General features: G+C 46.3%; 3 protein-coding genes and 1 pseudogene across 3 annotated transcripts; all 4 read left to right on the forward strand.

Moving 5' to 3' along the window:
- The first annotated feature begins 34,426 nt into the window (after positions 1–34,426).
- Positions 34,427–35,710, forward strand: LOC109757623 (uncharacterized). The gene has a single exon (XM_020316446.3). It carries the CDS (start codon positions 34,766–34,768, stop codon positions 35,369–35,371), a length of 606 nt encoding a protein of 201 aa, XP_020172035.2. The 5' UTR covers positions 34,427–34,765; the 3' UTR covers positions 35,372–35,710.
- A 1,538-nt stretch (positions 35,711–37,248) lies between these two features.
- On the forward strand, positions 37,249–37,701 carry LOC109757624 (avenin-like a1). Its single transcript, XM_020316447.4, has one exon. The coding sequence runs from the start codon at positions 37,249–37,251 to the stop codon at positions 37,699–37,701; it is 453 nt and encodes a 150-aa protein (XP_020172036.1).
- Positions 37,702–41,751: 4,050 nt separating this feature from the next.
- On the forward strand, positions 41,752–43,282 carry LOC123494811 (uncharacterized; annotated as a pseudogene).
- Positions 43,283–49,365: 6,083 nt separating this feature from the next.
- LOC141026660 (uncharacterized) lies at positions 49,366–50,864 on the forward strand. The gene has a single exon (XM_073503501.1). It carries the CDS (start codon positions 49,404–49,406, stop codon positions 50,547–50,549), a length of 1,146 nt encoding a protein of 381 aa, XP_073359602.1. The 5' UTR covers positions 49,366–49,403; the 3' UTR covers positions 50,550–50,864.
- Positions 50,865–65,866: the final 15,002 nt, after the last annotated feature.

The raw sequence follows: 65,866 nt of genomic DNA on the forward strand, positions 1-65,866 counted from the left end.
CTCGTTGCGTGGTGGTAGCGGCGGCGATGTGCCCCACGCGCCCTGCAAGATGGGCCGGCCCATGAAACACGTCAAAACAGTAAGCTAGCGCAGAAAAAACCCCCAAAAAATAGCTTCAACGGGAGATTCGAACTCACATGCTTCGCGTCACAACCAAGCTCGCTAGCCACTAGACTAACACGCCTTAACTGACTAAAAATAGCGTCGAAGACAAACTAACATCGTCACAGCGCTATTTGTTGCACATAACCACGTACTATATCGCATCAATTTTTTAGAAAAAAAAATCATGATTATAAAAAGTTCATGGATTCTGAAAAAAGTTCATCATTTTTTCACAAACTTGAAAAAAGTTCATCGAGTTTCAGAAAGTGTTCATCAAATTTTAAAAAATGTTCGTAGATTTGAAAAAAGTTCATCAATTTTTAAAAAAGTTCTTGGATTTTCAAAAACTAAATCTAAAAGTTTGAATAAATATCTTCAATTTTAAAACAGTTCATAGAATTTAAAAAAAGTTCACAAAATCTGAAAAAGATCATTGAATTTGAAAAAAAGTTCAGCAATTTGAAGAAAAAGTTCACGAATTATTAAAAAAATCATCAGGCCAGGAAGAAGAAAAACAAAAATAAATAAGTAACAGAAACGAAAAACGAAAAAACAGAAACAAAAAAACAAAAGAGCAAAAAAGCAAAAAGGAAAGATGTCATAAGAAAATACGTAAATGGACGTTAGTAATCAGGTTGTGGGTTGTGGCGCAGTGGTAAATGCCTGTCGACTCGAAGTGTTGGTCCCGAGTTTGATACCCAGGTTGAGTGCTCTTTTTTGTGTCTACAGAACAAAAAGGAAAAAAGAATGTGTGATAGTGAGATGGGTCGGCCCAGCTCGGGGCGCTGCAGGTGCCCGTTTGCAGAATTACACATTAACGGGCGCCTGCAGCGCCAAGTAGGAAATGCCCTACGAGCCGAGGAGACACCACGCGACCGACCCTTTTGGGTTGGGCTGATGTCCGGGCCTTGGAATGTTGATGTGGGCGGGCCCAAACACAGAAGCGCAATTTTCACGACCAAGTAGGACGACACTGGACTCATGGAGGGTATAAGTGAGAGTGGCGATAGAGCACACGAGCTCGCTTGCTCCTGCTAGGTGGACCAATGGAACATCGTGATGTTGGAGCTAGCATTCAATGGTTGCGGAACACATGGGTGAGTTTACGCAGAGAAAAGGCAGGCATGTGGACGTGGGCCTGTATGATGAAGCAACGACGTGGGTGGGTGTAGTAACGGAGAAGTAACGATGTTCAGTCGCTACAGGATGAAGCACACTTTTTTTGAGTTGGGATGCAACACTTCGTGTGTAAAACAAGTTAGTTTGGAGCGAACACACTTCCTCTAAAACCGATTTTTTAACAGGGAAAACTAAAATAAGTTAGCAACACACTTCGGAAAAAAGCTAGTGGGGGGAACACTCTATTATTATTTATCTTTTGCGGTTTTATTTACATTTTATTTTTTATTTTTTATTCTTTTTGGTAAATTGCATGCGCTAAAAAATATAAATAGTGGACATACGTTAAAGAGTGGATATAAAAAAATTCATGCATATTTGAAAAAATATGTTTATATGTGCGTGAAAAATAACTGCCGCGTGGCATATCCTAAGGAGAACGCCATGAGCGGGCGAGCTCATGCGCTCCTATGACCATTCGGATATAAATACATTTGAACTACATGTATAAACAAATTGCCTCTCTAGCACAATGACAAGTAGTTGTCTTGCCAAAAGATCTCATCAGTTCTCGACTTTCATAAGTTATGATGGCTTTCGATACTCTATACATGTTCAGATTCGAGCACCGACCGAACAATCTTATATCATGTGCTACCAAACATTAATTGCTCTCATGCTACCATTTTTTTTAAAATCCATGGTTAAAAAATTAAAACAATTGTGTGTACTTACAATGTGTAGGAATCTCAAGTTAAAAAACAAAATACACATGTAGAAACAAAAACGGCAAATCCGAATGTGAACAGTGTCATTTTATCTTTTGTCTTTTAGTGATACTGTCAGGATGAATTTGTCTTTTTTGTTTCACAATGTGTATTTAAAAAAAAATATTTGAAATTTTTACAGATTGTAGACACATGTCTTGTGAACACTCATACTAATTATTTTCAGAATTTTTTGAAACACATATTTTTTTTGGAAAAATGATATCATGGGAGCACCTAATTTGTGATAGAACCTGATATTCTCGGCATCTTGGGATAGCTGTTTGCTTGAGAACCTGATATTCTCGGCATCTTGGGATAGCTGTTTGCTTGAGAACCTGATATTCTCGGCATCTTAAAAGATTGTCTCAGAAAAAAAAAACTTGTGATTAAAAGAAGCTAGCAACACACTTCCTCTGAAAAAGGAAAAAGGCTGGAAACGCACCATGTAAAAAAGTGCGAGCATGCTCCGTTACTACTTTTCATCTGCGTTTCTATTTTTTTACATTTTTTGGTTTTCTTTAATCTTTTTGTGTTAAAAATGTTCATGCACGTCAAAAAATGGTCATGGATATAAAAATATTCATGTCTATTTAAACTTTTCTTGTATATTAAAATCTGGCCCTTTTTTTTATTAAAAAGGGCATCTTGTTTTCACAAAATTTCATCGTTCAAATAAAAAAATCAAGCATAAAAATTATTCATAGTGTATTTAAAAAGTACTCATCGTGTAATTAAAAACATCATAATGCGTTAACACTTTGTATACAAGGTCCATCATGCACTTTTTTAAACACCGTGTGTCAATTCAACAAAACATGTTGATTGTGTATTAAAAATGTTCATCACATATATTAAAAATTGATGGTCGTGTCACAAAAAGTGCTCATGTATGTATCATAAAATGTATGTATTTTTTCAGTTGGAACCTGTTTATTGGGATTACGGTACCGACTTTCAGCATACATTATTCAACATTTGAATCCAGGCTAGGGGCAGTAAAGCGTACACTATCATAACCTGCCGTCACGGCACTGTCTCACTCCGTCAACTCGATCATGCCCATTAGAGTGCGCGCACGGTTCCCTATGTGTATAGTACAAACTAGCATTCCTACTACCATAAATGGTGTTGCCACGAGACGTTGTGCCATTGATCCACATAGCAGGATCAGGCGAGCCCGTCCACGCCAAGGAGTTTTCGCCTACCAAACTTCATATCTTCGCTTGGAGATTGGCTCGGGCGTCCCTGCCAACGGGCCAAGAGCGTGTGAGGAGGCACATGACAAACGGTGCTACTTGTCCGATATGTTCGGCGGTCTTGGGCTCATGGAGGCATGCATTGCTTGATTGTAACATGGTCAAAAGTGTGTGGTCTCTCCGAGATGATGATGCACTGCTACCGGTATATGGCGACGAGACACCGGACCCTAAGCTTTGGCTTTTTAGTCTGTGTAACACACTGAGCACGGATAATTTTGTCTCGGTCCTAGCTACGTTATGGGCGATCTGGTGTGCGAGAAGGAAGGCCATCCATGAACATGAGTTTCAGAGTCCATTGTCGACACACTTGTTCATTGAGCGGCACATGCAGGAGTTGCAGGAACTTTCGAAGCGACTTACTCTGGCCGATGCGTCGCATTGAAGCGGGTTGACCGCCCCTTCGCCTGGCCTGGCCGCGGCTATATAAATCATGCTCCAGCAAAGCACAGAGCCGCAATCCCCCTCCCCGAACACCGCCGCACTAGGCCTCTCCGTCACCCACCTCGCGGAGCCCCTTCCTCCTCTCCGATCCCAAAGGTGGTGCCGAAGTCATGGTGCTCCGCGCCTACAGGCGGCATCGACCGGCGGTCTTACTCCGGTGATTCTTGGTGCTGGCGTCGTCGCTCTTTTGGACCTTCGGCATCCACGGCGGCCGGCTCCTCTGTCAAGGAGGAGATCGTCATCTCCTCCGGTGACGAGAAGGACCAGGCGCCGCCACAGCAGCCGCCCCGACTCCTCAAGGAGGCCACTCAGACGGACGAAGATTTGTCTGTCAGATTGAGATAATGACGGAGCGGTCGCTCTGGTACATGTGCCTGTCGACTCTATCGCTGGCGCACGTCAAGGAGGTGCCGCCATCCCCGCAGAGCCACCGCGTGAAGCTCGAGCCGACCTCCCTGCTCTGGCCTGTGAAGGAGGGGTTGGCCTCGCCCCAGCAGCACCGCGCGTCTAGATTGTACACTGCGTGAAGGAGGAGACGGCCTCACCCCGCACCACCACCGCGGCGACCAGATCCGACACCGGGTCCCCACCTCGCAGCCGATATGGCCGCATGGACGCGTCATCATTGCCACCGCACTGCCATCGCCTCACCGTCAAGGAGGAATTGTCGCCCGTGATCAAGAAGGCGCAGGGCCGCCACCTCCACTACCTCGGAGGAGGCGGTTATGGAGGTGCCTCGGGCTCGAGGGTCGTCGTCTCCGAGGAGGAGCGCGTGGCGAGGCATCACGCAAGGTACGACAAGCGCAATGGCCGGTCGCGGCTCCACATTCGCTACGTGGCGCCGGACTGGGTCCGTAATGACCCTGACCTCGCCGCCGCGTGGGCGCTTGACCGCTCTGTGACCATTGTAGAGAAGGTCAACAGGTGCTGCCACCGTCTTGACGGCGAGCTCGCGAAGACCGGCGAGGAGTGGTCGCTTAGTGACTGCTCCACCGACGCCAGGCGCGGCAAGGCAGCCGTCAGGGCTCCGAAGGCCACGTCGGCAATGGCAGCGGCGACACTCTGCACTGTATAGCAGGAGGCGGAGCGGCTCCTCTGCGAGCGGCAGGCTGCCGCCGGACAAGGTGGGCCCTCTGGTGTCGTTGCGCCGCTGGAGGGACCACAACGACAATGGCACCAATGGAGACGGTGGTGCTGCAGGGCAGGGCGGCCACGCGTACGAGGTGGTCGTCCGGTATAGTGTTTATGTCTTTTTATGTTTTAAACAATTGAAATATCGACCATTTATGTAAATTATATCCGAACTTCTATGAAATCTGTCCGGTTTGAACAAATTTCATCCAATTTGTTTGCATTGTTGGCTGGATGTATGCGGGCACCGTTGGATGGTGGCAACCCGCATCCGTGTCTGCGGATGGATGCATGAGGAAATTTGTGGGTTGCCGTTGAAGATGCTCTAACATCAAAGCTTCATTTTTACTTAATTGAATCAAATACAACATTACAGTAACAACAACTTCAGTTTTACTTAACTGAATCTAATAGAACATGGCACTGACACTAAGTACAACACTGCAAGATATACACAAACTGCATCCGCAACACCGACACTTTAACAGAAGCAACTATAACTATAATTAACTGAATGTATAGCACTAAACTGACAAGAACAATAAACTAATCCCAATAAACTTCAACACATAATAGCATTGCCAATGCACTAACCATGACAGTTCAATAAAAAATGGACTGACTTAATTGACAAAAATAAATACCAACCATTAATCTAAACACAGAAATACATTTCATGTAATCCAAAACTAAGTGGATAGCACAAACCTGCACCGCACAGCCATATAACCTCCTACTAGTGTGGATCCCTTGAAATGCAACATATTTCGAACATGGGGCCAGGTGAAGCCTGCAGTTGATGCTTAGATCTATAAATTTACCAATTAGCACGCAAAGATGCATCTATGGTTGTGTCAGGGTTCTCCAACATTTTCAGAGCACACATGAACCCTAACCCTAGGTAAAAAGCGCAACACTTACCCAGAGCTCCATGTCCATGCCGACGAACTCGTCCTTGCTGCTCTCCTCTACATCCTTCCACGATGGCATTGCTGAACAGCGGCGAGGAGACAGTGCCTCTTGCGCGACGGCGAGGAGCTCGGCAGCGACAACAAGGGAGAGCAGAGCAAAGAGAGAGCCAGTGGAGTGGGGGAGGAGATACCGTCACCCCTGTTTTGTACCACGGTGCGACTTAACGGCCGTCAACCCCGTCGCCGTCTGACTTGTCCGACGTGGCACTGACCAGTGGCCCAACCGTGTTAGAAATCATGGTTAACTGGCTCAAATCAGTCATTTGTGTTTATTGAAAAAGTTAGCAAGAAGGTAGATTTTTGGGACACGCGAGAAATGTGGTGACAAATCCGGATGTTAACAAGAAATGTGGTTGTTTTTTGCAATTCACTAAGCGAATAATTGATGAATTATGTACTCTGATGTATCAAAATGTCGTTCAATGAAATAAAGAAGCAATGAAATTTGTTTCGGTGGCTGAAAATGAAATGTAAATGACAATTTTTTTACTCTGTTATATTTAGGGAATCGACTAGGTCCGATCAAAATTTAATGAAGTAAATATACTCCACTAAGTTACTTCATTGTTTTACTCCTCTATTTTTAAGGGAACGACTAGAGTTAGCCTAAGAGGTTCAGATTTGTGAAGCAACTAAAGCACATCAGCAGCCAGAAGCAGAGGCGGAGCCAGGATTTGGACATGAGGGGGGCGAAAAGCTAAAACCATTTCTTATTCATTTTAATTCATCTGAAGTTCCGTCTACCATATACATAACATTATTAGTATAATTGTTCTTCTCTAATTCGTTTCTGAACTTTTCGAGAAAGAAACTTAAGAATTTCTTTTTGCACGATATGTAGGTATAGTTCGCATAGACAACATCATTTATTTGCTATAATAAGGCAACAACTTCAATGGTTCGAGAAAATAAATAAGCCAACAGCTTCAGCAGTTCAAGAAGATTACTTTGATTTGTAGATTGTGGAGATTCATCGTTATCTCTATAAGCACAATCTTCAAATGTTAACACCTCATGAAATCATCAAGAAAAGAAATTGTTACTTTTTACTAAAGTATATTATATATGTTGTCATTCTCAAAATAGAATAATCTTTCGTACTTGATGGAATTAATTGTACTTTAAGCTTCAGTTGCTTGTACAACCATATTTGCAGCTGTTTGTACAATTGCTCTCCAAAATATAAAATGATAATGTATGGATATTCTCTGAGGCAAGGTTGATAAGTACCTTCCAGAATATAAAAGGGTTGTGCTTGTTCGTTCTTATTAATAGGGAGTTCCCAAATTTGTTGGAGCTTACTGGGTCACTCTCATAAGTTGTGCTTCCAATTCTACATTGTTCTGCGACTTCCATCGACGCCACAACCTCTTGATCAGCGATATTGTTATTTGCAATAGGTTCCTCCTCATATGGATTTACATTTTCGACACCAGTAATGTTGGAGGTTGAAGTCGAAGAAATTGGCTTGAAAAAAGAATTTATCCCCTTAATTGTTGGTGCCTTTTGTTTCATCTTTGACTACTATAGCAAAAAAAACTTGATTAATAGATTAATGACCTTAATTACACATAATACCAATTGACCAAACTAAGATTGTATAATTCAAAACAGAAATCTTAATACCTTCTTCCTCTATCTGATCTCTCGATGTTTAGCCGTGCTCTGATCTGTATGTAGCCTACATTTGACACCGGAGAGGACACTGTAAATCAACCGATGGCGTCGTCATGATGAGTGGGCAGCGGCAATGGTAGACACAGATAGGCACGAGCGGCGACCGGCGGCGGCGCTGGCAGCGGAAAAAAGACGCCCTAGGGCAGAACATACATGTACGCACGTTCAGATTATCGATGAAAAGAGTAGTTTGTTTTTGTTTAGGAAAGTCAAAAGAGTAGCTAGCCAGGCCACCACGTACATGCCTACGTGGGCCATTGGGCTTTGGCTTCCGATAATTTGTGTAGCCAGTTCAATTAATAATTTGTATGCGGGCTAACCATGCAATTAGCTCCGGCCAATTAGCACACATAGTATAGTACCTGTTACAAATCATTGAGGGGGGCGAGCGATTGGCAGGGGTCTAGCCCCTGCTCGCCCCTCCATGTCTCCGCCCCTGGCCAGAAGTCCACATATAGTATGGAAATTGTTTGGCCACCTCACCCCTACGGTCCATACCCCATAGGTTTCCTCTTTATCACTAAGGGGAAAGTGAGACCATGACTAAGCTTGGATCGAGATAGATACGAGACAGGTGAGGATAGATGAACCGCCGATGGCAAGGAGGGTTCGGCGGCCTGCAACGGCAGCTGCGCTCTTCGGCCATGGACGCACGCCCCCTCTACCCGTCGGCAACCGTGGGGCTCCGACCAGAGTCGCCGCCTCGTTGCATCCGTTCTTCAGGAGCGGCAGCGCTAGCGGGAGCTCCTGTTCAGCGCCTTAAAACAGTTCATCGATTCAGAGAAAAAGTTCATCATTTCTGAAGAACAGTTCACAAACTTAAAATAGTTCATCGATTTTGAAAAAAGTTTATGAAAGGGCAAAAAAGTGGGTACTCCAGGATTCGAACTCACAGAGCATGATCTTCATACGAGTTTAGGTAACCAATACATTAAACACCTGTGGCTAATAATAGTTGTAACAAAAGAAGAACAAGTGTGGCAACGCAATTTATTTCTCACTTGGACTTTTTATTTATTTTAAAAAATCATGAATTTGAATAAGTTTCATCAATTTTGAGACAAAGTTCGTCACTTTTGAAGAAAAGTTCAGAACCTTAAAAACAGTTCATCGATTCAGAGAAAAAGTTCATCATTTCTGAAGAACAGTTCACAAACTTAAAATAGTTCATTGATTTTGAAAAAGTTTATGAAAAAGTGAAAAGTGTTCATCTTTTTAAATAAGAGTTCGTCAATTAAAAAAAATCATAAATATTGGAAAAAGTTAACCGAGTTTGAAAAATAGATCATTGATTTTTAAAAGTTCACAAACTTGAAGAAAATCATCAATTTTGAAAAAAAGTCATCAAATTTTAAAAAAAGTTCATGATTTAAAAAAAAGAGTTATCAAATTTGAAAAAAAATAATTTTGAAATAGTTCATCGAATTCAAAAAATTTCATGAATTGGAAAGAAATTTTATAATTTGAAAAAATCATTAATTTGAAAAAAGTTAATCAATATTAAAGAAAAGTTAGCAAATTTGAAAAAAATCATCAAAGTTGAAAAAAGTTCGTCAATTTTGGATTTTTTCGACAGATTTGAAAAAAGTTTATCAAACACAGAAGAAGGAAAATGAGAAAAGAAAACTGAAAAAGGGAAACAAAAAAAAGGAAAAACGAAAAATGGAAAAAAATTAGAAGATAAGATGAGAGAAAAACGAAAATAGAACAAAAAAGGTAAGATGAAGAAGCGATGGAATTAAACACATGAAGTTCGCGAGGCGGGTGGTTACAGGCTTACAGCATTGTGACTTTGTAAAAAGTAAAAATTGAGCCGACGCTGCTCGAGAAGCCCACCACCATGCCTAGCCGGATGGCCCAAATTCACCCAAGTACAAGTAAGCGGGTGAACTGTGAGCTACTGAGCCAGCCTCCACCACCACCAGAGAGGCAGAGACCAGACCACTGTGAGCGGAGGCTTCCCGGGAGCGGAAGTATTGGAATGAGTCTGCAGGCCCACGTACTTCTCCAACTAATCACGACCGGCATGCCTCTGCCTGCCTCCTAGCTTCTAGGGTAGATAGTGGGAGTCTGTTAGTTGGTTAGACAAGTACGGGTGTGCGTTGTGGTGTTGTACTCTGTATATATATGAGCTGAAGATCAATACAAACTGTGCGTTCAGTCTCTACATGGTATCAGATACTTCCACGATCTCCTTCCTCGCTTCCGCCCCTCGATGGATTTCTCTGACCTCTCCTCCGCCGGCTCCGGCTCCGGCTCCGGCCCCGGCACAAACCCCTTCGGCGATCCACCCTCTGCCAGCCCCTCCGTGCCTCTCCACCTCATCCTCTCTCTCAACATAGCCTCCGCCATGCCCGTCACCCTTGAGCTGCACCCCCCGAACTACACCACCTGGAGCTCCTTCCTCCATGCCCTTCTCATGTCCTACAACATCCAGGACCATGTCAATGGCACTGTCGACGCCCGGAACCGGCTCACCGACGCCGTCTGGACGCAGGTCGACTGGTGTATCATCCGGTGGCTTCTCGGCTCCATCTCCGCCCAAGTTCGGGGCGCGGTCAGCCACCGGAACCCCACGGCGTACACGCTCTGGACGGCGAGCCGGTAGCTCTTCCTCTCCAATCGGAATCAGCAGGGCATTCTCGCTCTGGAGGAGTTCCACGGCCTGCATCAAAACGACCTCTCCATCACCGATTACTTCACCCGCCTCCAGACCCTCGCCGACACGCTCTTCGACTGCGGGATGGCGGTGACCGACCGCGGCCTCGTCTCCAACATGATCCGCGGGCTCTCCAACAAGTTTGCCCACGCCATCTCTACCATGACGTACGACGATTCCAAGCTGCCCACGTTCCTGCAAGCACGCACTTATCTTCTCCAGGAAGAGCGCCGCATCGATCACGCCGCCTCCCACGAGTCCGCGACTGCGCTCTACGCCGGGCGCCTTCTGCCTCCACCGCCTGCTACCACTTCTGCTCCGCCATCTGCTGTGCCCTACCCATCTAGTGGCAACGGCGCCCATGGCGTCCCAGGCGGCGCCAGTGGTCATGCGGGCAACGGCGGCGGGCAGCGCGGCCGCAAGCGCCGCAAGGGCGGCAACGGCGGCGGCCAAGGTGGCCATGGTGGGCCCCCTCCACCACAGGCTGCGCCACCTCTGCCTGCGTACGCGCCGCATCCGCCGTCCTACGGCCACGCCGGCGTCAACCCCTGGACCGGCACGTTCAATGCATGGCCCATAACGATGCGCCCATCTGCTACACCTACGGCTGGTCTGCTCGGCCCTCGTCCTCCGCTTGGGCTCGCCGCGACAACCTACGGCGCCGGCCCGCCTACTGCACTTGTGCCACCGGCCGCCGCACCGGTCCCGTGGGACACCAGCGCCCTTCAGGCCGCCCTTCTCGCCATGCAGCAGCAGCCCTACTCCGGTGGCGGTGACTGGATCCTCGACACCGGTGCGTCGTCGCATATGGCAGGCAACCCCGGTATGATCTCGGCTGTCCGGCCCTCCTCCTCCCCATCTCATATTCTAGTTGGCAACGGTGCCCCTCTTCCTGTCACCCACACTGGCTCCACATCCATCGCCACCTCTTCCACTCCTCTCTCTCTTAGTCATATTCTGATTTCTCCTTCTCTCATCAAAAACTTGATCTCTGTTCGCGCACTTACTCGTGAAATTTTTGTGTCCGTGACATTTGACCCTTTTGGTTTCTCTGTTAAGGACCTTCGCACTGGGACGGTGGTGCTCCGATGTAATAGCGGCGGCGATCTTTATCATCTCACCTCCGGCGCTACTGCTTCTCCCACTGCTTTTGTCGCCCTCACAGCCGATTTATGGCACCAAAGGCTTGGACATCCCGGACGCGCTGCTTTATCACATGTTTTAGACAACCTTGATTTCCATTGTAATAAAGCTACATCTCATACTTGCCATGCCTGTCAGCTAGCCAAACATGTACGCTTGCCTTTTAGTGAATCCAATAATATTGCGCCGTTCCCCTTCCATACGCTCCATTGTGATGTGTGGACTGCCCCGGTACTTAGTAACTCTGGGTTTCAGTATTTCCTCGTTGTTCTTGATGATCACACACATTTTGCCTGGACGTTTCCTCTCCGGCGTAAGTCTGATGTTTTTGAGGTGTTGATTATATTTCATGCGTATGTCGCCACACAATTCCAACGACCCATCCTCTCCTTCCACACCGACAATGGTCGTGAATTCGACAATAAAGCGTTTCGCCACTTTCTCTCCACCCACGGTGTTGTCTTCCACCTCACTTGCCCCTACACCTCTCAACAAAACGGACGTGCCGAGCGGATCATCCGAACTCTCACCGAGGGCCTGCGTAGCCTCCTTTTCCACTCTACCACGCCTACTAGATTTTGGCCCGACGCCCTCGCCACCACAACCTATCTTCTCAACCTGCGCCCTTGCCGGCCTCGCCAACATGTCACACCTTTTGAGCTCCTCTACGGAAAAACCCCATCCTATTCCCACCTACGAGTCTTTGGATGCCTCTGTTACCCTAACACTACAGCCACGGCTCCCAATAAACTCTCCCCTCGATCTAAGGCGTGCGTATTTCTGGGCTACCCTTCTGATCATGCTGGTTACAAGTGCTTCGACCCCACCACAGGCCGGATCATCATATCACGTCACGTTTTTTTCGACGAGCACTCGTTCCCGTTTGCGCAGGTCCCGGCGCCTCCCTCTGCGTCCAACCGAGTCCTCACCAGGGATACCTCGCCGCCACTACTCCTCGCCGGGTCGCCGCGTCGGCCGCCTGCTGCTCCGACACCCTCGGCTACCGCGGCGGCGCACCCTGGATCGGCTGCCATGGCAGCAAATTCCGCTGCCTCGGCAGCGACTACTGCTGCCACGACAGCAGTTTCGTCGCCCGGGTCGGCTGCAGCTCGTGCGTCGCCCAGGACGGCTGCCATGACAGCAGATTCGGCCGCCTCGGCGGCGACTTGTGCTGCCACGGCAGCAGTTTCGCCCGGCACAGCTGCAGAAACGCCTGCACCTTCTCCGTCGAGCGCGACCAGTGGCTGCAGCTCCCCTGTGGTCTTCGCCGGTGGCTCTACCCCACCACCGCCGCCCGGCCGTGCTCATCCCATGCTGACACGGGCTCGCGCGGGCATCACTCGCCGCAATACGCAGTACGATGACGACTACATTCTCACTGCCACCGTACCTTCTCCGTCACCTGTTCCCACGTCGGTTCGAGCAGCCCTCGCGGATGCTCACTGGCGACAGGCCATGCAGGAGGAATTTGACGCCCTCCGCGCCAACGCTACCTGGACCTTGGTTCCTCGGCCGCCCGGTGCCCACGTCATCTCCGGCAAGTGGATTTTCCGCCACAAGCTGCATCCCGACGGCACATTGGATCGGTACAAGGCGTGGTGGGTCGTTCGTGGCTTCACCCAGCGTCACGGCATCGACTACCACGACACCTTCTCGCCCGTCGTCAAGCCGGCGTCCATCCGCATCGTCCTCCAGCTCGCCGCCTCTCGGAATTGGCCTGTCCACCAGCTTGACGTTAAAAACGCCTTTCTCCACGGTGAGCTAACCGAGCATGTCTATTGTCAGCAGCCTGCGGGTTTCCTCGACGAGGCACGCCCACATGATGTGTACCTTCTATCCAAGTCGCTCTACGGCCTCAAGCAAGCTCCACGCGCTTGGTTCACGAAGATCACCACCTGTCTACGGACCATTGGGTTCATGGCGACTCGCTCCGATGCGTCGCTCTTTGTCTATCGTCAAGGCCACGACATCGCCTACCTGCTACTCTACGTCGACGACATCGTCCTCGCCGCCTCGTCAGACGTACTACTCCGCCGTGTCATCGCGCAACTCACCGCCGCCATCGCGCTAAAGGACTTGGGCGCGCTGCACTTCTTCCTCGGCATCCAAGTGCGGCGCACCTCGGCAGGGTTCTTTCTTCATCAACATCAGTACGCTGAGGACCTGCTGCATCGTGCTGGCATGACCAACTGTAGGCCAGCCTCAACTCCGGTCGACACGCGGTCCAAGCTCTCTGTCTCCGATGGAGAACTTGCCGATGATGCCACCACATACCGCAGTATCACCGGTGCACTGCAGTATCTCACGTTGATGCGCCCGGATCTTACTTATGCTGTTCAGCAGGTGTGCTTACACATGCACGCTCCTCGGCAGCCCCATTGGTCCATGGTGAAGCGCATCCTTCGCTATGTCCGCGGGACGGTCAGCCACGGCATCACCATTAGCTCCTCACCGCCGCATGAGCTCGTCGCTTACAGTGACGCCGACTGGGCCGGTTGCCCCGACACACGACGTTCCACCTCTGGTTATTGCCTGTTTCTTGGTGGCTCGCTCATCTCTTGGTCGCCCAAGAGGCAACCCACTGTGTCCAGGTCCAGTGCAGAGGCAGAGTACCGCGTTGTGGCCAATGCTGTTGGACGCAACAGCTTCTCCAGGAGCTTCACTCCAGCATCTACAAAGCCACAGTTGTTTACTGTGGCAATGTGTCGGCCGTCTACCTCACTCAGAATCCTGTATATCACCGCCGGACCAAGCACATCGAACTCGACATCCACTTTGTTCGTGAGAAGGTTGCTCTTGGTCAGTTTCGCGTCCTGCATGTGCCGACCACCTCGCAGTTCGCCGACATCATGACCAAAGGGCTGCCGACCGCCACGTTTGAGGAGTATTGGAATGAGTCTGCAGGCCCACGTACTTCTCCAACTAATCACGACCGGCATGCCTCTGCCTGCCTCCTAGCTTCTAGGGTAGATAGTGGGAGTCTGTTAGTTGGTTAGACAAGTACGGGTGTGCGTTGTGGTGTTGTACTCTGTATATATATGAGCTGAAGATCAATACAAACTGTGCGTTCAGTCTCTACAGGAAGCGAAGGCGAGCCACCGCCGCCGCCTACCGCCGGGGAAGCTGTCGGCGTCAGACAGCAGACGCATCGCCGTGGCCGATCTCCACCGCCCGCTCTCTCCGCAAGGCCTGCTCCCCCTCCCCCCTTCTCCATTCTAGTGTAAACCCTAGATAGATCCATTCTTCTTTTGTTCATCTAATCTGTTATTAAGCATTTGTCTCTTGCTTAGCACTTCTGCCTGTGGACTCCATGCATTTTTCTTTTACCATTGGCAGGGTTAGATTCACTCCAGTTCATGATATGTAGATGGATGTCATGTCAGGGCGTACTATGTTTTTTTAGCAGAAAGCAGAGTGTTTCGTGTGCAATGTGCCTCGCGAAACAATGGAATGTAGCACGCTTAACTGTTTTAGCGTAATGAGCGTGTGTCGTTTCTATCGGACATTGTTGTGGCTAGAGTACCCGACAATGTCCTTTTCACTCTCAAGTCTACTCTTCTGAAGATGTATGACTGTATGAGTCCTCTGAAGAAGTTTTGGCTGCAGGGAGGCACCAGTCAAAGCAAGTTTCTATTTTCAGCGTATTATTGGGTTTCTACTATCTTGAGCATCAAAATCAGCTGATGAGTTGGATTGTGGCAGTCCAGGAATCATACACTGTAATGGGCTAGATGTGCCCGAGGGAGTGCTTGCTTTCTACTCATGTTCAGCTCTGGGCCGCGTAAGAATGGTGACGGTGTAGCCCATCATGGTTCCTTGGTGCCTTGTGGGTGCTCTTATTTTTTTGTTTGTTTCGCATTTGTAGTCTCAATGATTTCCCCTCATGAAACTTGAGGCTTCCCCCCTGAATCCAATAGCAGTAACGAAATATTTCACCCAAAGCCCCCAAATAAAATTACATATCTGTACAAGAGCATGACAAGTCTTGATACAGGGCATATATTAGACCTGAAAAATAGAATATGCATGGTTCTAGCTAGCTATCCATCCTTTTTATGTTTCGTTTCTTCGTCGGCTAATCTTTCTAATTTGTTTCTTCCATAGCAAAGTGCGTATTGCCTCTGCATCCGCACAACCTGCTGTGCTCAGGCTCCATGGTTGGGCAGACCTTCCAGATGGCCCGCTAAGCTCCATTCTTGCACTGTCAGGGTCCTTCCGTGATGTTCTTGCCTTCGCGGCAACATGCCGCTCTTGGCGTGCGGCATTCTCCTCATTACAAGTTTTACAGTAGTTGGCATTTTTTGGAGCCGTTCGTTTATCTCGATCTAACGGCGCATACATACGTAGTACTCGAAAGTACGCGGATGAAAGTACTATTAGTCTAGGGGCATTTTAGTCCTAAGAAATATATGACAAGGTGGGGCCCTCTCGTCCAATGCAAAACCGCCGCCCCTCTCCTCCAATGCAAAACCGCCGCCCCTCTCGTCCAATGCAAAGCCGCCGCCATGCTCCTTCCCCTCTTCCATCACCATTGCAACCGCGGCCATCTCCTAGCCTTCTCCTCCTTCTCGCGGCCGCAACTTTGCTCTTCTCATCTTCCACATCCACCCCCCTCTTCCATCCACGCAAGATCCTCGATGGAGCAGCAGATCGAGCACATCGGCGGCGGCGAGAACGCCGACTTCGTGGAGGTCGCCGGCGGCGACCAGGTCAAGATGGCCAGGTTGACGGAGATCCGTTCTTGGTTTCACAACATATTGCAGATGAACTGGATGGCAATGGCCACTTTGAAGCAAATGACGAGGAGGGAGAGGGCAAAGCTTTCCCCCCCACCCGCACAACCGATGCACAAGGTCGAGATCCTCCTCTGGGCGATGGAGCAGGCCGATTCGTCTAGCCCGTGGACCAGGCGTAGGTGGTGGGCGTTCAGATCCAGGGTAGAGAATCCACTGGATCAGGAACCCACGGTGCACGAGGTGCCGTTGCAGATTGTGGAGCCTCCAACCGAGTTGGAGATGACTCCGAAGCGCAAGAGGAGGAGGACAGTGGTCGTGACATCGCTTCCCCGCCATTCTCCACGCTTCCCTCGCCGCTCTCCTCGTCTGAACGGCGGCCGTAGCTATGTTTAGGGTAAGATTGATGAATTTCATTCATCATTACTTGCCACTTGCTTAATTTGATTCTCTGCAATATGTTCTCGCTACCTGTGTACTTGAATCCGTAGCCTCTGGATGGCAGCTTAGTTTGATCGACGAGGCTGTAATGAGTCTAGGCATATAGCATTGCTATGTTTACTTGCTACATTTTGATGTGCTGGAGTTGTATCCATGATAGGAAATTTTGTCTGTCACCTCAAGAGTTGTGTTCAAATTACGTGATGCAATCTGTGTAAATTGAACTTGCAATATTTTGGCTGCAAGCAGTGCCTCCAGAAAAGTTCAGTACACAGTTTAGAGTGATAGACTCTGGGTTGACACTGAAATATTTCAATACTGCAAGTTTAGTAGATAGTTGTAGGCATTGAAATATTTCAGTACTGACAGGTTCACACTGAAATATTTGAGTAGTGCAATTGCAGTACACACGGGTACACACTGAAAAATTTCAGTAGTGCAATGCAATTTGAGTACACACGGGTAGACACTGAATATTTCAGTACTGTAGTTTCAGTACACGCACGCAACCCTAGAAATATTTCGGTGTAGCAGTTTCAGTACACGCGCGTAGCCACTGAAATATTTTGGTGGTGTTGTTTCAGTACAAGCACGTAGCCTCTGAAATATTTCGGTGGTGCACTTTCAGTACATGCACGTACCCACTGAAATATTTCAGTGGTTCACTTTCAGTACACGCACGTACGAAATGAAATATTTCAGTGGTGCTGTTTCAGTACACGCATGTAGCAACTAAAATATTTCAATGGTGCTGTTTCAGTACACACACGTAGCCACTGAAATATTTCAGTAATGCACTTTCAGTACAGAGATGTAGACACTGAAATATTTCAGTAGTGCCATGTCGGTGATCTTGCATCCAAATATTTAGGGCTTCCTAATGATTCAGCAAAAAAATAGACATAAGTAGTGAAATAATTTTTGTAGGGATGTTGGCTTACTCATGTTTTAGAGTGGTTGGGCTTTTTTAGAACCGTTCGTTGATGTCGATCTAACGGCAGACAAATACGAAGTACTGGGTAGTACTCCGATGCCATATCAATGTTGCTGATATGAATATGCATGTTTTCACCAAGTGTTTGCAGCATGCCTGATCAGTGAAGCAACACTGATGCGGCATGTCTGATCATTGCAGCAGCTAAATTCAAGCAAATCATACATCTAAGGAACCATAATGGCAAATTTAAGGGACAGAAATATAGATAACAATATATATTACTACCATAGATAGCAGCATCCACACAACACACTTGCTGATGCAGACACCTCGAAGTTCAGACCACTAGCATATTAGATATGTTTAGACCACACATGACATTACTACACTTAGATAAAGTTCATACTACATTAGCACTAAAAGTTTCCACCATTAGAATACCACATAAAGTTCACCAAAAGAACTGAGGCTTCCTCCATCATACGACAACCAGGGTCTAGGGCAACTACATGTTAGGGTTTTTCAGGACCTTGTGGAGGGCAGAATGCTGAGCACTGATCTTGTAGTCATGACTGCTGATGGATGTAGCCCGACAATGCTCCATCAGATGCTCCTGCAACCCAGACCTGGGCTTGGGCTTGCTGCAGTAGCGGCACCTGTACTTGTCCTTCCTCCAGTTGTAGCACATGGCAGATCCTTGGGCCCTGATCTTCTGCACCTCCTTCTCTTCAAAGGACTCGACGTTCCCCTCGTCCACATCATCTCCAGATTCATACTGCACACATTAATGACTGACATTAATACATTATGCATTGAAAAAACTATAAACACGTAATACTAACTCAATGCACAAATAACATTTCAACTAGGCCTTACCTCGTACGGCTCATCTTCATCAGAGTCATATGGGTAGAACCCAGTCTTTTCCCACTTCCTCTTGTTGCCCACAAGATCCTCCTCCTCCTGCTATATTGTCAAACAAGCACATCAATTACAATGAATTGAATTGCAGTTAACAGAATGTCATTACAAACAAAATTGTGAATGTGAACCACATTGGTATGTTGCAAGTGACCAAATGTTTTCCTTATAAATAAAGAATCTAAGCAATCAATCAAAAGACAAATGATTTCCTTCATAAATACTAATGAAAATGCAAGCTGGATTCTTGACATTCCCTGAATTTACCCAACACTTTTCTTTTGAGGGAATTCCCCCCCACACTACTTAATGGAAACATATAGTATATTTTGTTGCTAGGATCCTGCCTTGGAATGTTTACTTCACACTTTACATATAGTATATACTAATTACAGAAGCCAACTACAAATTTCAATATGCACAGATTACTGTTTTTGGGATAATGCAGCAAAGCTCCTACACATATTAACATAATGCAGTAGTTAATTAGGTACAACTTCAACTATAAATGCATACATCTCCAACAAACATCTAAAATTCATTACTTACCAAAACAACAACAAATTATACTATAGATGAATCTTGTATCATCTAAATCAATTCATTGGCACATCAAAATTAATGCATTCCAAATCAAATATGTTTCCATCCAGTATCATTGAACCACAGATCAAATCAAATAATCATAAATGTTAGCAGCATTGAACTACAGATCTAATAATCATATGACATCTATCTGACCCTAAATTCCCCCTTAAATAAGGTATTCAACCTCATACTAATTAAAATCTAACAAGCAAAAATTCAACTACTAATCTAATAAGCATCTGAAAAAACCCCAAGATGCTTTTATCTCTGAAGCAACGGCATTGCAGAGGATGTTCAATGCTGTCAATATGTCTGAAGCAACAACAAAATTCCACAACTAACCCAAACTAAATAAGCATAGACTGCCCCTTCCCCTCGACCACACTTCCCCTCTCCTTCAGAAGCCCCAATCCAGCACAAAAAAATCCAGCCCTTGAGAAGTTCTTTTGGATTAACATGACAACACCCAGTACATGAGCACATCCTTCACTATATTTACAACCAAACTAATGCACCATCTAATCACCTCAGGTAGACAATTTCCAAATCACAAGGCCATGCACAAATCTAACCAAACAAATTCTGGCCACAAACACTACAATCTAAAAACTACCAACTAAAAGTGATAAGCAGATACCTTCTGCTCCGCCTCCTCCTCGCCGGAGCCGGCCTCCACCTTCTCCACCTCGTGCGCCTCGCCACAGCCCGCCCCCACCTTCTGCTCCTCGACAGAGCCCGCCTCCACCTTCTGCGCCTCGCCGGAGATCGCCAGAGCGGGCGCATCTGGCTGGACCGCGCTGCTGCGGCCCGGCCCCGCCTTCTCCAGATCTCCAGCGGAGGGAGCACCGCGCTGGACGCCGGCACGCCCCCTCACAAAGGTGCCCGCAACGACTTGCCGCGCCTGCTCCACCAGATCTGCGCCCCAATCGGGGCGCTCGCCTCCTGCGTCCGCCATGGCGATGGAGAGGATGCGGTGAGGGAGACGAGGAGGTTGGAGAGGAGAGCGTTTTGGGGAGTGGGGAGTGGAGAGAGGGAGACGATGCGGCGGGGGGAAATGGTGGGCGATGCGGCCGGAGGTGGTTGCCGTCCACATTTATATGATGGGACAGTTTTGGCAACTACCCGTGACACGTGCTGCCCCACGCGCCGGCAGCTTCACGCGTGCACGAAAGGCCGCCGTATACAAACAAATACGTATACGGCCGGGCATACGATCCTATATGACGACCAACACGCCCGAAACCAAGGAAGCGTGCACCCGCCGTCCCTCGTGCGCCCTTAAGGCCAGCCCATGTGAGGGGCGGGAAGCCCCTTTCGTTTTTCCTTTTTATTTTTTCTGTTTTCTATTTTTCCTTTTGAAAGTAATTCAGGATTTCTACAAAGTTGCAAATTGCGAAAAAATGTTCGCATTCCAAAGTTCTTCATGGCTTGAAAAAATGTTCAGGACATGATAAATCTCACAGATTCAAAAAATGTTCGTGATTTCAGAAAGTGTTCATATGTTAAAAAAATGTTCATGAATTTTTAGTAAATATTCAAAATATTTTGAAAAATGTATGAATTTTTCAAAAATGTTCATGAATTCGTAAAAGATATTAGGAAATTTTAAAAATGTTCACAATTTCAAAAATATATTTCTGAATTTGGAAAATTTTCCTGATTTCAAGAACAGTTCAGCGTTTAAAAAATTGTTCCTGAATTCAAAATATGTTTATGTTTTCTTAAGATAGCGTGAATTTTAAAAAATTTCGCAATTTCTTAATAATACGAATATTTTTTGAAGTTGATGAAAAAATATAATTCAAAAGTGTTCACCCATTTTTTAAAAAAAAGTTCAAATCTAAAAAAATCAAAAATTAAAAAAATGTTCTCGAATTTCAGAAAATGTATGTAAAATTCTTCGGAAGCTTCAGCAAACATATATAACAGTTACCATGTAACACAGTGGAATAATCATAGCTAGTAGAGCATTAGTTACCAGTTAATAATAGTTGCAATCCATCACAAGCAATAGTACCTAGATATGAGTAGATATAGGTACGGTAATACACCACAAGTACTCGCAAACAAGAGCTAACATAATAAGTTCATTTCACATTGATACATGGCCCACCCCAGTTCTAAATGAGGTGGATGGTGATCATCATCCTCAAGTCATGGCGACGGGTGTTCGCAACACTGAGTAGGATGGCCTGTCCTACCCGAAGATTCTTGGCACGAAGGAACTTCTTCCACCCTGCCCTGCTCAAGACAGTGCGACCGTCCGTGTCCACTGCATAGGCACAGCTGGTGATGGAGCCCGTTCTGGTAAGGCGTAGTCCAGCAGCCATGCCTTCTTCGTCCGGGTCGATGCCACAGCTATCAAGTAACCTCTTAGGTAATTTCTAAAAACAGTTGACATGATATATGATCATGTCACGTGCAATTATCAACAAAGCATACACTTCAAGACACATATATCATTGGATTCAACACTGAGCATATATATCATCACATCACTACACTATACGCCAAGCATCAAATTACTACAGTAATTAGGCATATCAGTAGATTACTGCGTACACTAAGCATATCATCGCATATTACTACACTACATGCATGTCATAAAATTCTTCACTAAATGAATTCTAAACTAGGCCTCTCATCACAGTACTACAACATGCATATCATATGAACTACTACACTAACTAAGCATGCATATCATGTAATTACCACACTAAGTAACATACCATGATATGCCGTTTAACATTCGTCCTTGTGAGGCGGGTCACGAATGGCTTCCCTAGGTAGTCTTCACGTAGCGGAAGCATGTCCCAGAGGTTGCCGATTTCCTCGTCGCCCAGTCTGAGTCCTTGGGCATACAGGTATTCAACAAGTGGGTTCTCATCATCATCTGAATCGTCATCATCTGAATCAGCACCATCTTCCTCCTCATGAACTTCATCCTCACTATCCGGAATCAAATTTAGATAGATAACAGAAATCCTGGGCCTATCTCTTCTGAAGGAGAAGCTGATCAATTCACCCCCACTAAGACGCATGCGGGCGATGAAACGATCCCAATCATCTCCTCCTATCTGGGTTATCTTTCGCCCCTTCCCGACCTGCATAGTGTATGGGCCCCCAAGAGTGTCGAAGGTCACGGTGTCTCCGATGAGCTCATTGAATGCCAATCTCACATTGCATGGTACGATCTGTGTAAGATAAAAACAAATAACAGACACAATACATTAGTGGAAATAGCAAAAAAAAAAGAATGTACTGTCAGAAGGTTCATATAAATTGTTACCGCTGCAACAACAAAAGAAGGCTGGAAGTAGATGCCGAACAGCGTGGCAGTAGAAAGGCTGGTCCGGCACTGTGAATTGCAGCGTCCACATGGTGCTTCCTCCATTCTACACAGAACATGTTGAACTCTAAGTTGAATTGTACATAGTACAATACAAAGATCATACATATAATAAATCATAGTGATAACCTATACTGGCAATGGCCAATCAATCTATTTACTATCATCTACGTAATAAAGCAATGCCAATGACAATGGCAATGCCCGTCTCATCTAAACCTGGGAATAGTTCGGCATCCAAACTCAAACCAGTCCAATCCACGGCACACATCAAAACCAAACCAATCCAGATATTTTCATTTAGAATCTAGACCAAACCGAACTATACATGCTCGTCATCCAACCCAGTCCAAACCGTTTTCAACTTTTGGATTGAATCCAAAGGTTCAAACCATAGAAACCAACTCAAGATCCAATCCAAAAACTAAGTTTCAGTCCAAACCAATCGGCTCAGATCCACCTCCGTAGGGAGACGCGGTTGGGGAAGGGAAGAAGAGGGGAGATCTCACGTACTTGCCGGAGTTGGCGGCGGCCGCGCACCGGCAGCGAAGAGAGGGGTCGTCGGGAGATGGCGGCGGCGGCGCTGGTCGAGAAGGGGAGAAAGAAAGATGTGGAGTGGTCGAGACGGGGAGAAAGAAAAATGTGGTACATGTGGTGGCGCGGTTGTGTGGATGACAAGGGGACCCACTTGTGAGACCGATAGCAATTGATGGCAAACCGCAGGAGGTGCACGACCGCAGGAGGTGCACGACCGCGTGCACTTGTGAGACCGATAGTACTCTGTTTTTTGCTCTCTTTTTTTTCATGTCAGAAGTGTTTTAAGCATTTTATCGTTGCAGGCCCGTGGGTGGTTACAGAATGGAACACGAACAGCACGAGCCCCATGACCCCCACGATCACGATAACGACGAGCGCCTCCCTCACGCGACGAACCGCCTCCCCCAGAACTCAAAAAGGCACCTTCTCCTCCATTCCTCCCTCATTATGCGAACCACGTCCATCTACTCCACAAACTGCAACCACCGTCTCTGTCTCAAAACCGCCGTCGCTGGAGAAGGGCAATGGCAGAGGAGCCGTCTACCAAGCGTCACTGTGGCGAGACGTCCGACCAGAGCATCAAGGAAGAGCAGAGCATCAAGGAAGACGACGTTCAGGTCCCCGGTGAGAAGCGCGACTACACCACCAAACTTGACAAGGTGGAACTCCACGGCAAAGAGACACTGGAGGTCGTCTGCACCAGCAATCCAGACACTGCCGACGAAATGCTCACCAGGCTCTTCATGAAAGCCGTCGGCAGGTATCCTAGATTCGTCGGCGTTGATGTGGAGTATACCAGGGATGACGAACCTCCGCAGTACGCAGCAGTTCTGCAGTTATGCGTGGATGAACTCTGCCTGGTCTACCACATCGCTGCGGCCACAAAATGGTGAGCCATCCTTCTCATATACCCTAGTTTCTCAACTACATCTACTAGTGTAGATTGTGAAGTGCACGCACTAGTGTGGTTTCTCAAGTACATGCACTGGCATAGATTTTTACCCTGATGCACTGGATTAGTATCTTAAAATCTTGCACCAGATTAATCACCAAACTTGATATACTAGTGTAGTTTCTGATCTTGATGCATTAGTGTTGTGTCTACCGCTGTGGATGCATTAGTGTTATTTTCTGAAGTTGATGCACTGGACTAGATGTATTAGTGTTGTGTCTACTAGTGTAGTTTCTGATATACTAGTGTAGTTTCTGATATTGATGCATTAGTGTCGTGTCTACCGGTGTGGATGCACTGGACTAGATGTATTAAAAGTTGTTTCTGAAGTTGATGTAGTGAAGTAGTTTGCTGTAGTGTTATTTTCAACTGTATGATCCAAAAAGAGAAATAACATCATGTACTTCATGCATTCATCTTCAAAATTACTACTAATCTTCAATATGTCTCTCCCCTTGATGGCCCAAGCGCCTCAAGAGCTTCCTCCAGGAGAAGAAGTTGTTCACCTTTGCCGGTTTCAGCATTCATAATGACAAACAGATGCTGAAGATGTCTGGTTTGGAGATCAATCCCGAAAAGTACATCGACATTCAGAAAAACTATAGAGTTCCATATGCCGGCAGAAAGAAGCAGTACGACTCCTTGGCTGATGTTGCAGCCAGCGTCATCCACCCATTTTACCAAAACATGAAGAAGAAGATCAACAGGACCGAAGACCATAAACTGTGGGGGATCAGCCCGCTGCCAGACTACCTCATCGAGTACGCAGCGAAGGATGCGTGCGCCACCTACAAGGCTTGGAAGATAATAGACAACATCAAATCAGGTGTGGAAATTTCAGAAGCACAGGAGGCGTATTCCGTGGGCGACCGGCGTCTCCGATCTGATCTTGCAGCGGTCGTGGGAGGTGCGGACGGCCCGGGTGGTTAGAATGCGGAGCTGTAATTGCGGGATTTAGGGAGGGGTGGGCCGCGTGAGTTATGTGAGATTTGGATAAATGATATAAAAAAATAAGAAAATCTTGTCAACTCGTTTAGGGGTTTAGGGGTTTAGGGTTATTAGGGTTTAGGGGTTTAGGGTTTAGTGGGGGGGTTAGGGTTATCAGGGTTCAGGGTTTAGGGTTTAGTGGGGGGGGGGGTAGGGTTATCAGGGTTTAGGGTTCAGATCGTACTTGCGTGTACATGTACTAATGATCCCAAACTTTCTTAATGGCATCCCATGACCACATAGAGAATGCATGCATAATGGTTTCATGTGGGGTAAAATTTTGAATGTTGTTACGGTTTAGTGGGAGGGGGGTTAGGGTTATCAGGGTTTAGGGTTTAAGGGTTTTAGGGTCGACGGAACTATGTTTGTCTTACAGTGGACGTAGCACACACACCGGACATTGGTGGAGCGTTCGTCTACAATGGAGTCCCTCCGGTAGCATCGATCCGGTCTGTTGACTGGCTCGGCCGACAAACTTCGTCCCACATAGAGCATGCATCCATCCACTGGACCGGATCGATGTTGGGTTGGTTTCATACAGGTGAGGAACCCAGCTAGTGCTTTCGGGGTGTTGACATGCTAGGTCGGAAATGCGCGTGTCAGAGATCGTACTTGCGTGTATAATCCCAAACTTTCTTCATGGCATCCCATGACCCCATAGAGAATGCATGCATAATGGTTTCCATGTGGGGCAAAATTTTGAATGTTTTTACGGTTTAGTGGGGGGGGGGGGGTTAGGGTTATCAGTGTTTACGATTTTAGGGTTGACGGAACTATGTTTGTCTTACAGTGGACCTATCACACACACCGGACATAGGTCGAGCGTTGGTCTACAATGGAATCCCTCCGGTAGCATCGATCTGGCCCGTCGACTGGCTCGGCCGACATACTTCGTGCCACATAGAGCATGCATCCATCCACTGAACCGGATCGATGTTGGGTTGGTTTACATGTACATGTACAGGGACCGGAAATGCGCGTGTCAGAGATCGTACTTGCGTGTACATGTACTAATGATCCCAAACTTTCATCATGGCATCCCATGACCCCATAGAGAATTCATGCATAATGGTTTCCATGTGGGGCAAAAATTTGAATGTTTTTACGGTTTTGTGTGTCTGTGTGGTGGGGGGGGGTGGTTAGGGTTCAGGGTACATGCCACATTGTTCACATTGTCCAATTAACACTTTGTATAGATTTTTTGGGTAAAAAATGAACGAAATGATGCAACTAATCTGAACGTAACGTTTGGCATGTATCAAACCAAGTAGCCACTATTCCTCAAAAAAAAACCAGTTAGCCACTAATTGCGCCAAACATATCACGTAATAAATGGGTTGACAATTATTTCTTGAAATTCATGGAAGGAATTTATTGCTCTTCCTTTTTTAGAGAACAATAAGTTACAAATTTTATTTTGGAAACAAGAAATCAGTTTTCAATTTTATTTGTCCTTTCCAATAGATTTCAAATGAGCTTTTCCTTGGTCTGGTCATACAAGGCATTAAGCACACATGACATTGCTTATACAGAAGCTGACTGAAATAATTTGTTAACAACTACTAACGACTGATGATCAACAAGTAAACAAATCCCACAACAATTATTGAAAAATAAAATCCCGCGGCCATCTGATTTGCGTGCTTCTTCAGATCGATCAACTGCCTTAAGTTCTTGTTGATCTTCTTCAATTCCACCTTGAGTTCCGCATCCGCCACCATCGGAGGAACATTGGCATAGCCCTTATCATCCACCGCCGATGGCAGATCTACCTCTAGGGTTGCCCCGTGCCTCAAATCAATGAAGCCATCCGTTTGAAGCCTCTCAACGTATTCATCCAGCCACTCAAAATGCTTGCATGTTTTCAGGTTCTGAAAAAGGGAAGGGAAACCCTAAATACCAATTCCGAGGAAATATAAATAAATCTGGGGTCAGAATTCATAGCAAAAAGACACAACAGAACATAGATTTAACCTTCCCCGCTTCGGGTTTGCTCTCGCATTTCACAAATTCCCGCCCATGGTTTCCATTCTTCTCCGATATGGTTGTCAAACGCTTCAGTGGCGCGATGCGTGGGCAGTCGGGGCATCTGGTCATCGGTAGTGAACCATACCGCGGCCATGATGACGGAGAGGCCGAACTGGACATGGACATCTCTCGTCTCTCACCGTCCGGCGGCGATGGCAGGCTTCGTCGCCGGAGAAGAATAAAAATTTGGTGGGGCAAGGGAAAGGGAGGCAATGGTGGGCCGCGGGTTGGCACGGGCACGGCGATGGCTCGGGCTTGTGTGATATGTGGTTGGACCCGCGGTCAGTGCACATGTTTTGGAAGCCCCCAAAAGATCGTGCTCCTTAAAAAAACTGCATCAAAGCGCATTACTTCAAAATAACTAATTATCCCTACAATCACGGATATATACCTTCCCATTCTACCGCATATCAACCCTATCCTAACCACCCCCATCTACCTTGTTTCTCCTCACATAGCCATCGCCGGGATCGCGCCATCGCTTCTGAAGCGACCACGCCGACGCCGGATTAAAAAGGTCTCCTTCACGGCTCCTCCCATCTTCGATTGCAGTGCTGATTATTTTTTTCCATTGATTCGACCAAGAAGTCATTTCCGAAGAGATTAGAAAATACAGCCTTTGCCATAGTTGAGTAGTTCTGGTGTAATTGGAGTACAGGATGTCATGCAAGAGCTTTTTGATTGATAGTTTGTAGTAGTTGTTCGTACGAACTGGTTATGAATATATTTTCTCGGTGGTATTGTTAGGAATTAGTTGGATGAGGTTGTGGATACAGTTTTCATACTATGGGTATATGTGTTGTTGTAGGGACCATGGTCTCAGAGGCGCATAACAACCATGCGGAGTATGACAAGTCTTTGCATGAAGCGCGCCGGGAGATCGACTTGAAGGTGCAAAAGGATCGCGCTGAGGTAGATAAGAAACTCAAAAAAGAACGTTCATACGTGGACAGGATGATAAAGGAGGAGCGTGAGGAGTTTTCCCGTAAGATGGCGAAGATGCGTCTTGAGATTGAAGAAAAGTATAAGCGGGACTGTGAGGACTTGGAAAAAAAGTTTTTCCTTGGCTACAAGGAAATGCATCAAACGTTGTAGAAGGACCGGAAGCTTGTGGACAGTATTATACAGACAGAGCGAGTCAGGATGGATGCCTATGTGTTGCAGGCACGTTCGGATATGGACAGCAAGCTGCTACAGGAGCGGTCGGACATGGATTATAAGGCCATGCTGGAGAAGGTCCGTTTGGAAGGACATATGTTAGAAGCCCGTGCGATCTCACGGCCACCCCGACAACATGTCTTCAATTTTTCTCCCCCTGTAAGTATTTCGCACCGATTGTATATATTAAGGACCTTAGTATTCTATGATACAAACATCTTCAATTTGTGGCAACCTTATGTCGGCGATTGTATGTAGGCTAAGCATCATGAGACGGCACAGTCGCCATCCACTCGAGAAAGTGCGATAGAGTCACCCGTTCAATGCCACATCACTCCACCCCAACAACATATCTTCAATTCTCCCCTTGTAATTACCTCCCAACGATGCCATACCCAAGATATGGTATGACCTTTTAAAATTTGTGTGTAAACCCACTGTCGACGTTTCATACGCAGGATAAGAAACGTGGGATGGCAGAGTCCCCAGTCACACCACATGAAGGATACATTCCACATAACAAGGTGAGAAGGTTTGAGATGGCACAATCCCCAGTCACTCGACATGAAGGATACATTCCACAAAAGCAGGTAACAACACCGCAATTTTGCTATGCACATAAAAAATTATGTTTGCCCCTTTACTCATTTAATGTATTAACTCTGATGTGAGATACTAGGTGCTGGTCATGGAATTTATTGTTAGTAGGGATGATGAGATGTCACATGTCCCGAGAGCATACTTTGATGAACACCCGGCAGAAGTCAGAATTTTTGAACCCCTCAAAGTGACCTACGATCTCATTATGAGTGAAATGAGAGATACTTTTGGTTGCAAACTGGGAGCAGAACTGTACTACTTCTTACCCGGGTCTGCGTGGAAGCTGCCAGAAGGAATGTTCTTGATTGCAGGACCAGATGATGTAGAAAAAATGCTTTCTGATCTGAATGGCAGCAAGAAATGTCACCTGTACATTGTGTACAATAGAACTACGGGTCCTTATCCCGAGCATGACTTTGATCCAGAGGTTCAAATTTTACATGTTACATGCATCTAGTTTATGGCTACGTCATTTTTAAGTTCTTCCTAATACAATTCCTATGGTTTTCTACAGGAAGTGAGAATCCAAGAAATGGAGGGTCTTGCTAGAGAGTTGGCGGAGAAAGATCAAGAACAACTTCAGTTGTATGGTTACATTGATGTTAAAGAGAAAAAGATTGAAGCACATGGGTCGTCGCTAAGCCCGACGCAATCTCCAACGTCGCAACGCAAGAGGTCACTGGATTTTGGCAGTGCAGAAGACCATATGGAGTAGGCTCAATTGTTTTTCAACCAGTTTAAGCTTCAAACCAGGATTATTTGTTGCAAACAAACATTTTTTTTCTGTTTCACACTATGTTTGCAATTATGGTACAATTTATTCATGAGACAGTTCTTTGAACAACAATGCATGTGTTTTATGATCAATCATACAGTTGTTTCTGAGTTGTTTGTGAGATGGCATTGCATCTAAAGAAGTTTCCATCTATAAAACTTGTAAAAAATCATTTATGTTGTCTTTGTTGAAACTGTTTTTTCGTGCCTTTCATCTACACGTGTAATCATTATAGCCTACAAAACCATACAACGTCGCAAAACAATTTCCAGTTTGCATGGATGCTTGTCATGTTGGTACAAGGGTTTCAAAAAAAAATTTGGGTCCATTTCAAGCATGCCGAAAAAATCCGTCTTCCCAGACGGAACACCAATTTTTTCCATCAAGCGCGCAAGCACACCCCCGTGGGCCGCGTGAAATCTGAGCTAACCCCAAAACCTGCTGGTTTTGACGTCAATTAAGATAGAAATATCAAGGGAAGAAGATAGAAATATCAAGGGAACAAGATAGAAATAGCAAGCAAAACACAGATAACCAACGTCGGCCACCCGCGCTCGCATGCATGCACGTCCGCCACCCGCGCATGCAAACCCACGTCGCCGCCCTTCCCATGCATGCAGGCCTCAGGCGCAGACAACGAGATGGCCCAACGGTCCATCCAGCGACCCAGCGGGTGAGGCTGGCGTGGGACGGCCCACCCGAAGTAGGCCCAAGCGAGCTTCGCGCCGGGCACATCCCAGGGGTGCAGGGAGTTTAGTCCCACCTCGCCGAGCGAGGGAAGCTAGCACCGGTTTATATAGCGCGCTGAGCTTTCCCTCTCAAGTTCCTTTCTAAAGCGGGCAGCACATTGCCTAACCGTCTCCGTCCCTGCCATGTGGGGCCTACTTGCTACCTGTTTTCACAATCTGGCGGGCCTCTGCATCCTGGCCCAATAAATGATTGGGTTACTAGTCGTATGCAGGCCGTTGAATTGGGAAAGCGGGCAAGTAGACGGGCTTTTTTTGCACCGGCCCGATTACTTTTGTACACTGGGGGTATACATGTATTGTACGTGGGCGATTCGTTTTCCCTTGTCACGTGCGGCGGTCGTGGGCGTGGGCGGCGGCGGTCGAGGGCTAGCCACGCGGCCACGCGGCGCACGAAAACTTCCAAAAACATCGGTCTATGCCTCAAGGGGGCATTGTAAAATACTTTTTTCCAAAAATTTCTTTCATAGACATGTTTGGCACATGTGTGTCACCATGTACAAGAAAATTGGGGTGATTTGGAGGTGGTGGAAAAATTCACCTTTTTTCAAAAACTGGCTTAAGTTAAAAGACCAAATGGTCCCTCCGGAATGCGGGCATTTTTTCGACCACCTCCAAATCACCTCAATTTTGGCACACATGATCTCTTGCACAAACAATGCTAGGTTTCCAAGGTTTTGTATTTTTTTGAATTTTTTTGAATTTATAATGCCCTCTAGACTGACTGCTGAAAACATCGGTCTATGCCTCAAGGGGGCATTGTAAAATAATTTTTTCCAAAAATTTCTTTCATAGACATGTTTGGCACATGTGTGTCACCATGTACAAGAAAATTTGGTTGATTTGGAGGAGGTGATTTGGGTGATTTGGAGGAGGTGGTAGCCAATGTCAGTTCGAAAACTCTAGAGATACTTCCTCAACCAATGATGCGACCCAGGGACCTTCATGCAAAAACTAGGCACCTGCATGCAAGAGTCGGGGACCTGCATGTGAATAGTGATTCATCAAGGCCTTGACAGCTGCTGGCACAGCGGCTGCCGCCCGATTTGCATGCAGCGAAGATGAACGTGCATGGAGGTTTCTCAAATATTTCCAAGCACACCCTACTGGGCCCCGCTTATTTAAAAAATACATCAGTCATTAATGATCTATAAATGAAGAATATGCATGATGATTATGAATATGCGTGCAGAAATACATCACAAAAATTATTCTACTCGAAAATAACAAGTGCTCCATGCTAGCCCTTATTCCTGTTCGAAATACATCATCATTCTTAAAGTTGGACATCAAATGATACACACAGAAAATGAAAACGAAAGATGTCGAACTAATACAGTAACATGGCAGTACAACCGCACTTCACTAAATTACTGTCACGATGAAATAGAATGTAAAGACCACGTCACACAAAGCTGAATGGCACACGACTTTCTCTGGCTCATCGTCAGTTCATGCTGTATGTAGACATCACAGTTCAGCCTCGAGATCCTACACAGAAGAATAGAATAAATCACATGGACATCAATTATGAGTAAAACACATGCAAAAAATAAATATGAACATATTTCGTACCTCTAGCAATTTAGCGCATTTACGTCGATTGTGACCAGGATTCTTGCAATAGCCACACATATTCTGTGATCTTGACTTCTTTGTCTTTGCCTGCAGCCTTTTCTTCGGTGCACCTCGGCCTGGCACATGCACGGGATCCAGAACCTTATCAACTTTCTCCGAGTGCGGCATCAACAGGCCAAACCTAATGCTGTTATGCTGAGCATTAGTTGACTCCTTGCTGTCAGCTTGTTCAAAACATGATTGCTTGCCATGATGTTGTGCTTCCAAAAGCATCTTTAGACGGTGATAGTCCTCATCAGAGTGGCATGCCTTGAAACTTGCGGCGTGACTACAATTCCGCAACTCGCGGTACCTCTGCAGGCTTACCGAATAGTCATACATCTGGTTTTTTCTGGTAGGTGCGTATGCACATTTTGCATTCATAGTCCACCTAGTGGGAACGCAACAACTGGGCAGAATTGTTTGTTTTAAAATCCCGAATATGTAAAAAATGTGGGAACATGGTGTGCCTGCGAATTCCAGCTTACGGCAAGAACAACTCACCCTGTGCAAAAGACCTCCTAGCTCTTCAATGCGCACTCCAAACTTTTTATCCATTCTTTCCTGCTTGGACACAACATAAGTGGAATCTTCTGATCCATCTAGTATCTCTCTCATCTGACATTTGCTGACAGCATCTATGCTCCATAAGACCATCTTAAAGACACTAGGTGTGAAAACTGTTGCGGCGTGTTTCTCAAGCGGCGAAGCATTTTCCTCTGTAAATGGAACGGACTGCAAGGCTTCGACGTCTTGGAGAGCTTCGTTAATCCGTCGCGACGCAAGGCAACGCTCATAGTGCTCTAGCATTTCAAACAACGACATCTTACCCTCAAGATGCGTATGTAGCACAGAGTTCAAGCTCTCACTCCTCTGATTGCTGCTCAATCCTAGGAAACAACGCCCCTCAAGATATGGAGCACACCACAACTTTCTCATCTGATACATCTGATGCAGCCAAGACTCCTCACTGGTTACTTTATTCCGTTGTAAGAATTGTATCCATTTTATCTCATGCTCTTCAATGAAAGAAGTATCATAAATGAAAGATCTGAATTCCTCCTTTACGTCGTCATCATGCAGATGGCGTACAATGTTCTGCTGAATGTGCCATATACATAGTCTATGGTTTGAGTCTGGCCAGACCACCCTGATTGCTCTCTGCATTGCAAGGTCCCCATCTGTGATCACAGATATCGGATGCTTCTGTGCCATGCAATCAGAAAAGGTCCGCAACATCCACTCGTATGCCTGGCTTGTTTCATGAGAAATTATACCACAGCCAAAAATAACAGTGCTGCGGTGGTGATTCAACCCGACAAACGGCACGAATGGCAGATTGTATTTGTTGGTTCTGTATGTGCTATCGAAAACAATGACGTCTCCGAAAGCCTCGTAGTCAAGTCGCGATTGACTATCAGCCCAGAACAGTCCCTTCAGATGCCCATGCTCGTCTACCAAGTACTTGAAGAAAAAATCCACATCTCGCTCTCACCTCGCCATCATGTGCATGATCACCGTATTAGCATCACCGGCACTGATTGTCTCCTGCTTATTAGCATGGCAGAAATTATAAATGTCCCTCTTTATGCATCCAACCTTATCAAATCCACCGTATTGAAAGCACAAAATATCCATAATACGGTATTTGCGGATCCCACATTTTTCCATGTCCGCAATGTCCGCTTTCTGCTCATCGCTAATTCGTCTGTGCGAACGCAGCAGACAAGAAAGATCCCGTGGGGCTAGAGGATGGCTGTGCTCATCGATGAAATCCTTGACAAACCACCGACCGGTTTCCTCCTGTCTCGTAATGACCAATTTAGCATTACACCCAACACGAGTTAAACTTCGTGGCCTCCTCTTTCTATCTTCCATCTTTCTTTTCATGTGCTTCTCTTCGCGAAACCCTTCACGACTACACACAATTTTCCTTAAAATTATGTATTTGTTGGATCCATCCCACTCAACGTAGCTTTTCCTCACACTAAAACCTTTTTCAAGAGCATATTTGTTGTAGAATTCATAGCCTTCAGCCTCACTATCAAACATCTTGCTGACAACATTTAGATACTCGAACATACTCTCATCACTTGCATACGCCATGTCTTCCTGCATATGACATGTGAGGGAAACCAATCATCAACATCTTTCTGTTTATCAATGTTGCAGGTGTAAAATAGCTCATAGGCAAAGACAAGTGCATGGAAAAGACTTTGCTCGTTTGACATGTGAGGGAAACCAATCATCAACGCCCAAGTTTAATTCCCCGCAAGATCGGACGGCTAATAAAAATCAGACGTGATCAGAGATGTAAGTACTGCTAAATTGAATTGCATGCACTAGGGAAACCTAAATCGATGATGACTAAACAAATCTAAGTAGGAAGTGCAGGCTACGAATCAAAGTAAGTTGAGATTCAGGCGATTCATACCTTAAGATGCAAGTCCGGAAGCGATGGGATCAGTGGGGGGCTTTCTCCTATACCGCCGCCGCCGTCGCCACCGACACTGCCGCCGCAGATGTCACGCCTTATTCTTCTTCCTGCCGCCGACCACGTCTTTTATAGTGAAGGGGACCAGGAGGAGGACGAGAACGACGTCGACGACGGTGAATTGGTTCCTCTCGCCGGGCTCGTCGGACAGAAGGAAGAGGACGAGAAGGAGGACTTGACCGAGCTACTAGATCTAGACGTGGTTCTGGTCGAGAAGGAGGACTTGACCGAGCTACTAGATCTAGACGTGGTTCTGGTCGTGGACGTGATCGGTTGAATTTTTTTTTACCCTGGACCATTATGCCCTTCTCTGATTAAACTAATTAAGTTAATTCATTTTTAATCCCCCACCAGATCGGACGGCTAATAAAAATCGAAGGGGTAAGTACTTGAAAGTACTCCCAGTACCGCCCCAATCACCGTAAAAGGGCTCTCTCCTCATACCCAAACAAATCTGCCTTCTGCACCAGATTCCCACCTCTCCTCGTCCAATTCAATGTCTGTGTTCAAGCTCCTGATCTCCCGTCTAACAATGGTCATTACGAGCTACGCACATGTAAGGTCATTGATCCAATCAACAGGAACATTGCCCTTCGCTGCCAGATTCCTCAAGAAATTTATCAGGAGATGCATTTTGCTGGCACTTCCTATGGTCAACTAATTTGCGGCCGTGCTGGATATTGTCTTGTTGTTGATGTGTTCAGTGGTGCCGTGGTTTCTCCCCCACGTCTCCCATTCAGCGGTGATTTTGAGTTTGGGAGGGAGTTCTACTTCAGTGGCACTTTGACGGCTCCCATTGCATCACCCAACTCACACCTCCTTGTCAGTACTGCAATATCCCTGTTTGATTGGCCGGTCGGAAGTAACTCTTGGTCTGAACTCCAGCTTTCTGATGAATCGATAGAACAGATTGTGGAATTCAATGGTCAGTTCATCGCCATGGATGATTGTTATAAGATCTACGCCTTGCAGCTGTCCCCCCAGCTTGGTCTGCAGGAGATAACAACTGAGTGGGTCGGTCACCTGTCCCCAAGCTCGTACACGAAACCATGGCTAGTGGTCTGCGGCGATATGCTTCTCATGGTTTCCTGTTTCTGGACAGTGAGCTCAGGCAGCTCAGTGAGCCCCGGGCCGGCAAGCTGCAGCCCCTTTGGGTGTATCCAAGCATGTTCTACACTGATGCGCAGTGACCACCGTGCGCATCCACGGGCTTGCTGCTCCACAAGCTCCTGATGAAAATCCCCCCCTGCAACACAGAGTAGGGGCTTTTGCAACTTGGGCGGTGCCATCGTAGCATTAGCACTTAGAACATTTGTAGCAGTTTGGTAAACCAGTATCTAGAGCCTGGGAGATTAGTGCTTAGAGCTAGTTAGGAGTAGTCAAGCTTCTAAGTCAGTACTATTACTTCAGCTGTGTTGTTTAATTATGCGCTGGATGATGTGTAATACTTTGAACTACCTGTTTCTTGTCTCTGCTCCAGTGACACGACTTCTAAGCTTCTACGTCGCGTTGACTCAGTTTCATTGTACGTATTTCTGCATGCCCTTGGCTTCTATCACTGGACAAGCTCGTTGATTGGAAGTTCTGGTACAATGGTAAAGAAGACCAGAACTGTCAATGTTATTGGAATGGATAATCAGAATTGCTTGTGCAAGATTTTACTTTGGTCTGGGAGCTAAAATATACCACTAATAGCATCAGATTCACCTCGATGCAATACTGTGTTGCTGTGTAATAGGTAGCTCATTCTGGCATGTTGTTGAAGGATACTTTGACAAGAACCCTCCTGTGTATCTTCAGTTCCATCGCTGGTCTGCTCCTTTTCTCTGTTCAGAGAACACAGTCTGAACATGTGGTGTTTGTTCTCTTCCTCCTATGAAGTATAGACAGAATTACAATTACAGTAAAAAGTAGGAAATCCAAAGAGATTCATATTCCAACTTGTCTATTGGATAGTTCATAAAACAAAATGCAGGATTATACATTTTGGAGAGGTGGTGGCGAGCCAAAGTTCAAAATGTTTTGAGATAAAAATTGAAGTCTGCTATTTTAATCAGAATCCAATCCAAGCCTACTTTATTTGTTACATAAATAAATTCCATCGGGAGGACGATGCTCCTTGCCAACATAGCAGCCCCTGACACTGAAATGAGGTGTGTGTCGACCTTCGCCAATTGCATCTCCATTGTGTCTTCCATCAATTTCTCTGATAAGCTGAATAACATGTGGGGTTTTCGTTACCTCAAATATTTCCTTCAGGTTTTTATGCTAGGCCTCGCTCAGCGCAGCCCACTGAACAGGAGCATTTGGACTTAATGGGCCGATGGTCCTAGCAGCAATGACAACAAAATCAGTTAAGTAATTTTAGTTCCATAGCACCAGAGCATAGCTCCAAGAGAATCCTTGGCATATAAAAGGGGATTTTATCAGTCATGTCATGCTCTAGTAATTTATACAGCAGCACAAGACCATTTCAAGAAACCGTTAAATATAATGAAGAACAAGTATTTGATGCAAAGATTGTTGATATGATGTAGCTTAACAGCAGAGAAGATTACAAACTATAATTTCCAGAAAAAGCATAGAGTGGAGGTCAACCCTTAATTTAAAGTGAATGGACAAACCATACAATCTGATTTACATGTAGATATGATTTTTAAAGTTTTGAACAGAATACTTAAAATGCTACTCCACAGTCAAAGTTCTAAAACGTTGACTAAACGCGTGTCTAAAACATCAGCTATTTGTGATATATACGAGATTACAAAATGGGCCTCACAAAAGGATAAAACCTGGATCTATGCTGGGCATGTAAAGTGATGACCGATGAGTCATATGGATTACTGATCTTGCATGACAGTCAGATAACATGTGTCAAAAAGTATATTTGATGATCATCCAAGATTAGACTTGTAGCACCACCTAACACAATCATACCAAATGATCAGTTAGAAAAGGGGAAAAACAGACACTTTACAAAAGCTATCTAGGAAAGAAATGGGATGCAGCAAATCATGCCATGATACCTATAAATATAATACCAAAGAAGATCCTCATCCATCATCCTTTAACCAAATATATATATCAAATCAAACTAATAACCAGACATCATGAAGACCTTGTTCATCCTCGCTCTCCTCACCCTCGCGGGGACCAACGCTGTTGCGCAGTTGGACACTACCTGTAACCAGGGCTCCGAGCAATGTCAGCAGCAGCAACAACCATGGCAACAATGGCAGCAGCAGATGGACCCATGTGTGCAATTCCTGCGGCACCAATGCAGCACAGTGACACTGCCATTTGTGCAGTCGCGTATGTGGCAACTTAACAGTTGCCATATAATGCGACACCAGTGCTGCCAGCAGCTAGCGCAGATCCCAGAACAGTTCAGGTGCCATGCTATCCACAACGTGGCTCAAGCCATCATGCAGCCGCAGCCCCAACAGCAGTGGCAGGGCATGTACCAGCCCCAGCAACAAGCTCCGCTTGAGATCATGATGATGTCGCTTCAGATCTTGCCGTCGATGTGCAGCGTGTACGTCCCGGCATACTGCCAGGTGTAGCGGTGGATGAGTCTGTGAATCAGTAAGAGTGCCTGTACTAGTTGCAACTTGGAAATAACAACCAACATCTGTTTCTGGATGAATAAAGGATTTTCCTGACTAACATTGCATGTCTTGCATGATAGATGAAATCTAAGACGCATCTGACTGAACTGGACCATCATCATACTCTCTGCCTCAAAAGTTTACAGCATGGAGAGAGAGAGAGTACATGAAGAAGATGTTGGAAATATGAGCAATTTACCAAATGATTTTATTAGCAGAAATACTAGATAAAGCATGACTAATATAGCAGAGATAAAACAAGTCATGCTATCTGATAGAGAGAAGGTAAATAGCATCTGCATGTGTGAACTAGAATCAAACATATCTAGAGCAGACACTAGAGCCAGAAATTGCAGGAGAACCTCAAACAGAAAGAGCATGAATATGTAGGTACAGCAGCAGAAGCACTGGTCTTGGGGTCAACATCCTTGCCAGCCATGTCGTCGAAGAGGTTGTCGACGTCGGGGAAGAAGTCATCGTTGAGGAAGTGGTCGTCGGTGTCTGGAGCGTCCATGATCAACAGGTCAGTAGTCGCGTAAAGCGCTCCCCAAAAACCTTATCACCCTTCTCCCGTACAGGACTGAAAGAGGTGCGGTTCCGGAGGCCTACTGTCCCAACTTGCAGTGCACGCCGCAAAGCGGGATGGGGAAGATCGTAGCAGCAGCTCAAAGATTGGAACTCAGTGGCGAGAGGGAGATTATCCAGCAGTCGAAGGGATGTGCCGTTCGCATTCAGTCTCCACTATAGCAAAAATCTTTTCAGCTTCCATGTGACTTTTCGTATACCAGTTATGCGTGGCAAAAATTTAGACATCGGCTCATTCCCGCAACCCGCGGCTCGTCGTGCCGAGGCGGGCGGCGAAGGAGGAGTACGCGTGAATGTCCCTCTTGTTCTCATGCTCATACATGTGGGGAAACAACCTCCCTTGTAAGGAGGTCCAACTCCGACCAAACTAGCAATGTGGGACTAAACTTTGGTTCCACCTCTTGCATTGCACAAATGGACTGTGTGGGCCTTTAGGATTTATTAGGAATTTCTGGAATTGTATTGGACTGGCCCAAAATATGGATAAAATTCCAGCAGAAGAGAGACCAGATCAAGGGATATACATACATGAACGAGCTTTATACAAAAAATTAACGGATTTGATAACAGCATTGGCATACCCAGACTTCTTGTTCAGTACAAATGATAAACCTCAACCAAAATGCTACAAATCAATTAAATGTTACTCAGTACAAACTAATTGATTGAGAAACGGAAGAGACAGGTAAGGGTGGGTGAGCGCGAAAAATGCCAACGAAGGCCGAGCTCTAGTGAGCTCATTTTCAAATTTTATTTTTCCGGAGCGCAAAAAAATCCAAATTTTATCTAGTGAGCTCAACGAAGACGACCGCTTGCCAGACGCCGGGACGCCGACTCCACCGCCTGCTCTTTCTGCAAGGCCTGTGCTCTCCCCCCTCCACTCTCTCCCAAACCCTAGATAGCTCCAATCTTTTTTATTTGTTCATTTGTCGCTTATATTTGTTCATGTAGCAACAGCGCGCTCTGTGTTTGTTGGCAGGATTAGATTCATGCAAGTGCAAGATATCTGGGATGGATGTCATGTCAGGGTGACAGGGTCTACTTTATTTTTCTTAGCAGAAAAATAGATCGTTTTGTGTACAACGTGCCCCGCGAAACAATGTAAAGCAGCACGCATAAATATTTTGGTGCACTGAGCGTTCTCGTATCTATGGGACATTGTTGTCGCTAGAGTTTCCGGCCAGGACCTTTTCACTCTTCAGTCTCGTGTTCTGAAGATGTTATGTAGCTTATCCATTAGACCTATTTGAAGAGGGTTTCGTTACTAACATGTTTACTTTCATTGTAGGTAACGTATTTGGTTTCAAAGCCCTACGTGCTCTACGTTTGGAGGATCTACGAATTCCCCCTACTTATTCAAAAACTTTCCAAGGCCCGCCTCATGGTATCCAAGTTGAAAGAGATAAGTTGAACAAGTATGGTCGTCCTTTATTGGGATGTACTATTAAACCAAAATTGGGATTATCCGCAAAAAATTATGGTAGAGCGTGTTATGAGTGTCTACGTGGTGGACTTGATTTTACCAAAGATGATGAAAACGTAAACTCACAACCATTTATGCGCTGGAGAGACCGTTTTGTCTTTTGTGCTGAAGCTACTTATAAATCACAGGCCGAAACCGGTGAAATCAAGGGGCATTACTTGAATGCGACTGCGGGTACATGTGAAGAAATGATTAAGAGAGCTGTATTTGCAAGAGAATTAGGGGTTCCTATTGTAATGCATGACTACTTAACTGGGGGATTCACCGCAAATACTACTTTGGCTCATTATTGCCGCGACAATGGCCTACTTCTTCACATTCACCGTGCAATGCATGCAGTTATTGATAGACAGAAAAATCATGGTATGCATTTCCGTGTATTAGCTAAAGCATTGCGTATGTCTGGGGGAGATCATATCCACTCCGATACAGTAGTAGGTAAGTTAGAAGGGGAACGCGAAATGACTTTAGGTTTTGTTGATTTATTGCGCGATGATTTTATTGAAAAAGATCGTGCTCGCGGTATCTTTTTCACTCAGGACTGGGTATCCATGCCAGGTGTTATACCGGTAGCTTCAGGTGGTATTCATGTTTGGCATATGCCAGCTCTGACCGAAATCTTTGGGGATTACGGTACCTTGGTACTCCCTCAAGTAGCGATGGAGTACCACTTAAATCTGACCCTCCACATAGGAGGGTAGTTTAGTCTTTTCTCCTCTTAATTAGGTCAGTTTCTGATTTCTAATCGGATCATCCGTCCTATCACCAACGCAGCTGCCATCACATTATAGCGATTACGTCTCCATGATGACCACGCCATTGCTGCCTGACATCTGCTCTTTTTCACAGGCACCGATCAAGAGCGAGTGGATAGAAGTTAGGAATGATAGAAAACTTGTTTCAGTCAATGGATGAATATGTCTCCTTTGCGCTGGAAGTTATCGATCAAACATAATTTGGCTACAAGTTCTCGAAAACCACACAAATTTTATAACATGTACAAAAGAAATTAAAACAGAAAATATAAGTATTATTGTGGAATACACGCAAGAGACATCAGGCTCGCAAGAAGTTCGTCAGCAGCCCAACAGAGTCCAATCAAAGCAGCCTCTCACCGTCCTTCCATAGTCCATATTGAACCCAGTCAGTCAGATCAACTGAACATTTGTACAACTGCAGTGCCGACGTGATAGATCTCCGGCCAGCCTGATGATCCCGCCTCGCCGTAGTCATCCTGCTTTAGTGCGTTCGAGTTTCCAATTTCGCGAGAAAGCAAACGCGCTCGCGGTGTGGCGGCGGCGCCGCCCAGCCCTGGTCGGCGACCATTCCCGGCAGATGCCACTCCAGCAAGTCCGTGGCCCTATGGTTGTCTGTCTCTTGTAATCGGGCAGATCATAGTGGCCGGCGGCAGCTATCCTATTGAAGAATTAGGCTTTTTTAGGGATTAAAATTAGGGTTCTTGCGATCGAGTTGAATAGCTATTATGTCTCAGCCGTGATGCATTGTGTTTTTACATGGAATCAGTTTACCTTTTTACCCCCAAGCACGAGATACTCCCTGCTTTTTTCAGTTGGTACTCTCTCATACACACGTTGGAGTACCAACAGTCGTCCATCATTGGATCAAGAGAAATGGAGGGCTCATATTCATTTAGGGGTACTGTAAAGGAGCTCGTCTGACTATATTGGGTTTCCCGTTTTCTGCACTTTATTGGGTTTATAGTTTCTACTGTGTTGAGCTTGAGCATCAGATATTCAGAATCAACTGATGAGTTGGATTGTAGCAGCTCAGAAATCATCCACTTTACCCGAGCGACTGCCGTTTTCTGCTAATTTTTGGCTCTGTGCTGCATAAGAATGGTGACGGTGTATCCCATCATGGTTCCTTGGTGCTCTGTGGGTGTTTTTTTTTTTTTTTTGCTTAGCAGTTGTAGTCTCAACTATTGCCCCTAGAGAAATTTGAGGCTTCCCCCCCGAATCCTGTAACAATAATTATCCAAAAAACCCAAACAGAGTTATGTATTTGACTATTTGGAAAAGAGCATAACAAGTCTTCATACAGGGCATATATTAGACCTGAAAACAGCATATGCATGGTTTTAGATGGCTACCCATCCTTTTAATTTTCATTTCTTCATTGCCTCATAATTCTAATTTTTTTTAATTTGAAAATTTACTGTGTTTTGCAGATAGTTTGACATAATGCAAAGCACTAGCAAACTATGTGTTGCCTCTGCGTCCGCGCAACCTGCTGTCCTCGGGTTCGATGGTTGGGCAGACCTTCCAGATGGCCCGCTAAGCTCCATCCTTGCACTGTCAGGATCCTTCCGTGATGTTCTTGCTTTCGCTGCAACCTGCCGCTCTTGGCGTGCTGCATTTTCCTCATACCCATCAAAATCTACATTCTGCAATCTGCACCAAATTCCCGCCTCTCCTCGCCAATTCAATGCCCGTGTTCAAGCTCCTGATCTCCCTTCTAACAATGGCTGTCAAAAGCTACGCACATGTAAGGTCATTGATCCGATCAACAAGAACATCGCCCTGCGCTGCCAAATTCCTCGGGAAATTTATCAGAAGATGCAATTCGCTGGCACTTCCTATGGTCAACTAATTTGCTGCCGTGCTGGATATTGTCTTGTTGTTGATGTGTTCAGTGGTGCCAAGGTTTCTCCTCCACGTCTCCCATTCACCGGTGATTGTGAGAGGGAGTTCTACTTCTACGTTAGCGGCACTCCGACAGCTCCCCTTGCATCACCCAACTCACACCTCCTTGTCAGTACTGCAGCCGCCGTATTTGATTGGTCGGTTGGAAGTGACTCTTGGTCTGTACTCCAGCTTTCTGATGCACCGATAGAAAAGATTGTGGAATTCAATCATCAGTTCATCACCATGGATGATTGTTACAAGATCTACACAATGCAGCTGTCCCCCCTGCTGGGTCTGCAGGAGATAACAACTGAGTGGGTTGGTGACCTGGCCCCAAGCTCTGACGCCAAACCATGGCTAGTGGTCTGTGGCAACATGCTTCTTACGGTTTAATGTTTCAGTACAATGAGTCCAGGCTGCTCAGTAGTACTCCCTTCGTCCGGAAAAGTTTGTCCCTCAAATGGATGTATCTAGCACCAATTTAGTGCTAGATACATTCATTTGAGGGACAAGCTTGGGACAAGTTTTTTCGGGCGGAAGGAGTACAATGTATACCCCACCACCTTGACATGTCGACCAGCCCTGCAAAATGGGTGGAGGTACACGCCAACTGGATAATTGGGCACTCTTTGTCGGGGGTGATGTGAGGAGCCGGCTGTTTTCTTGCATGAGTCCGGAAAGGTGGGGTGGGAGGAGCAGGAGCCTTTCGATACCGCCACGGGGCCTGGCGGTAGAGTTAGACAGGCTACCGCCAGGGTCCATGGCGGTAGGGTGCGACGGAGGGCGACGGCCGCCGTTTGCCCGAGCTGACGTCGATAAGTAGCCTACCGCCAGGGACCCTGGCGGTAGCCTGTCTAACTCTACCGCCAGAACCCCTGGCGGTAGCGTATGGCTGGGTTTTGCCTCCCATAGTTTCTGTAACGAAATATCGAAGTGCCCTGGCGGTAGGTTCGCCCTCCCGCCAGGGGGTTTGGCGGTAAGATGTGTGACCCTACCACCAAGGACCCTGGCGGTAGGGTCCTGTGTTTTATGGTTTTCAAGTTTAATTTTTGCTTCTTTTCAAAAACAATATCACAGCAATGATATAGACCCTAAAATATGAGCTCACATATTGTTTTAGTGATTGTTTCTTTTGTAAAGTTTTATCACATAGTTTCACAAAGAAAGCAAAATATGAGCTCACATATTAATAAAGGTTCAACATAGCAAATAGCAAATAGTAAACTTGTCCACATAGTTTGACAACCACAACTAACGCAAGTACTTTCGCAAAGCCAACAAACGGTCCAACAAGTTCTTAAGACAAGTTTATAGGGCGGACAAACTTCCCCCCTCGTATATTAGGCCTGGCCATGGAGACAGATACGGCAGCGGATCCACCGGTTCAGGCGGAGGCGGAACGCTGGTCGCCATCCGACCGTTCAAGCACTCCCACCTTGCCTTGCCCGCTGGAGTTCTCGCCTCCGCCCTTCCCCAGCTGATGATATCGAACGCCGATGCACTTGGCGGCGGCATCCTGGCTCTCTCCTCGGCATTGCTCTCGAAGTAGATCCTCCGGCCCAAATTGCGCAGCTCCCAGTTGGAGTGTTGCTTGGCAGCTTCAATGGTCCCTTCCCGGCGGTTACTTGGGATAGTTGGATCTCCCTCCATCTCTGCAGTCACTCTCTTCAACTCCTTCACACTCTGCGACCAACACTTCACCTCGTCGGAGATCCGCTCTGCCCTCTCGTGCCACCGCACTGCCCTCGTCGCCTCTAGGAACTCGTCTGAAAAAGCTCCCACCGGCTGCAGAAGCTCGGGGAAGGACTCGTACACGTACGGAAGTGGAAAGGCTGACGGGTCGTGTTGGAGATGAATGGGCGATGGTTGCGCCACATATGCGTTCCTAAACATATGGATGCATAACAAAAGTTCATCATTAACTAAATAAAATACATATATCAAGACGCAATATCATATCATATCATATTTACTCCAACCAAATCCACTACTTGCATCATATATATTTTGTTTACTCCAATATGCATCATATCAACATGCATCATGTCATCAAAAAAAATCCTCCAACATTCATCTTGAATGTATTATCTCCAAACAACATCTTCATATCATCATATGAACATGCATCATAAAACTACAATCAAGTCCTCCCACATGCACTACATCATAATTTTTTAACAAAAAAAATTATGAACTAGGGTTCATCTTCACACTAACATATGAACTATTGATTATAGTTCATATTCAACAATACTACTTACTAAAGAACTAAGAACTACAACTACAATCAAGCTAAAACAATCCTAGGTGAAAAAGAATCCAATCTAAGTTCAAAAATATAAGGGATTTCAAGCAAATAATGCGTCGAATCGGAAGCAAGTTTGCAAAAACTAATTGGAGGGATCGGAGGAGCTTACGTTTCTCTCTTCGGGGCCATCTCGATCCACAAAAACGGTGAAGAAACGGTGAAGATCCGAGGGGGGAGTGGAGGAGATGAGAGAGGGAGAGAGGGGCGAGTTGGGGAAGAAAAGATGAAACTGCCGACGGGGGAAGGGGGAGGGGTGGGGAGATGGGCAGGGGCGCGGGGTCTCGGGCGAAATAACTGCCCGGACCCTACCGCCATGGCCTCCGGCGGTAGGGTTAGACAGCCTACCGCCAGGTGCCCTGGCGGTAGGGTGCGACGGAGGGGGGCGGCGGCCGTCTCCGCGTGCTGACGTGGATAAGTACCCTACCGCCAGGGGCCCTGGCGGTAGGCTGTCTAAACCTACCGCCAGAGCCCCTGGCGGTAAGAAAAAGGGTCAAATCCCGAATTTTTTTCAAACCGGGGTCAGATCCTGATTTTCTATCGGAAAAGGGTCAAAACACGAAATTCGGCCACGCAGCTATGGCTTGATGCTCCGCACGCTCCTGATGAAAATTTCCCTTACAAGTTACAACAGAGTAGGGACTTTTGCAACTCTTGGGCAGTGCCATCGTAACAATAGCACTTATAACTTGGTGGGTTAGTACTGAAGCTTTTGTAGCAGTTTGGTGCTTGGAGCTTGTTAGGAGTAGTCAAGCTTCTAATCAAGTTAGTGGTATTTCGAACTACTTGTTTCCACTCTCTTCCCCAGTTGATAAGTTTAAGTCTTCTAGACTGCGTTAACTTAATTTCATCTAACGTATTTCTGTATGTCCTTGGCTTCTATCACTGGACAAGTTCATCTCTTGTGAATATTTACTTAGTTGCAAGTTTTAATACAATGCTAAAGGACCATCAAAACTGCCAATGTTTGTTTTGAATGGATAATCAGAATTGCTTGTGTCTCAATTCTTCTCTGGTCAGAGAGCTAAAATATACACCTACCATCAGGTTCACCCAGATGCATAATATGTTGCTGAATGATAGTTTGATGAGAACCCTGATATTTATCTTCAGTTCCATGGCTGGCCGACCTTTGTTTCCTCATGTTCAAGAACGAAACACACTGTCAAAACATTGTGTTGTTTGTTCTCTTCCTCCAATGAAGCATACGCAGAGCTCTCTAAAGGCCTGTTCGGAGACTCTCCTCTCCCCAAGTCCGCTCCGGGAGTTGGTGAAGCTGTAGCCAAAAATGAAGGGACCTGGAGAACTGCCAAACAGCTCCTAAAATTGCTTTTGGCTCCAGAGCTTGAGTGATCATGGGGCGACAAAAATCCAACTCTTGTGTTGGATGGTTGATTCAGTTTGTTTTTGGAGGTTACAAAATACATTTTGGAGAGGTGGGGGTGAGCCAATGTTCAAAATGTTTTGAGAGAAAAGTCCAATTCTAATTCCGTACAATTAAAATTCAGGTATAATATTTTAGAACCAAATCCAAGCCTTAAATTTCCTAGGAGGAAAAAAATCCAAGTCTTTTCCTATTCCACAGAAAAATTCCGGTCTACTTGTTTTAGTACAAGATACCCCCTCCGTCCGATAACAGCGTTTTTACACCAGTGTACTGTCAAAACCGTTCTTATATTATGAAACGCGCGGGGAGGGGGGGGGGGGGGGGGGGGGTTGTATGTTATAAATATAAAAACAAATAAAGCACATCGGATAAAAAAACAAACGTTAGATATCCCTTTTTTTGCCGGGTAGGCGGTAAAGATCTTTGGTGAAACTGGATCATTCAAAGTCGTTCTCTCTATGTTCATATTTTTTATGTTTATATCCCACATTTAACATCTTTTTCTTTCCCCGCTCACAAGGCAACTAGGAAAAGTCTTCTTCCCCTCGATCTCTGTCGACGAGCCCATGGATTCAGTCTTCCCTCCGTCTGCCGCTCGGCGGCAGGCGGTGGGGAGGGGAAACTGGTGCCTCTGCTCCAGCTAGTAGATAGGTTGGGTTTTGGTCCTCACAGGGGTAGCGCTCGGACGGATGTCGGCGCATCTTCTTCAAGTCGGTCTTTTGGGCTCCGACCCTCCTTAAGTTCGTTTGTTGGGATGAATTAGATGGAGTTCTGGCATAGATTCATGTCAGCTCCTCAAGGCAACGATGTTAGGGTTTCTCGTCATGCGTACGCAACTACGAGATTTGGCGTAAGTTCTTTGGATTGATTCAAGATGTCAACGACGACGACTGCAAAGTCAAAGGCGCTGGTCCTTAGGGGCATGTGCACAAGAGCGGAGAGAGCGGCGCTTCGGTGACTCGTTCTGACGACGGCACTGGTCATTCGGTGGCCCATGTACCTTGATGATTTTTAATTATGTTTGAAATGTTTTGTACTTTTTCTGATGAATCTTTAAAATAGATCCGATCCTTTTTGGAAAAAAAAGTTTGTATCTCACATTCCACAACATCTCAACATAAAAAGGAAACAATAGGAAAACTACTAAACAAATCTATTGTGCTTGTTCCAAGCAGCTTTCAATCCAGCGGGAAAAAACCACTTCTCATCTCTCTCAGCTTCAAAAGAAAATTCTAGGGTTCCTCTGCCTTTCACCGACGTTGTCGCCGGTCCGTCTTGTCTCCGGTCGCCTTAGGGCTATGGGGGCACGACGGATTCCGGTCCTTGCCGGCAGGAGGGCACCGTTTTTAGATGATTTTTCGATTTTTGTTAGGGTTTGTGTCCTGTTCATGAAGACGAGATGGCGACGGCTACCTGAATATAGAATAAGGTTCTCCCCACCTAGCCCCTGTCATGGTGATGCGTCTAGCAGGTATGTCTCCGTCAGATCTATCTTTGATGGATTTGCTTGGATTTGTACGTCGTTCGTCTATGTTTGTGTGTCTTCAGGTTGGATCCTTTCGATCTACACTACTCTTCAACGACGATGGTTGCTATTTTCTAGTGTACTGGCTCTATGGGGCCTTACCAGAACGACTTCTTGATTGTCACAACAAGTTTTGCTCGGCTCCGGCGAGAGAGGGGCGATGACAGCGGCGCCTTCGTCACTAGATGGTCTACGGATCTGGGTGTAATTTTTATTACTTTTGAAGTACATTGATTGAAGATGAATAGATCAAAAGTTTTCTCTGTAAAAAAATGAGATCACTTCTCATTTTTTTAGGGGAAACTCACTCTTCGCCTGGAAAGAAATGAAGAAGTTGGACACAGCCCATTCCCATGTTGGGCCAGCAACACCACACGACCCCCTTCCCTGAGAGAGAGTGCGGCAGGGAAGGGGAAGCGAGCCGCCGGCGCCGCCCACCTCACCATCGTCTCCAACACACGCAGTCTCTACCAGATCAGATCAGATCAGGCATGCTCTCTCTCTCTCTCTCTCTCTCTCTCTCTCTCTCTCTCTCTCTCTCTCTCTCTCTCTCTCTCTCTCCTGTTTACTTTGCTCATCTCCTGTGCAAATCGAAACGCGTTGCCACTTTGGTGGTAATCTCGATAGATTAGATTCCCACTTGATTTTCTTGTTGTGAGGGATTCGGATGCACTGCTAATTCGTAGAACCATAGACTACGGTTTGGTGGTTTCTACAAGGAATTTAACTGAGTCCACAATCCTCAGATGGGAAGGGGGTTCGGATTACCCAAGTCGAAGAACCCTAGGCTGTGCGGTTTGGTGTTTTCTACAAGACATTTAACCGAGTCCAGATTCTGCAAATGTGAAGGGGGGGTTCAGATTACCCAAGTCAAAGAACCCTAGCATTTCCACGTATCTGTTAGTTGGAAAGGTAGAACCATCTGTCGCCCGTTTCAGTATAATGTTCTGAAGTGCAGTTGGGTTTAGTTTTTACAAAGAAGTTCCTTTTGGTAAGAGATTATTTCATTGTGTGATGCAGTGTGTTGTTATTTCCTCACATAATAATACAACAGTCACGCGAACGTCCAAATGGAATTTTTGGTTTCATCTGATGATAGTATTCACATTGAAGTAACCACTACATTTCCAGGACATGATATTCACAGTAGTGCAGACTGAGGCAATGTTAGAAATATTTACCACATTTGATTATCGATGTAGACTAGTCCATGAGAATCCAATCTCTTGCCATGTTATTGTGTCACTAGTGTTTTTCATGTTTTAAACACTACTAATTTTATACACTAGCTAGGCTAAAGGTAGGTAGCATGCGGCACCATTTTGGTATCAGTTTCTAAAAAAGTTTCAACTACAGGGAAGCATCCTGACATGACTGTTTACCATCAGAAGTGACCAGCGGCTGTTTGGAGTTTCTGATTTCATCTGCTTTATGTCCGTCTGCTTGAAGTAATTACTGATGTGTTCAAGACTAGTTTACACTGCCCCCCAGGATCCAATCTCTTGATGTATTACTGAGTCACTAGTGTCTTTTATGTTTTCGCTGAGCGCATATTTGTTATCTGTGCATTTTTTCCCTGGCACTTTGTATTGCTTCTCTGTTGGGTACTACTTTAAATATCCAGTTCATTCTTCTAATATTTGTCCTCTGATTCATAACTTATTTCAGAGAAGCTGCAATCACCTGTAACACCAAGGCGCTGAGTTTGCATCTAGGTTGTCTCAGCTATGTCTACGCTTCAAGGTTGGGCAGACCTCCCAAATGACTTGCTGTACTCTGTTGTTGCTCGGTTGGGATCCTTCCCCGATCTTCTTGCTTTCGCTGCAACCTGCCCGTCTTGGCGTGCTTCCATTTCCTCATATCCCTCCAAATCGACATTGTTGCCACCTCTTCTCCTCCAACCTGGCGTCCCTGCATGCTCTTCTCGCCCTCGCCCTCGCCCATTGAGCAACAACCTTGTACTTAGACGCTCATGCCATGTTACTGATCTTGCCAACAAAGACACCTACATGTGCTGTCAGATTCCCCAATTTGCTTGTTTTTGTGACAGCAAATCCCCATCGGGTCCGCTGGATGAATTTTTTTTGGGGAGTGTGTCCTATGGCCATCTCGTCTTGGCCAACCGACAACAATCATGTCTTCTGGTTGATGTCTTCACAGGTGTTAGTGTCTCAGCTCCGCAGCTACCCGTCAACGGACGCATCCTCCTCAACTATGCTGCCCTCACGGCTCCTCTTTCGTCACCCAACTCATATCTCCTTGTCAATGTTGGGCGCCACAATTTCTTTTCGCGTGATGGTAGCGATTCTTGGTTGAGACGTTCTCCTCGCAATGGGACATTTAAGAAGCTCGTGGTCTTCAAAGACCAGGTCTTTGGCATGGATCATGATCGCATGCTCTATATCGTGCACTTGGAACCCCGGATACGCATACAGAAAATAGCAGTTCATCTGGATGGAAGCATGGCCAACAAATGGCATCTTAAGCAACCGTGGCTTGCCGCATGTGGTGACATGCTTCTCATGGTCGGTTGTCAGAAACATTCTCCATCAACAGGGGACGCTTTTGAAGCTTTCCGACTGGACGTATCGACTGAACCTGCAAGGTGGGTAAAGGTGGAGAAGCTAGAAAACTGGGCGATCTTCATCAGTATCGACAAGAGAATCCAGCCCTTGTGTTGCATGAACCCAGAGACATGGGGAGGGAGATGCAACTGTATATACTGCTGTAATAGGAAAGAGTGGGTCGCATTTGAGTTGGGCCAGCCGCCGCAGGGAGATGCCTCCAATCCAAAAGTTTATATTCACATAAACTGTGGCAGTATGATGCAACCTACATGGGTTGTGCCCAGTATGTTCTATTCGTGTCCGTGAACCGTGATGACTGATGATCTTGATGCATGGTTATTATTAGTCCCCGTAGTAGCTCCCTCTGTAAGATATCTCGACTTTATAGGTATGCTCCAACAAGTACTGAACCATTGTATGTTGGATATATTTGTAGTATTAATGATGTCGTGGTCGGTTTGTAGCTTCTTAGTTCAGCTTGTTCTGAAAAATTGTTGTACGAGCAGAGAAGAGAACACTGCCTCTTTTGCAGTCAGTGTAAGAGATGTTGACAGTGGCAGGAGCACTGGCTGAAATGTTTGCAGTTAGTTCCATCCTTGAATGTTTAACTACTTACTGAGAGATCTTTAGACCTTAGTAAGAAAGAGATGTGTTTGTTTTATCAGTTAGGTGTGTTGTTAATGTTTTAGTAGCTACTGATTCTTCTTTTACCGGAACTGACAAGTTTCAGTATAGTTTTGCCTCAAGGGCATAGCCTTGTGTATTTCTCAAGGGATTCTTCTTCAGGTGATGATTTACCCAAAAAGGCACTTGGTTATCAGGTTGTACGGTTGCTTCCCGTCAACTTCTTAGTTTGTCACAAGGGAGTATGTGGCTATGTGCTATGAGTTTTGCAGAGTTTTTTTTTCTTCATTTTAGCACAGAGAAGCCGGGTTGGTTATACAACATCTGATCATGCTACGTAAGATTTTACTGATTCATTTAGTTTGAAATATAAATGTATGACATTCAAGCTAGGCTTGGTGTCTGCTTTAACTTTTGCATTCTAGGGGGCGCTGCTGCTGTCTCTGCTTGAACTGACTCGTTATGGAACAGCATGCTTTTTTGCATGTGCAAAAGTTAATCTCCTGTCAAATTTTGAATTTAACTGTAGCATAAAAAAATATACACCTGGTAGCATCAGATGCATATGTTGTTGCGGAGGTAGTTCATGTTTGACACTTGGACCGGAGCCCCTCCTGTTCCATGACCTGCCTGTTCTGCTTCTCATGTTCAGAGAGAACACATGTCTGTTCTCTTCCTACGAAGGAAGGACGTAGGAGAGGCGACGAGAGAAAAAAATAGCTTTTGCCCCCTGAACACGAGTGATCCCGGGACATCCCTAAATATAAGAAGATTTGGTAGAGGCTGTTGAAATGGGCAATCCAAGCCTAAATATTTGATGGCCAAGAAAATCCAATCTAAATATTTGCCTCTGTTTTTTTAGATGTTTCTTTTTCTGGATGGGAGTCAGCAGGGGGCATTTTTTAAACAGGCTTTCACCCCTGCTTTATAAATAAACCAACCAACCAGTCCAACAAAGGACTAGCAACATACCACATAGTCTGTTGGGGCCATAGCACAAGCAAGCCCAAAGAAAACAGAAGAGAAAGCATAAAAAAAGACGTCACATCAAGAGGTCATCAACGAAGCTAGTCGATGAGCCCATGCTGACTCCCAAAGAGTACTCTTCGGCCTACGGTTGACCAAAGAGTACTCTTCAGCCTACGGCAGACCATAGAGTTCTTCTCGGCCCAGTTGGGGTACTCTTCAGCCAACGGGAGGCTGAAGAGCCCACTTCGGTCAACCGCAGGCCGAAGAGCCCCTCTTCGGCCAACTGGAGGCCGACGGGGTGCTAGTTTTGATTTTCTTGCGTGAGGACGTATAGATTTCGAATTTGCTATAAAAATCATCACAGTTTTGAAAAAAAATCTCGTCGACGTGCCGTGGCCTGTAGTGCATTCAACATCTGCCCTAGGTGCTCTTGGTCCTGTTGCCTAGCCAGCGGGTGCCAGTGCTGCAGGAACGCAAGAAATTTGAAGAAAGAGTGAGGCGCGTCACAGAAAGACCCTCTCGATCACCATCTTATTACACGGCAATCATAATGTCCAAGAAAGCGCAGCAAAGACCAGCGAGAAGAGGCGTCTTTGCCTTCCAGTCTGCAACACTCTGGCCTAAAGGAAGCTGACAAGATTCACCGCCTCCTACTCGAGCCCGAGGGCTTCCCGGACAAAGCTGCACAACGACCTAGCCGCCGTCCCGGAGAAGAGGACGTGGGTCCGATTCTCCGGAACACCACAAAGAGGCGCAACCATTACCCGACCCATGCTGCTTGAGCACCTCCGTCCCAGACTGGAGGCGATCCCTCAGCAATTTCCAAACAAAATGTTTAATCTTCAAGGGGAGAGGCTTTCCAGAGGGGTGCCAGCCACTAAATCATCGGCCTCTGGCACAGTGCACGATATGCCAAAGCCATCGAAAAATCTCCCGAGGGAGAAACTTGCCAATGCGCAGAGTCAGGGTCATTGGTCAACACAGGAGGTAGGGTCGCCGGTAAATTGGACCACTCTAACACCTCCGTCGGGCCAAGTGTGCGACAGAACAAGATGTTCCATTGTCCATTTTGGCGAGCCTCCGATACTAATAACAATGGATTCCCGCAAATGGCGAACAAGTCACGGAACCCTCGTGTAAAGAGGGATTCCATCCACCAAACGATCTAGCCAAAACATGGCCCCTCCGCCATTACCAATTGAAAAGGACAGCCCAGGAGAATCTCATGTTTGATCTTCTGGATCGACCGGCAAAACTGGGAGCCCTCCATGCAGTCACAAGCTAGAAGAGGCATGCCCAGAAGGTACTTTGCATGTAGCCACAATCTCCCCTCCTCGCGGATGATCCGTCAAACCCACCTAAGCATGAGGGCGACATTCATCCGACGGGAGGCCAGGATACCAAACCCACTCATATCCTTGGGTAGGCAGATGTCGGCCCACTTCATCATGTGGTTCTTCTGGCGTCCATTCATGGCAATGCCAGAAGAAATGGGAAAGGTCTTTATCAAAGGACCTAGCAGGGCCGTTGATCCTTTTTTTTCAGGGTGTGGCGCTGTTCTGTTTTTCTTTTGCTTTGTTTTCCAGCTATGCTCAGTGCCAAAAGAAGCACATGTCGTCCCGCTCGGAGAAAGACAGCACCGTTCGGGAAGCGAGTCGCTGGAGAAGACGCCGGCCGACGCCAGCCTTCCACCGCGTCATCATCTCCTACCGCGTGCATCCAATCCCATCCTTCTCTACAAGGTCCGCCTCTTCATGAACCCAGCATCCCATCTTCCTATACATCCCATTCCATCTGGTTTCTTCGGCTGTTTCCTTTCCTTTTCTCTCATGTTCATCCATTGTGGTTCATTATTATACGCCGCGCCTCCTCTCTACCAGTGGCTCCTATAGTACCTTCCCAAACCAGTTTTTTTTCTTCTCTTTTTTCATTTTTGTTTCCTCTTTTGTTTCCTTTTTCGCCTTTTCTTCTCTTTTTTTCTTTTCTTTTATGATTTTTTTTTCTTTTTCTTTGCTTTGCATCTTCTTTGTTTTATCCTTCTTCTTGTTTTCATGAACACTTTTTAAAAAACCGGGAACCTTTTTTATTCATGGAATTCAAAACTTGTTCATCATATTCAAATTTTGTTCAACATAATTTTAAAAATGTTCATCAAATTCAAAAAAAATCATCCACTCTTCAAAAAGTTCATATGATTTTAAAAATATGCTCTTGAATTAAGAATTTTTTCATCAAGTTCAAACAAATGTTCATAAAATTCCAAATTTGTTCATATGATAAAAACTGTTCATAAAAAAAATACAAGGTTTATTCTTGAATATACACAAAATGTTAATTGTGTTGTTTTTTAAATTGTGAACATATTTTGGAACACGTGAACAATTTTTTTAAACAGACAAAACATTTTCTTAATTTTTGGTAACAATCTTAACATTTCTAGTTTTTTATGAACATTTTTCGAGTTCATGAATAGTTTTTGAATAAGTTTACATTTTTTGAATTTTGTGATTGTTTCTGAAATCACAAACATTTTTCAAATTTGTGAGCATTATTTGAATTCAAGAACATTTTTTGGTTCCACAAACTTTTCAAAATTCTCAATTTTCTTATATTTTGGAACTTTATGGGTATCCTGAATTATTTAAAGAAGAAATCCCAAGAACGTAGAAAAACAAAAACAAAAAAAAACTAAACAAGAAAGTAGGGGACTTCTTCCCGGTGCTCATGTGCTGGTCCAAATCGGCGCGCGGGTGTGCACCTGGTGGCTTCCCGGCGCATTCTGCCCCCAAATAGGAGCTCCGCATGCTGCGATTATTGTCGCCGAATCGCATACTAGCAATATGAATTGGGCCCGCCCATTTACCATACAGCGCGCATGCTAGTCCTGGGAACCCTGTATACGGTTCTAACCGTATGTCTTTTATATTTATTCTTTTTTTGCATTTTTCTATTTAATTCTTTTATATTCAAAATAAATTTGTGAATTCAATTTTTTTCATAACCCCAAAATTTGTTCTGATTTTTCATAACTTCCCTTTTTCCAAATTTTGTTCAAAAATTCAAAAAATGTTTGAGAATTCTGGAAGACGTTCATGCATTTTGTTCAGAAGTTTCAAAATTTATCATGTTTTCAATTTCTGTTCACAATTTAAAAAAATGTTCTGGAATTTTGAAAATAGTTCATGTTTTTAAAAAATTGTTTAGGGTTTTCAAAGAATATTCCCCTTTTCAAACTTTGTTACCAAATTCAAAAGTTTGTGGTTGAGAAATGTTCGAGAATTTGAAAAAATTTGCATTATTAAAAAAATGTCCAAAAATTTGAAAAATGTTCCAGTTTTCAAACTTTGTTCTCAAATTCAAAAAATATTTCCGTCTTAAAAAATGATTCTGGGATTTCAACAATGTTCAAAATAAAAAAGGATAAAAAAATTGGTTGTTATTTTGTCCCGTCAGTATAGTAGACCGAACCCTATAGGAAACTGGACCACTACAGTAACCGGTCAACCACAGTATAGAAAATGGCTCTACAGTGAAAAAAATCATGGTAGAATGGAAATCCAGTCCTACTGTTGTATTGCGCGCCTAGCATGTTGATGGGCCGGCCCATTAGGGGCACCATGTGTGCGTCGTCCCCTAAATCGTCCTGATGGATCCTTTCCCCTTTTTAAGGGAGGTCCTATCGGGCGCTTCAGGCGCCCGAACCTCTCCCTGGCGCTCGCTACGGCGCCCAGTTGGGCCGGCCCACGAATCGCGCTCAGCAGCGAACACAAAAGCTCGTGAATTTTTTTCCGGAAAAAGACATCTCCAGGTCTCGAACACACAACCTTCCAGTTTAGGTACAAGTGCGCTAGCCACTCGATCTATCGCGTAGGTAGTCATTAGTGACAGCGGCAAAGGCATAATAAATAATGTCGCTGCCCTATTCTATTTCATATTTTTTTTTGGAAAAAGATCGTGACATTGAAATAGTTCATGGATTTTGAAAATTGTTCTTCATTTTGGAGGAAGATTACACAAACCTGAAAAAGTTCATTGGTTTTCAAAAAAGGTTCATCAAATTTGAAAAAACTTATTGGTTTTGAAAAACGTTCATCAAAAAAAAAATTAAAGCATTTTCATTTAATGTTCATCAAACTTGAAAAATAGTTCAGCGAATATGAAAAAAAAGTTCATCACATTTAAAAAATGTTCATCGAAATTGAAAAAAAGTTAATAATTTTTCAAGAAAAGTTTTCTCATTTAAAAAAAGTTCATCGAATTTGGAAAAAAGTTCATCGGATTTGGGAAAAGTTCATTGGATTTGAAAAAGTTCATCAAATTTGAGAAAAGTTCATCGGATTTGAAAAAAGTTCATCAAATTTGAAAAAAGTTCATCGAATTTGGAAAAGAGTTCATCGAATTTGAAATTTTTTTATCGGATTTGAAAAATAGTTCAGCGCATATGAAAAAAAGTACATCAAATTTGAAAAATGTTCATCAAAATTGAAAAAAAGTTAATAATTCTTCAAGAAAAGTTCATCAAACTGGAAAAAAATTCATTGAATTTTGAAAAAAATTCATTTCATTTGAAAAAAGTTCATCGGATTTGGAAAAGAGTTCATCGAATTTGAAAAAATTTCATCGCATTTGAAAAAAGTTCATCAAATTTGAAAAAATTCATCGAATTTGGAAAAGAGTTCATCGAATTTGAAAAAAGTTTATCGGATTTGAAAAAAGTTCATTAAATTTGAAAAATGTTCATCGAAATTGAAAAAAGTTAATAATTGTTCAAGAAAAGTTTTTCTAATTTGAAAAAAGTTCATCAAATTTTGAATAAAGTTCATCAAATTTGAAAAAAGTTCATCGAAATTTGAAAAAAGTTCATAAAATTTGAAAAAAGTTCATCGAATTTGGAAAAGAGTTCATCGAATTTGAAAAAAGATTATCGGATTTGGAAAAAGGTCATCGGATTTTAAAAAAGTTCATCAAATTTGAAAAAAAATTCATCATAATTGGAAAAGGAGTTCATAGAATTTGAAAAAAGTTCATCGGATTTGGAAAAACGTTCATCGTATTTTAAAAAAAGTTCATCGAATTTGGAAAAGAGTTCATCGAATTTGAGAAAAGTTCAGTGATTTTTAAGAAAAAAATAACGAATTTCAAGCAAAAACATCAAACTAGGAAGAACAAAAAAAAAGGAAAAACAGAAAACAAAACCAAAAAAGGAAAAAAAGGAAAAGAGGAAAGAATAGAATGGAATAGAGGAAAAAGATTGTAGTTCACATATAAGCAAGTTGGCGTGATGGTTAGCGATGCTTTACTCAACAGGGATGTCGCTGGTTCGAACCTATTCCGTGGCATCTTTTTTTAGCGATTAGGACAAAGGAGATGGGCCGGCCCAGCAGGGTGAAAGGGGTGTGCGCCGTGTACCAGTAGGCCTAAAACGGGCGCTACAGGCGCCGTTTAGGAAATGCCCCTTTTTAACCCTGAACTTATAGAAACAGGAATAAATGTGGCCCTTGGGTGGTCTTTAAAGAATTGAAAGATGTTTTCGTTGAAATGATGCTGAATTTATACATAAAATGGAAGTATATATTGTTGAGAAACGTGATTGTATTAGGAAACATAGGTTAGACTAGGACATATTCTGGCTTGCCTTGTACTTCATGTAGATTATGTATTTTTATATATATGTCCACGAGGTTCAAGGAATACAACAACTATTTCACCAAATCCCTCTCTCCCTTCTAACATGGTATTAGCCTAATCACGATCCAAACCCTAGCCACCGCCGCTTCCGCACCCGCGCGCCGCCCCCGGGGCGGTCGGTCTCCATGACCGCCGCCGGGGGCCGCGCCGCCCGTACCTAGGGTTCGTTCGCCGGCCGTGTTGGCCGGCTGCCCTAGAGAGTCTTTTTCCCGAGCCCTTGCTCCGGGGTTTTTTCGCTCTCTCGCCGGTCGTTTTGATCAGCGTTTTTCTTTTTGGTTTTCCGATCTAATCTTGATCGGTTTGCGTCGCCCGCCGCAGCCGTCGACCCCCGTGCGCCTCTACTCCAACCCCGGGGCGACCAACCGGCCTCTCCTCTGACCCGACGTCCACGCGCACCAAGGCGGCCCGTCAAGGCCAGCCGTTGTCCGCGCGTCGGTCCGCCCGTCGCCCTGCGCCGGCCGTCACCGCCCTGCTCCGACTGGGAAACCTGCATCGCCCCGACCCGGCGGCCTCGCCCCATGCGACGGCCAATCATAGCCATCGCTCGCGCGCCGGCCCACCCATCGATCCACGTCACCCGCCTCCGCCGCGTTTGCACGATGGCTCGGCGGTCTACCTCGCCGGCCTCGTCCTCGGCTGCATCAGGCTCGTCGGCTGCCTCAACTCGTGGGCCGCTGCTCCGTTGGTCGCTCGGGCCTCGTTGCTCGGGCACCGGCGCTGCTTTGGCAGCCCTGGTGCCGGTGCTGACGTCCCACGCCGTCCGTCGCCGCCGGCCTCATCCAGGACTCCGCCGCCACCACGCCTCCATCGAGCGGCGTCCCCGACCTCGCGTGCGATCGGTTTGATCACCCGCTTGCCGCCGCGATCCGCCTCATCTACGCCGCGCGACCAACCTGGCCCGTCGGTTGCGCGCGCCTCCGCAGGTCCCGTGAAGATTGTCCCGAGTTCAGCGCGCCCCTCCGCCGATCGAGCAACGGGCTGCCGCTGCGTCGCCCCGTCGGGCCGCAGCGCCGCCGCCCCGTGGTTCTCCTCGCGGCTGCATCGACTCGTGTGTCGCCGCTGTGTCGCCCCAACGGGCCGTAGTGCCGTGATACGCGGTCCACGCCGCCGCCCCGAGGCCGTCCCCACGGCTGCACGGACTCGCGAGCCGCCGTTGCGTCGCCCCTTCGGTCCGCAGCGTCGCGGCCCGCGGTCCCCCCGCCGCCCCGTGGTCTTCCCGCCGTCGCCCCGACCTGCCTGCCGCCGCTGCGTCGCCCCTTTGGGCCGTATCGCCGCGGCCCGCGGTCCACTGCGCCGTCACCGCGCGTCGACCTCCCGTGGTATGCGCCGTGCCGTCTCCCTTGGCGCGGGAACACCACCGTCCGCGCCGGTTTTCTTCTTGATGTCAGGGTTCTTCGCCTACTTCGAGCACCGCCGCCGCACTCCTAACCTAGCTGCCGCCGCCGCTCTTCTTTGGCCGCCGCCGCCGCTACCTTCGTAGCCGCCGCCGCCGCCGGTCCACCCCCTTCGTCTTCGTACAAGCACCAGCCGTCGCCAGCGTCGCCGTCATCTACCCCGACCACTTCGTCTGCTCCGACCACCGTTGGTGACATCGGCCCCGCGCTGATGGACGCCGCAATCGTCGTCGAGTTCTTCTCTGCTGGCCCCTCCGACTTCTCCGACATGGCGTACAGCTTGTGCTGGTCCCTCGTCTACGCATGCCCGGTGCTGGCAACACCGATACGTCCACGACATGTCCCCGGGCCTGGCAAGCCTGGTCGGTGCTTCGTCAACTTCGTCTTCGTCCGTCTACGCATGCCCGGTGTTGGCAACATCGGTGCGTGCCTTCGGCCACGATGTGTCCCAGGCTTGGCAAACCCGCCGCGACGCGTCGTCAACAACATTTTCTTCCCGGCGCACCCCTACTTCGACACCACTGCGCCGATGCTAACTCGGCGCCCTCTTGCGCCCGCGGCTCCTCGGCGACTTCCTCGACACCGGCCACCCCGACTCGACATCGACCACGGCTACCTCGACCACGGCTCCACCACCCACGCTGCTACATCGACAAACGGCACAAAGGGCTACCGCCTGCTTGAGCAACCTCGTTGGTTTTCACTCCAGCCATGTCTCCGCGATGCGTCCACCTTTACGACTGTTGGGGGGGGGGGGTGTCCGTTGGCTTGCCTTCGGATTCTTCTCCAGTCCCACCGTCTGCGTCGCTACCGTTGTGACTGCGGGGGGATGTTGAGTAACGTGATTGTATTAGGAAACATAGGTTAGACTAGGAAATATTCTGGCTTGCCTTGTACTTCAAGTAGATCAAGTAGACCCTAATGAAGGACTTTGCGTTGATGGATCTGAGTAGGAAGATGTTGATTAAGATGGATGCCGACGGGGGCAACGACACCAGCCGACAGCTTGTCGAGGGGGCTAGCCAAGCAACGACGTCTCTCTTGCTATCCTGCCTGCTCGGGCTCATTCTCCTCGTCGAGGAGGTTGACGACGGAGGCAGCGCTTCGGTGTGTTGTTATGCTTGGACTGGTATGGGGCTATGGGCTGCACTACGTTTGCGCTACGGTTTGTGGCCGCCTGGGCTTTTATGGCCACTCGCTGGTGGCGGGTAGTGGTGGCATGTTTTACGGGACACGCGATAAAAGCCATTAATGGCTGGACTAGGGTGCCTGCGGGTTAATACGGACGACAACACCATATTACACAGAGGGAAAACAGAGGAAAGAATGAAGGAACGTACTAGCATGACGTCGTGACGGGTATGCACACAATAATACTTACCCACCCGTGTGCGATAAAGGGAATACTACATCGAGTTGGTCAAAGTAAAATGTGTGCCGAACTTAACAACCAAGCACACATTTCTCGGAACAAAACGGTCACGCCACTATGAGTTATCGCAGTGTCTCCTTTCATAAACCGTGTGCGCTCGTTATCAATATCGTACACTATTCTGTGTGCCCAATAGAGCATATAATTCTGAGCACACAATCGTATGCGCTGTCATGAGTTATCACACACGAGTTGCGTTTAGAAACCATGTGCGCAACTTTCAAATCATCACACACGAGTATTCATTATTACGCAGCGTGTGTGATGCTCCAAGTATCCACGCACAATTTGTTGTTGAAAAGTGTTTGCCAATCAACATGCATGATTAGGAAAATTCAATCGTGTGTTTTATTACGGACTTATCAAACACACAACTTTATATAATAGTGTGTGTCCCTTATCACACAGGTTTGCATCTCAAAATCGTGACCAATGGACGGGCCATCACACATGTTTAATTTTTTGGCAAACGGGTTTATTTTTCTACCATTTGTGATGCCTGCATCGCACATAGTTCGGTTCAAGGGCGTGTGATAGATATGTCTTCTTAGCCCTATTCTGCAGGAGAGGAGGGTGAAAAAGGTTCACACTTCTGTACTTTAGTTTTCGATAAGCTTCTTGAGTGATGCTTTGCGTATGTTCAAGCTGATACCTTATCATATTGGCACAAATAAGCTTTCTCAGCAGTAGAACAGATGCCATTGCCATGGCATAGATGCATGCATGTTTCCTCTTTGCAAAATTAAAGGCGCTGGATGTTACTTAGTACTAATCCAGAGCTGGACGATTGCTCTTCTTTTTCCTTTCCTTGGTCCGAACATGTACAGCAAGCTAGGTAGCCCCACCATATTTATTCATGTTTATTTGCTTTGCTTTAGAAATTTTCATTCATCTTGGCTTGCATGGATATGTGCCCTGGGTAGGGACGATGCAAAAGGTTCTCATCTGCTGTACTTTAGTTTTGGAGACGCTTTCTCAGTGATGCTTGCTGTTTGTTAAAGCTGACGCCTTGTCGATCATGTTTGTTAAAGCTGCAGGTATCAGCCAAAATTAAAATGTTTGGATGGAGGATCTTCATGGTGAACACCCAGTGGAATTCTGGCGAATCGCCATAATTGTAATGATGGGAGCTGCCCCATTGGTCATAACGGATGCGAAGATATCAAGCATGTACTTTCCCATACCTGTAACTGTGCGAGAAGTGTGGAATAGCATGGGATTTATAGCTGAGGATACAAGAGTTATTGAGGATTGATCGGTCGGGATCAATATATATAAAATTATAGGATGACTAGAATATTTCTGTTGTTGTGTTGTATTGATCTGATCCTTGTCACGTTTATATATAAAGTACATTGTGGGAAGAGGATTAAAGTACAAGACAAGCCATTATTGGTTTAAACCAAATCTTTCTTCATCTGTCTTTATCTCTAACTAACACCCAACACATTTATACTTCTAACACGTTAGTGTTAGAATATATAATCAGGAGTGGTGGCACTGTACCGGAGCTTGCAGAGCTGGGCTTAGCAGAATTAATTCTGTCAAAGGGATGATGGGAAAGGACGCAGGCTGTGCATGGTGAGACAGTCCAAACTCCTATCCGAAGGTTTGTCGATCGCCGTCTTATCTAAAAATTCAAGTGGCTAGTCACAAACTGAATGCAAAGCCTCAGGAAGGCTGGGTTAGGCCCACAGAGGGGAGGGTTCCGCGGCCGCCGCGACTAGGGACTCGCTTGGAAGAGCGACGAGAGATACCCCCTCCCCCCTCCCGGCCCTCGCGTCGCCCCCTTGGGCGACTCGGGGGCGACTAGGGTTCCGCGGCCGCCGCCACCCCCTCCACTCCCTTCCTCCCCTCGCCGCTACAGGAGACGGCCGCCGGGAATCCCGCGCGGGCGCCGGTGAAGGTGGCGGTGGGGATCTCGGCGCTCCATCCCCTCTCAAAGGCCAGTGGTTCCGGGGGCGGCGGCCCCAGCCGGAGAGGCGGCGTCATTGGGCGGTTGGCGGCGTTTGCAGGGGTGCTGGCCAGCGTGCTTAGCGGCGCGGGCGGCGGGTGGCTGGTGGAATCCGGCCGCGGTGCGAAGTCTCTTCTTCGTCAGATATGGAGGTTCGAAATCCCTCTCCCTGTTGCCTCTCTCTCACCGTCGGCGGGGACTAGTGATTTGTTCTCTGGCTCCGGCGGTGGTGGCCAGCTAGGGGACCGGGGGAAACCTTGGCCGATCCGGCCGGCCCGGCGGCGGCAACGCCCAAGAGCGCTGCTTTCCTCCATGGGGGCGCAGCCGAGGTCCCCTGCTCTCCACCCGGACCCCCCTGCCCGGGTGAAAACCCTTTATCCACTGTGGATTTGGCGGCGGCGGCACCTTGCGCGTCGTGACCTTGCTGGAGGCGTCGTTAGGAGTGCTGGGCGTGGTCGAGAGGCTCTGCAGGTGAGCGATTGAGTTGCCTCCTCTTCGTCGTCCGATTCCATGAAGCTTGTCTCCAACTAGTTGGGCATGGACCGTGGCAAAGCGGCCGACTAGGGATATCCCAAATCAAAGTGGTCGCACTATGTCCACCTTACGATGTGAGGGCGACATTCTTCAAGCTCTAGGGTGAGCTTCTCGAAATCCTGACGTTGCGGCGCCTACGAGCCATGGCGAGGGGGTAGGGTCCCTCTTCGGTGAAAGAGAAGGAAGATGGTGTTCCCCTTCTTCTCTAGGTGTTCCTGGAGCATGGCCATCTTCGAAGGTCGGCTATGTCTTGCTCTGCTGCTCCGTTCTGCTAGCTCAGCCTTTGCAAGCTGTTATCTTAATTTCCATTTCATTAGCTGCTTGTGGAGGTTGTAGTGAGTGTTTCTGTCCAGTGTTCCCCATTGTATCGTTCTGACTGTTGTAATTTGGGTTGTCTGTTGTAATTCCTGGCCGGTTGATGGCTTTGTTAATTCAAAGCCGGGGCCTTCGCGAGCCTTCGTTCTAAAAAAAAGGCCCACAGAGGAAGGGTGTCCTAAAGATCAACGTGGATAGTCTATTCCATGAAGACTGAGGAACAAGCGTAACAGTGGTGGTGATCCCTGATGAATATAGCAAATTTTTAGGAGCGGCGCAAAGATATCTGGCTCATGTGGTGAATGCAATAATGGCCGAAGCTTATGCGCTCAGGGATGGGTTTGAACTTGCCAAGTACATCGGCTGTAACAGATTCATCATCGAGTCCAATTGCTTGCAGGTGGTAGAAACTGTGAACGTTGGCGGCCTCTCGTCAACTGAATAGATGATGCAAAGTGGAGATGTAAAACCGGCTGACATCTCGTTGAACACGTTGGATGTGGTGGCCGTGGGCGTGACCACGTCTTCCTCCATGGCTGGCGGCAGCAGCGGCAGAGGTGGAGTAGGGGTTCCTTGAGCGGATGAGGAAGTCACGGCCGCCGGTAGCAGCGAATCAGCCGACGCACCTGCGGCCGCCTTTGATTTTTTGGCCACCCATGATGGGTTCGTCGCCGGGTTGCGCCCCGCCGGTCGCTTCACACCTCCACCGCGGGGATTGACGGCCAGCTACTTCTTCGCTGGCGTAGCCATGACGGCGACCGGCCGGGGAGGGGCAAACCGGGGCGGCGGCATGGAGGCGGAGGTGGGATTGGGGACGGTGGTCATGCCGGCGAAAGCCGCGGCAGGGTGGGCGGCTGTGGCGGGGTCGTCAGATTCGGCCATGGCCAGGGGGCAGTCGACGGTTAGCGGGCGGGCGAAAGGAAAATGAAAGCGGTTGGGCAGTTGGCGCGCGGCCGCCAGTTTTACATCTCCTAAGGGTGGAGATGCGAATTTGCATCTACATGTGTTGTATTTTACATCTCCTGGAGGTGGAGATGCATAGGGGTTGATGCACGTTCTTGTCTTTGTTTCTCCGGTAGAAATCTTGGGGGCACTCTTTGAAGTTCTTTATGTTGGATTGAATATTATGAATACGAATTTGCTTTGGTGTTATTTTAGTATGAACTCTAGGATAGATCGAACGGAAAGAATAGCTTTGTGTTATTTTAGTACGAACTCTTGAATAGATCGAACGGAAAGAATAGCTTTGAGGTGTTTTCGTACCCTACAAACAATTTATTCTTATGTTCTCCGCTAGATAGGAACTTTGGAGTGATTCTTCATCACACTTTGAGGGATGGTTATATGATCCAATTATATTAGCATTGTTGAGAGGTTGCACTAGTGAAAGTACGGACCCTAGGCCTCATTTTCAAGCATTGCAATACCTTTTTGTGCCCATTTACTATTTGCTACCTTGTTGTTTTTATTTATTCAGATTATAAAAATATATTTCTACCATCAATATTACACTTTTATCACCATCTCTTCGCCGAACTAGTGCACCTATACAATTTGCCATTGTATCGGGTGTGTTGGGGACACAAGAGATTTCTTGTATTTGGTTGCAGGGTCGTTTGAGAGAGACCATCTTCATCCTACACCTCTCACGGATTGATAAACCTTAGGCCATCCACTTGAGGAAAAATTGCTACTGTCCTACAAAACTCTGCGCTTGGAGACCCAACACATGTCTACAAGAATAAAGTTGCGTAGTAGACATCAATCAACATTTCCTCTTTAAGGAAAAAACCAACGCAAGCTCAAGAAGTAGCAGGGGAAACCCGCAAAAAGCGGCTGTACCGATCCTTTGACCGGTTGTGCCGCTCCCATGTTTTTCTGCAACATAACGGGCAGATTCGCGGGGTCCTATAAAAGGGGGTCTTCCCCAATGGACCTCATATCCTTTGAGATCATGTTCTTCCCCCATTATTGACCTTCTTCGAGCTTGCTAACTCTCAACCCCTCCAATGATTCTTGCTAGTTCTTGAGGAAAAAGAGAGAGGAGATCTAGATCTACGTTTCCACCAATCACTTTCTCCTCTATGTGAGGCGAACCCCTTGGATTTAGATCTTGGAGTTTATGGTGATCGCCCACTACTAGGGAAATGCCTAGCAGTAGCACTGGTTTTTGGGCTAGCAGTAGCACGGGGGGACCGCACTACTGCTAATTACGACACTACATCTAAAGGGTAGCGGTAGCTTTACTAAGAACGCGCTACTGGTTGTTACTAGCAGTGCTTCTCTATACCTGCGCTACTACTATTATTACATATTCTATTTCTTTTTTATTTTATGTCGTATTAATACACTATTAGCAATTTAGAGATTGTTTTTACATCATAATGAGTTATTACATCACTGGATGAACGAACCGCGAATTAGTTTCAAGTGGATAGATCCAAAGTGATCAAGTCATGGATCCATCCACTTGAAACTATTCCGCGGTTCTTTCATCTAGTGATGTAATAACTGATCATCATCATCATCATCATCATAACACATTGTAGCACATAATAACAACGTCTCATCATCATGACAGTCATAATAAACACTAACTAATTGTTCTTAATACCTAGGACCTCCTCCTCTCTCCTAGGTAAAATACCGTAAAACAGATAAACCGGACCATCTCCATAATGGAGAATGGAGATACACCTATCTCCAACTTGTG

The sequence above is a fragment of the Aegilops tauschii genome, chromosome 7 (assembly GCF_002575655.3).
Source record: "Aegilops tauschii subsp. strangulata cultivar AL8/78 chromosome 7, Aet v6.0, whole genome shotgun sequence".
Lineage (NCBI taxonomy): Eukaryota > Viridiplantae > Streptophyta > Magnoliopsida > Poales > Poaceae > Aegilops > Aegilops tauschii.

What these genes read in the sequence shown, in the direction of transcription:
- LOC109757623 (XM_020316446.3), top strand. Translation starts at nt 34,766, where the DNA reads ATGCATTTTGCTGGCACTTCCTATGGTCAACTAATTTGCGGCCGTGCT.
- LOC141026660 (XM_073503501.1), top strand. Translation starts at nt 49,404, where the DNA reads ATGTCTACGCTTCAAGGTTGGGCAGACCTCCCAAATGACTTGCTGTAC.
- LOC109757624 (XM_020316447.4), top strand. Translation starts at nt 37,249, where the DNA reads ATGAAGACCTTGTTCATCCTCGCTCTCCTCACCCTCGCGGGGACCAAC.